This window comes from Cupressus sempervirens, chromosome 5 (genome assembly GCF_028749045.1).
Source record: "Cupressus sempervirens isolate cs-2001-9-10 chromosome 5, ASM2874904v1, whole genome shotgun sequence".
Lineage (NCBI taxonomy): Eukaryota > Viridiplantae > Streptophyta > Pinopsida > Cupressales > Cupressaceae > Cupressus > Cupressus sempervirens.
The window spans coordinates 213,424,845-213,496,933 of NC_143122.1; positions in this window are offsets into that span (position 1 = coordinate 213,424,845).

Below are 72,089 nucleotides of genomic sequence, written 5' to 3' on the forward strand. Positions count from 1 at the left end.
AATGTTAAATGTGACCTAGTTAGAGGATTTCAATCACCCTATTAGGAGTGATCCTTGTTAAAGGACTTTAGATCATTCACTTGGAATGTCACTTGGTTAAAGGATTTATAAATGACTGTTAGGTCAACCTTAATCCAAAGGATTTACCCTAGACTGGTACAATGATTAGAAAGTAACAGTAAGGCTTGATTTGATAACAACTTACAACTCACTTGCAGGTTACAAATCTCTATTTTAGTCCTTCATTCTACTTGGATTTCACACACTTTAGCTCTGATTTCTTGTTCACCCTTCAAACATTCATACCCTTAAGCCTTCTTCCTTTGCTTTCCAATAGTATTCTCTTCTGTTCAGTCTCTGATGAAGCAATTCCTTAGACCTCTTGTCTAACTTAGGTTCTCCAACATTAATCACTCTTGCTTCTAACCAACCATCTATATAAATAGAAAATTAAGATCTTTTTTCATTCATCCTTTATTGTCCATTTTAGGGTTAGGTTGAATTAGGTAGGATTCAATGAATCTACCAATCTTTTCATTTTAGTCCCTTCTAGAAACTTCTCCTTCAACCCTCTTTGAATTCACCTCAAAATGGTTTACCATGAATTTTGTGCCACCAACTCATCATAGTTATCTTCCACATGCTTCACAAAATTCAAGAAAATAAAACAGTCAGCTCAGATTCATCAAATCCATGATTTAAAATGAATACTAGCACTCGACATCAATATGATGTCACTCAGATTCCATACTATTCTTTCACTTGGCTTCAACTAGATAACTCAACAAACACTAAAGTTTATTGGTGCTCAGCATCAACTAAACTTTACTTGGCTTACATTGTATCACTTGGCATACACTGAAATTTGACTTTGCTCAGCTCCAACTAATTTTTTGTTCACCTTTCACTAACTTCGCTCTGCACCTACTATTCACTTGGTCAAGCTTGGTAAACTAACATCATTGTCTTACCTAATCTTTGTACTCCATTTTCATACCATAACTCAACCTTTTCTCTAGGTGCTTTTGTTATCTTATTTGATTAAATCCTCTTCATCAATCAAATAAATGATAGTACTCAAATCAACTAAGCAGTTGTCTTAACATCAAGTAGCAGGTTTGACATCAATGACAAAATAATGATTGAAGCACATTCTCATACTTGTATCAATCTATTTTGAATAATCTCCCTCTTTGGCATTGATGGCAAACCAACATAACTAGTACAACCAACAATAATACCAATTTTTTTTTCTTTGTATTGAAATCTCTCCCTTTATCAGCAACTTTCATCTTTTGTATAGGTTACAAAATTTTGTTCTGATCAACATACAATCAACTAATCCTTATGATTTCCTCTTGATCACTTGCTCTCCTTATGACTCTTTCTATCTCCCTTGGTACTATCTCCCTCTTACTAGGTAGATGTATGTCTTTTATCTATATTTCTTTTCTATATTTCTCCCTTTTTGTATAATATCTCCCTCTTTGAAAACAATGCCAAAGACTTGTCATCTTAATTTGTAGATATGAGTATTATCAGTTTCTCCTTCGGTCACCTAGCTTGTGACTAATTTGTAGCTCCAACTCTTTGATTACTTTAGGAAGCTCCTAAATTGAGATCCACTACATCAATGTGTAATATATGTCAATCATCTTGGTTGATGTAGAGCATGTCTTATGCTTCTTAGATAGCCTTGGATAGGGGTATTACGCCTAGTTTACCTCTTAGATGCCCATAAGCATCCTTAGGTAATTCTTTTGTGAAGATATCAACTATTTGCTCTTTTATATTCACATATTCCATCTTCACCTCTTTGTCTTGAAATAACTCTCTCAAGTAATGATACTTGATTGCAATGTGCTTAGTCTTTGTATGCATCACATGATTCTTTGAAATATTTATAGCACTTGTGTTATCACAATAAAGTATTACAGGTTCAATGATTTCCTCCTTCATACCTTTGAGTAGCTGTTTGATCCATACAGTGTTTGCACAATTTATTGTAGCAACAACATATTCAACTTTGATAGTATATTGAGATATGTAGTTTTGTTTCTTGCTAGTCCATCTAACCAGCCTTTTTCCTAAGAAAAATTCTCCTCCACTAGTGCTCTTTTTTTCATGAATGTTTTCAGCCCAATCAACATCAGTGTAGGATCTTAACTCAAACTTCTTATTTTTCTTGTAGTATAGACCATAATCTTATGTTCCTTTTAGATATATCATTATTCTCTTAACAACCATCAAATGATTCTCCCTACAATTAGTAGAGAATCTTGCAACTATCCCAATAGATAATGCAATATCAAGTCTTCTATGTACTGCATATTACAATTTGCCAACCATAGACTTGTACAATGTTTGATTCACCTTAGCTGAATCATCATTCTTTGACAATTTCTGTCCTATCGCCATAGGTGTACTTACTAGCTTGGAATCTTCATCTCCAAAAGTTTTCAGTATCTCCTTTAAATATTTTGACTGAGTGATGTATATACCACATTTCATCTGATGTACTTGCAAACCCACAAAGAACTTGATCTCTCCAAACATAGACATCTCAAATTCTTTCTTCATTTCATTTGAAAAGGCTTTACATAAAGTATCCTAACCTCCAAATATGATATCATCAACAAAAATTTTAGATAGTAAATACCTTTGCCTTTCTCTGTCTTCAAGCATAAATTTTTATTATCACCAGTCCTCTCAAATCCAATCTTCACAAGATAATTGTGAAGGCTTTCATACCATGCTCTTGGTGCTTGCTTCAAACCATATAAAGCTTTGTGTAGTCTACATACCATGTTTTTGTTTTTAGTATCAAAAAATCCTTCTAGTTGTTCTATATAAACCTTTTCTTCCAATATTCCATTTAGAAATGTTGATTTAACATCCATTTGATAAACTTTGAAACCTTTATATGTAGAGTAAGCAAGTAGAGTTCTTACTCCTTCCAATCTTGCAAAAAGAGTGAATGTTTCTCCATAGTCTATCCCTTCTTCTTGTGCATACCCCTTGCACACTAATCTTTCCTTATTTCTTCTAACTTCACCATTTTCATCTAACTTGTTTCTTTATACCCACTTTATGCCAATCACATTTTTATCTTCTGGTCTAGGAACTAAAGTCCATGTCTTATTCTTTTCAATCTATTCAATTTCTTCTTTCATGGCATTAATCTAGTCCACGTCTTCTAAGGAATCTTTCACTATTTTAGGTTCATGCATGCTAAGAAAACATGGATCATTTCTTAACCTATTTCTTTTCATTGATCTTGCATTTTTATCTCCAATAATTTGTGCAACAGGGTGATGTCTTTTGACATACTTTGACAATCTTGGTTTTGCTCTGTTTTCCTCATTTGGTCTATCAAATTTTGAATCACTATGTACTTATCTATTAGGTAATTCAACATCTCTTTCATGTACACTAATCTCAGAATTAGAATGTGCCTCAACTTCATTTTGTAGCTCGACACTTGATTTTTTCTTGATTCCTGAATGCAACTCGACATTCATATTGTGTGACTCGATAGTCACTGAAACTTGATGTTGATTTGCAACTTGATTTACAACATCTTCATTAGTAGGCATACCTTCATAAAAATATACAAATTATTGTATTCCTCTAGTTCCTTCATAGGTTTAGCCTCATGTACTTCTATATATTCATCAAATTTCACATTTGCACTTTCCACAACTTTGTTAATGTTAGTAGTTAAACATGCATAAGATTGGAATAGCTAAGGAATATACCTTCTTCACTTTTTGCATCTAATTTACCATTTTTGAAATCTTTGAGAATATAACACTTGCTTCCAAATACCTTAAAATATTTTACATTGGGTGAGTATCCATACCATAGTTCAAAAGGTGTTGATTGAGTGCCTTTTTGACTTGCACACAATTCAAGGTATAGACAACTATACTTACAATCTCTCTTCATTATTTCAAAGCAACATTTTTCTCCATCATGAGTGTCCTAGCACTATCCATTATAGATATGTTCCTCTTTTCAGCAATTCCATTTTATGGAGGGGTTCTAGGAGCTAATGTCTATCTTTGGATTCCTCTATCATTACAAAACATCTTAAATTAATTTGATGTAAATTCTCCTACTCTGTTAGATCTCAAACATTTCAGACATTTACTTGTTTCCTTTTCAATTCTTGCTAAGTACCACTTAAACATTTGAAATACATTAGATTTCTATTTTAGAAACATAACTATCATCATCCTAGAATAATCATCAACAAATAGCATAATGTACTTATCACCTTTGTCGCTTTGCACATCAATTGGTCCACACAAGTCAGTATGAACAATCTCCATAATTCCTTTAGAGGTGTATGTCTTACTCTTAAAACTAGACTTTTTCATTTTACCTAGTTGACATTGTTTGCAAATTATATTGTCAGGTTTCTTCAACTTGGGAAAACCTCTAACTCTTCTCATGTTACTAATACTAAACAAGTTATCAAAATTAACATGATATAACCTCTTGTGCCATACTGACACATCATCAAATTCTACAACTAGACAAGTAGCATCATCCATATCAAGATAGAATAGATTACCTCTAGTCTGATCACCTTTCCTAATTAGTTTACCATCAGTATCATATATCTTAGCAATCTTGTTCTCAAACTCAACCTTACAGCCTAAACTATTCAGTTGTGACACACTTAACAAGATATAGTTGAGTCCTTCAACATAATAAGCATTGTCATATAAAATCTTTTATGTGAGTTTGATAGAACCTTTTCCTTTTATTAGACAAGGTGCATCATTACCAAACCTTACACTATTTCCATCATAATAATTTAAGGTAATGAACTTACTCTTATCTCTAGTCATGTGGTGTGAAGACCCACTATCAATGATCCACCTGTCATTCTTGTTCACACAAGAAACTAGTGTAGTTGCCTCATCCTCATCAAAATCATCCTTCATTGCAACATACACCACTTCATCATCATGATCATTAGATCCATCTTTGGTTTCCTCTTTTGCAATGTAGCAAGAATTCTTTCCTTTGTCATTGTAATCTTTGTTGTCTTCATGTCTTCTACTCTTGTATTTGTCTCCACCTTTGTAGTTCTTCTTCTCTGGACGTCTAGCAGCAACATGACCAACCTCATTGCAATTAAAACACATGATGGGTAACTTACCTTTGAATTTTCCTTTACCTCTATGAAATCTCCTTGCTAGAAGTACTTCAAGTTGTTCCACATCCTCATATGCATCACTATCACTAGAAACACCTTTTACCTTTTCCTTCTTCTTCACATTAGGTTCCTTCAATGACAACTTAGTTTTGAAAGCAGATTCAACATTGTTAGATTTGAAGTTGTCAAAATTAGATAACTCAAAAGAAGTTTGCCTACCTACCAGACCTTCAAGAGTTAGATTAAAACCTGGTATACATCTTAGTTCTTGTATTACATAAACTCTAATAGCATATATAGGTAGCAATGTTCTCAAAACTTTTCTTAATATAGTCTCATCATCTATCTTACCAATAGATCCTCTTATAGCATTAACAACATCTTTTTCCTAGTACAATATTGAGCAATATTCTCACCTTCTTGCATTCTCATATCATTGAACTTACCTCTAAGACTTTAGATTTGGCTCTCAATACATTTTCAAAACCTCCATAGATGGTGTGAAGAGCATCCCACATCTTCTTTTCACTATCACAACCCTTGATGTCATCAAACTCAACATAACTTAGGGAAGAGGCAATCTCCAATATTGCATGACTATGTTCTTTCTTCTTTTTTAGACTTTCAACAGTTAGGGCTAAGAAGGATCAACATGCTTAGTGATGATGGTAGATTGTGCATGGTCTCCAAGAATTCCTAGGTGTAGCTTCATCAAACTTTTTCATGTAGGAAAGTTATCTCTATTAAGCTTGGGTACCTCTCTTTTTGACATCTTGATCTTTTTCTTCTAGTACCTTCAAACTAGTCCTCTTAAGTAGATGACTCTGATACCAATTTTTGGAATTCTTTAGAATAACTAAGAGGTGGGGGGCAGAGGGTGAATCATTTATCCAAGGTCCAGATGTACAAATAAAAATTTTCACAGCTTAGTGAACCCATATCCATAAAACATATTCAACATGCATGCATCCACTAGATCATACATTCACTTAAACTTGTAGGTTAATGTCAAATCAACTTTGCAAAAATGTAAACATGAAACATAATAGATTCAATAACAAATTTGACACAATGATTTTATGTGGAAACATAATTTGGGAAAAACCACCAGTAACATGCTACTCATTCTCACTCTTCTGAAGTGATTTCCTATTAAAGGCCAACCCTATTAAAGGCTACAATACACACTGTTAGATGTGACTTAGTTAGAAGATTTCAATCACCCTGTTAGGAGTGAGCCTTGTTAGAAGACTTTAGATCATTCACTTGGAATGTCACCCAATTAAAGGATTTACAAATGACTATTAGGTCAACCATACTCCAAAGAATTTACCCTAGACTAGTACAATGATTAAAAAGTAATAGTAAGGCTTGATATGATAACAATTTACAACTCACTTGTAGATTATAGATCTCTATTTCTATCCTCCATTCTACTTGGCTTTCACACACTTTAGCTTTGATTTCTTGTTCACCCTTCAAGCATTAATACCGTTAAGCCTTCTTTCTTTTCTTTCCAATAGCATTCTATTCTGTTCGATCTCTGATGAAGCAATTCCTTAGACCTCTTGTCTAACTTAGGTTCTCCAACATTGATCTCTATTGCTTCTAACCAACCATCTCTATAAATAGAAAATTAAGTTCTTTTTCCATTCATCCTCCATTGTCCATTTTAGGGTTAGGTAGAATTAGATAGGACTCAATGAATCTATCCATCTTTTCATTTTAGTCCCTTCTAGAAAATTCTCCTTCAACCTTCTTTGAATTCACCTCAAAATGGCTTACCATGAATATTGTGCCACCAACTCATCATAGTGATCTTCCACATGCTTCACAAAATTCAAGAAAATAAAATAGTTGGCTCAAACTTGTCAAATCCACGATTTAACATGAATACTAGCACTCGACATCAATATGTTGTCACTCAGTTTCCATATTGTTCTTTCACTTGGCTTCAACTAGATAACTCAACAAACACTAAAGTTTACTGGTTCTCAATATCAACTAAACTTTACTCGACTTACACTGTATCACTTGGCATACACTAAAATTTGACTTTTCTTGGCTCCAACTAATTTTCTGCTTGGCTTGCACTAAATTTTCTCGGCATCTACTATCCACTTGATCAAGCTTGGTAGACTTAATTCTTCTTACTTGTTCTTCTAGACTTTGTTAGTGTATCCAACCTTTGCAACCTTAAGTAGATAATCAATGCACTATAACATCACTATCTTAACTAATCTTTGTAATCTTTTTTCATACCATAATTCAACCTTTTCTCTAGGTTCTTTTGTTATCTCATTTGATCAAATATTCTTCACCAATCAAACAAATGATAGTACTCAAATCATCTAAGTAGTTGTCTTACCAGCAAGTAGCAAGTTTGACGTCAGTGCCAAAAAAATGATTGAAACACATTCTCATACTTGTATCAATCTATTTTCAATAGTAAATATTCTCCTTCATCTTTATTGTATGGTTCATCAAATGAGAACTTGAGGGTTGTAGACTGTCGGTATGCTATGCTAGCTCATTATGGAAGGTGGAAATCCTTCTCAATACCTCTATAGTAAAAGTTCATATATTATGGTAGCTTTCAAAGGTTTTCATACATTATGGTAGCTTCATGCAAAAAATCCTTTATTTTCCTAACTACTTCAAATAGATCAAGTCTCCACTGGGCAATTTTAGTTAGTGGTTTTTCAACCATTTCTTTTTCAATTGTTTTCTCTACTTTTTGTTATACCTTGCATACCCATCCCTACTTTTTGTTAGAAAAAGTTGGGTTCCCTCTTTTCATTATTTTCTTGCCTTACTAGAGGCAAGCCCCTTTATGTTTGTTTTGATTTTCAGTGTTTGGGTCCTTGCATCTCTGTTTGGGATACCAATCCCTTTCATGTAGAGGAAGAAGGTGAAGCTCCTTGACCTTGTGCTAAGGTGATCCATGGTATATGAGAAAGCAATTTTTGAATTTAACAAGGACTTGTTCCTACACGCCTTAATAGGTGGGAAAAGGTTTTTGTAGTCTTGGTTTGGACATGTTGCAAAGTTTATTAATAAAGGAAAAGTATAATTAATGCACCCTTTAATTACCATGATCAATGGGTTATTTATGATGTTTGAAGGGATTAATTATCATTTTTTTCGATAATCACATTTGTGCTCTGCAAGAAAATATCTTTGTTTGGGTTGTCACCCTATCTTCAAGTGATTGTTCCTCAAATCTACGAGTTTCTATTTGGGTTAGGCTAGTTCTGGTTCATGCTCGAATGAGGGTAGGTACTAGCCCTATGACATCTCTATATTTTAGTGTTCCAGGTTGGTGTTTCTCCCTTGGATTTTCTTTCTATTTACATGTCATGTTTTCTTTGGTTTTCTACATGGTTCATCTTTTCTTTTCTTCTTTGTCCTATTGGTGTTTTGGATTTTGTGGTTGTGCTTCTTTTTTTGCCAGTTTGAACATTATTTTGGTGGTCATCATTTAGCTTTCCTTTGGTCGTATTCATTGTTGTTGTTTCCTCTAGTTGTTTGTTATATGATAGACCTTGTTTGACTCCACCCTCTTCATGTATATAGTAGGTTAGAATTCCTTCAATGTAATGGGCTTGATAGTCTAGGTTTTTGACACTACAAGGTGGTTCAAGCTCATAGTGCAAACTAAATTCCACCATGGGAAGGTGTGTATGGTTCTATGGTTTTTATTTGGGTTGTTCAATTTGGTGGTGCGAGATCACTTCTTTTGGTTTTTATGGGTGTTTACCCTATCAAAGGAGTGGTTCACCATGTGGCTACTCTTTATCATCCTATTTTATCCTCTTTTTGCACGAGATAGGATGTCACAAGTCAAGATGGTTTGGTTGGCCTAGTCAAAGAGTTGCAAACATGTTTTAATGGGTTTTTGTTTGGTGGCTTTTGCTCTAAAAGTCAGATAGTGTACATGTGTGGTCTTAGTCTTGGCATGTTAGTGGTGGCTTGCTAGTATTTCACTGGGGGTTTCATCAATATTCTTTGACTATAAAAGGTGGTTGCCACATTTAATCATTTACTGAGATGCAATCTCCATCCTTAGGTTGAGTTCCTTGCATCATTAATAAAAAGTTGGCTAGTATTTCAAATTTAAATTTTTATCACATCCAAAAGTATTCAACATTTATTGATATCATGTGTCATACTAGCAAATGTAAAAAAGTTGTCTTGTCAATCGTGTAAAAACAACTCATCTTTATCAGCCACATCACTAGAGTTCTTGTCCAAGTGATGTAATATTGGTTGTTGATGAAGAATAGACAATTGACATTTTGTAAGTTGAAAGTTATTTATTTTGTGTTCACAAGTGATAATATTACTATTGGAAGTCTTACTTGAGAAACTGAGATACTAGGGGGGAGGGGGGGTGGGGGGAGGGGCGTGAGTCAATGTTTGTAACACTTTTATCTTTTTAACAATACTTTAGTGCATTCACTATATTTACCATCTCATATCTAATGCATGCATAACATAACTTGTAAAATCAAATTGTTTTAACATGCAGATCTAATCTATCAATCACATCCATTAAATGTTAGCAAATAACACAAAGATTGGTTACCCTGAAACCCTCCAAGGTGAAGGCAAAACTGGGGTGGGATGACACCCACAAATCTTCACTAATGTAATAATAAAGTTAACTTGTTAGGGTTACAATGTTTGATCATATATGATGATCTACCCTATGAGGGGTTCCCCTATTAAAGACTATTAAGACTATTAGGTCTTACTTTCTTAGAGGATTTTACACTTACAATAAAGTTAGGAATCAATTAAAAGATTTATAAATGTTTATTAAAACCATTCTATTAAGAGATTCTCCTTGACTCAATCTGTTAAAACTTATTTAGTACCTGATCCTTGGTTTTCTTTGAAAAGTTGGTTTTGGATCTCCTCTCTTCAATATGATCTAATCTTTGATCTAATATATCTTTACTATCCTTCACTACTTCAAAAGTCACTTCCTCTGTTCTTCATAACTGAACTCTTTGCCTTCTCTATAATGTTCACACTATCATAGTTGATCTACTCTATGATTGCACAAATAATTTACTCATTTGTTTCACAACATCATCATGTCTTCAATAGGGTTTTGATCTACTCTATTTAAAGATTTCTTAAAGAGTTTTCTAGATGCTTCCCCTTTTTCCTCTTCATTTGATTGGTTGAACACTGATAATAGCAATCTTTGATCCATATCATAAAATATGTAATAACCTCAGTAAAAACCTCTATGAATATTAAATTTCTTGTCCATGTCAGTCCAAAATGGTTTATCTCAAAGTTTGCATCATTCCAGACTTGAATGTCAATTTTGCATTGCTTGGCACTTACTATCTCTAATACTCAATACTCACTATTCTCGCTATTGTTGATTGGTCTCTACTATGCTCGAGACATTTTGTGTAACTCAACATCAATGTGCTCAGACTTATTGACAACCATTAGTTTTGGATTATACCAAAAATACTCGATGACCAAAGACTTGCTCAACTCCTATAGAGCTCGACATATACAAGTTTACTTACAAATCTATTGCATGACTTGACCTTTATAGAGTAGCTTAGTCATAGTGATGATTGTCTTACTCTACCTAGTATATGACTAAAGTGTTTGACACTTATAGACAACAATAGTTAGAAATACCAACAATCTCCCCCTTTGACATCAGTGGAAAAAATGCTTTGTCATGATTACATCGTTACAATGATAATATGAGTACTCCCCTTAAGCTAGTGACTTAGTTTTTATAGAACTACACAATATTTATCAAATGAATAAATAATGAACAATATAACAATACATATGTGTACATGACTCTAAGATGTCCTGACTATTTCTATGTCACACTCTGATCACTAAAGTTTGATTCTGACTCTTATGATCATTTCCATTCAAAACATGTAATCATCATTGCATTCCATCATTTCATTTCTTCCTTGTTTTTTGTCACTTATGGTTGTGCTAGGGTTGAATGTGTGGAATCAAACCATATTTCTCAATGATTGGTTTGTGAACCTATTGAATCATAGAAAGTGCATGATCCCAAGTGGTTTTGGTGGACTCCAAAATATGATTCTACAGCTCCAATCAAGTTGCCAAATCAATCAACCTATTAGCAACTAAAATATTATGATCTTCATGAATATGATATTGTGTTGACTTCAATTCACAATGCATAACCTCCAAATGAGGTATCAATATAGATTGGATAGAGATCAATTCTGACTTCACGTTGCTATCAACTATTTGAAGCTCGACCAATTTTACTTGAGAAAATAATAACTTATTGTAATGTCTTGAGCTGGATTTAGATGACTATGAAATAGTGCTACTTGTTTGTTGCATGTCAGCTTGAATCCTCTGGATCTCTACCTAAAGATCACTTGTGAATCTTCTCACATCACACAATTTTTTTTACAAATGTTGTACTTTTTGTATAATTTCCTCAATATTCTTTACATGTTCCTATAATTTAACTTTTTTCTCAACAATGGTTGTTGAGACTTTCTCCAAAACCTTATTCTCAAATCTCTTGGTTAACCAAGCCATCAACTTTTCATTTACTTCTATGTCTCCAACATTTATTTGTTCAACTATATGTACAAGCTAGGAAATAATTGGGGCTTGCCCATCAAAACTTTGTATATCAAATGCATCAACAAAAACATCATTTATATTCCTGCCTTTGTTAATGCTCTCTTCTCATCTCTTCCCGTTTCTTCTTTTTCACCAAATTTTCTTGCAACAAAATTGTTTTCTCAAGAGTGAGATTTTCCAAATCCCATTTTAGAATTTCAATAACTTCTTCTAGACTAACTTGAATATCTAGACAACTATTCTTTATTGCTTTTATTTTACTAGGCAAGGGAGTGTTGCTACTCGACACTACTTTTGGAGTTGGTGAGGGGGTGTCATCACTTGGTCTAGCTTGAATATCAATGCATGAGATAGTAATAGTAGCACTCAACACTACTTTATTTTCTTGCTTATTGTCCTTAGTGTGAGGTCTAGACACATTTAGTCCTTCTTTACCTTTGGTAGAAATGTCTACACTTGTGTCTTTATCTGATTCCTCTTCCTCTTGCTTCTCTTTTTCTGCATTAGAGGGCTTCTGTTGCTCGACAACTGGAATGTTAGTGGAATGTTAGGTCTGGAGACGTGAATAGGTGAAATGCTTCCTTGCATACACCTAAACTCAATTCATCACTTTGGTTATCTTGAATTGTCACTATCCCAATTTCTTTCTCCGATTCTACTTCTTTAGTGGATAGACCAAAAATGCTTTTCCATACTGTTGCCAAGTTTTAGTCTTACCTCTTTAAAGCTTGTGGTTATTGGTTCAAGTGAGTGTCTTTCCAAGTGAGAGGTTTCTAAGTCTATTTTAGGTTACTTACTTCTCATCTTTCTTGAAGGACTCTACTATCTTCATTTTCTAGGTCTCCCTTTGTAGTACATTTATCTAACCTTTCTATGTGGGTTTCCTATTTTTTCGGTGCGTATGGGGATTAGGTGATTTAGGTACGATTGGGGTGTGATCTTGCATCCTCCCAATGCGAAGTAAGTGTTCTACACCTTATTATGTGTAATCTTTCCCTAAACATTAAATATCTCATAGATTTTGAGCTCCTGAGCTCATTCTCCCATTAAGAAAACTACACTAAGCATGAATCCGAAGGTTGAAGCTAAGGAAAGTGACTAAAAGGTCTGAGAATATGATTTTTCCAATGCTTAAGGATTTACAAAGCTATGGATAGATGATAGGATAGGTCTCATTCAAATTTGTGGAGAGAAGATCAATTGCTACTATGAAATGCAAATTTATAGTTTTATTGGTGCATATTAATGGAGATGAAGCCATTTTGTTCTATTTTTGTGGTTGCATGATCCTGAGCCAAATCTCAGTTCAAATGATCAATTAATGTCATCATAATGTTGAAAGAACTATTTATAGGCTCATAATAAGCAAGGCATACTCAAGATCTAGCATTAGGCCCATCAGATTGAAGTTCAAGGATGAGTGTTGTTTGTTGTGCCTTAGTCTGGATAATGTCGCCGAGAAAGGAGTTTTCTGCCCAAGGGTAACAAAACAAGCTACTTTTCCAAGGGATTTGAGAATGGAAAGTTAAGTTACCCTAAAATTCGAATATCCTTCAAAGATGCCCAAATGATACTTTCAGAGAAGTTAGTGTTGGACATGTGAACCTGTTATGAAGGAAAAGTAGTGTTAAAAGCCTTAGGAAAAAAGTGGAAGAACAGAGTGTGCAAGCTAGCAAAAGGATTACTCCTCGTGCTGCAATTTCAAATAAAAGGAAAATAATGTTGTGGAAAAGCTAAGTGTTTCTTTCTCTCTCACATGTGTTAATATTGTTAAGAATATCTTCATTTTGAATTCTGAAGAAAAGTGAGGCACTTCCCACAAATTAAGTGTTTGTGTTGTTTTATCACCCTTAGTCATATCACTTTACTTTATGTAAAGTAAGAGTACTTCTGAGAACTTTGTATTTTATGTGCAAATAAATGGAAAGTTTTAAATAGCTATTTCTTAAGGAATTAAATGCAAATCTAATCGTTATAATCATTGGCCAAACTTAATTTCATTTGTATGGCGCCAACGTTCTAATTCCTAAAGCTATTTCATTGGAATTGTATGCAATTAGTTTCTACAAGTATATCTTAATGACTATTTATTGAGAACTACATCCTATGAAATCATAGTGAATAACAATCAGAGCTATTGGTTATGAAAGATTAATTGGCTTGCAGAGTGATTTAAAAGAGCTTATTGATACATCCTTCAAGTTATACAATTTGGGTGATCTTCATAGGAGGCTAAACTCCCAACCCATTCACCCAGTCACTCTAAAACTCAAGGATAGTGGATTGGTAGAAGTAGTTGGCTTTCTAATAGAAGTTCATGCACTAGAATTAGTGGAGTGCACAAAGAGATATAATCTAGAAAAAAAGCAAAACTTGTTCCCAGCCTAGTCCATCCTCTATCAATTAACAAGGTGTTGATGCAGTCAACATTTGGTATACCTGTGTAAGAGAAGTATTGAGATATTAATTTTGGGTCCTGCATGTCCATGTTTAATGAGAATATAACCCTCAGATGGAAAGACATGTAGAGGACCTAGTTCTAGACTACTTCTTGTAAGAAGAGAAAAATGCTAAACACTCTATTTGTCACAAACGTAAAGCGAGCGATTGTGGATATCCTTGCATTCCTCCTTAGATTGAAGGGAAAAAAGGATATTTTAGAATTCATTGAGCATCACTTCTTCCTAGTACAAGTAATCTATGTCAAGGATATGAAGATTGATTGGACACATATCATATGTTATGAGCTCACTTCATGGTTGAATTCTACCAGAGGATTCAAGCAATTTTACATGTCCTCTTATTTGGCTTATGCTTTGGCAACACACCATTTGTGGCCTAGTCTCCCTATCATTCCAAATTATGATGAGTGCACCAAAGTCTATGACTTTTACCCACATCTACAACTACATAGAAGCTACAAGGAGTACGTTGCTACCAATGATTCTTTTACAATGAGGTTATGCCAAGAATTGTAAGGATTCCTAAAAAGGAGGTTATCTCTAGAGGCAATTTTGGCCATAAGCTAGTTTGAATTCATCTTGTTTATGAGGTTCTCCTATTTGTGAATAGGAGCCTATGATGGATTTCCCAAGAGGTTGCCCAGATATCTAGAGGACAACGTAGTTCTAGTCAAGCTATGTCAAAAAATTCTGGAAGTGAACACCCTATGTTCAAATGTGAAGAAGATTGTTGGGATTCCATTCCCTATTGTAGTTAGCCCATATTCATGTGCCTTCAGATTAGATGCTCAAAACCTAGTGAAGAGCTTTGAAATCAAGATCAAGTTGTTAGACTATGAGGTACTTAGGCCTCAATATGAGCTAGTGAATTTTGTGAAGGATCATCTCAGATTGGGATATGCCTACAAGTATGTCCTAGATATTGAAGACTTTTGCTCCAAGTATCTTGATGAGTTCCAAACTTGGGAGAGATTTTGGTCATGACTAACTATTGAGGAGATTAAATTATATAATGATTCTATGGATGTTTCTGAACTTGTAGATGATGGAGCCTACATGCACCCCACATCTTATGAGAAGATCAAAGGTACGCCTATCCTATCTACCCCACCTTCAGAGCCAGTCATTAAAAAAATGGAGGTTCTCTTGTGAGGAATAATCAAGAATAGATAAGTGGGTAGAGTGTACCTGGGTGAGGAAGAAGAGGAATGGAACCAATAGTTCAATAGATGGAGTGTCAACTGGAGCTGCCTAGTTAGCTGTAGCAACAACTAAAATGGCCACAACATTAGCATCTGTACGGCCAACACAATCTATTGGAAAAGGAGGAGACTAGCAGCTAGAAAAGAATGTGTCACCTAATCCAACCTATAGAGCTAGCCCTCTTCCAAACATTGGAAAAATTAGAGAAAAGAAAGATGACAAGGATAAGGGGAAGTGAACAAGAAAATTATGTGACCAAGCCATCCTCCCTTTTTCAAGTCATTAATCTAGATAGAGACACCAACCCCATGGATGGTTAGGATTAGGATGCATCTCAGCTAGGGGATGCCTTAGCCCTTTTGGTAACCAAGGTTTTTTCCTTTTGTGTTGCTTCCTAGAGCAACCCAACTCTGTTGATTCCAAGGAAGTTGTTTGACCCATCTGCACTACAATCTGCTATCAATGTGTTCTCTATAGAGTCTTGGCTCAAAGAGACCATTGATAGGAAGAAGAGGAGATACAAGGATGCATCCCCATCAAAGGACTTGATCAGACAAGTCACCTCCTCTTAGCAATCAAAGAAAACAAAGAACCAGAAGATAACTATTTTCCTACCTACAAATTCAACAACTAGCCCTATGCTAGTTGCAATTGTAGAGCCTCAAAAGGAAGGAATATTTCATGAGCTCTCAAAGGATGACTTCCAAATCAAAACATTGGATCTTGGCATTCCAGTTCATGACTCCATGGTGAATATGTGGAATATAACCAATGAGAAGATTAAGGACAAGTTGGAGGAGCTAAGAGTAGAGAAGGAGATATTGAAGGCCTCCAACAAAGAGTTGGTAGAGTACATAAAGTTTGCACTTTAGAGTACTTCTTCTAGTCAATTCAACCCAAATGCAAAAGAGTATAAGAACTTACTACTTAAGCTACAAAAAGCAAGATAATTTAGGCAAGTAGGTTGAGCTTGGGTAGATCAGATAAAGGGTCAAGCCCCTCCACTGGTTGAGAAACTGGGAAGCTTGGTACTAGATGCTCACAAGCTTAGAGAGGCACCCTCAGATCATCACACAAGCATACATAAGGAAACAAATAAGCTGACAGAGAAATTGGCCTTTCTACAAGAGGTGATAGATATGAAGGCTAATGTGGCCATTGCTCACGGGATTCTAAAAACTAGTGAAGAGTTACTATTCCACTGGAAGCAATCCTTGGAGTTTGGCATAGAAAACTCTGTGAGATCAACAAGTGAACTCAAGGATGTACACGACCTAGTGCAAAAGATCATTGACAAGTTGTTTCAATATTTAAAGATCTTGCACTCAAAATCCTTCATTTCTACTAATAGCAAGCTGGTAGATACTGAAAGAATGAAATCTAAGTTCTTAGCATTTGTTGATGAAGCCATTGACCCACTCAACTTCCAAGTGTCCAAGATCTAGGAACTATCAATAGCAGATGTAATCGTTAAGAGAGAAATGGAGAATTCCCAACTAAGGGTGGCCAAAATTGATGAACTTACAGAGATGCATGACTACTTGATGGTTTGACTGACAACATTCTCATTCCAAGTGTCCAAGAGCTAAATAAAGTAACCAAAGCCATGAAAGCTTATAGAGATATGTTAGTTACTTTTAAGAAGATATGATGCTCTAATGCTTTTCTAGACATCTATCATTCTTGGCATTTTTCTAATCTCTGTAATGGACAATAATTTGAGCTTGTCCTATTTTTAGAATATTCTATAAAAAGATGCTCTACAAAGGCAACCATCTAATGTAACTAGCCATTTTGAGAAGGCCCTTAAATGTAGTCTTTATTGAAGTTAATAAGATCGAAAAAATTTACTTTGGGCAAACCCCTATAGTTGGGACTACTATGCGAGACTCTAAGTTCATTTTAAGTTTTGTTGTTCATTTAGTTTAAATGAAGTTTATGGAATGAATGTGTTAATGCTAAAAGTTGAATGAATGTGAATGAACTTGGCTTTGTTTCCTTCATTCAACAGATTATATGCTCTACTCTCTTTAGCATAAGCATGTCTTATGTTACCTCCATTATTCACTATAGTAAGTGTGTTTAGTTTAGTTCTTTGCATAAGGAAGCTGGAAACTAATGTATGGAGCATCTGAGGGATAGACAATCTATGTATTGTCAAAATGTTGGCTAACTCTATAATTCAGGAATTACTTATTATTAGGATTAAACCACAGAGAGAAATAACAACTACATGCAAATATAACCAATAATGGAAAATAATAGATCACACAGAAAAGAACACAAGACACCAAGATTTAACATGGTTCAACTAGTTCTTGGGCTACGTCCACCAAATAGCAAGTCCAATATTATTATGATCTAGTGATTATAACCTGATTACAATCCATAATCCCTTACAACTTAATACCATCGCAAGAACCAATTTCACATCACAACTATGAAACAATCCCTAACCCTAAGCTCTTTTATACAAGTATTTTTTCTACTTCAGGGTTATAATTAATAATTACATGTTGGCCCAAAATCCTAATAAAATAGGGCCCAAATTTATTTTTTCAAAGAAATTATGAAGTATGTACAATACTTTCCTGATAAGTCACCACAATCTAACAATCTTCCACTTGGGGACTAATCGATCAGGCTCCACACTAAACAACAATCTCTCGCTTGGAGACTGATCTTATAGCTATGCCACTACTCCATGAGGCTCCCACTAGATAAAACCACCCTGGACTCTGCTGTTCTTTTATTCATGTTTAGTCTAGAAGACCAACCGAAGTTGAAGAGGAGTTCAACTTCTCCCTTGTTACTACCTTTGTCAACATATATGCTGGATTGTCATTGGTATGTATCTTCTCCAGCTTTAACTATCCATCCTCCAATCTGACTAAATGAAATGGTACTACAACTGTATGTGTTTGGTCTTTGAATGCAGAGCTAAATTATTTGCTAGATGAATGGCACTTTGACTATCTGTGAACAAATAATTATCTTTCTAGGGATGTCCCAATTCTTCGAAGAAGAACTAAAGCCATATGATCTCCTTGGCTGCCTCTGTAGCAACAACATACTCTGCCTTTGTAGTGGATAGAGCATTAATCTTCTGTAACCTAGAAACCCAACTCACCGCTGCCCCACCAATAGTAAAGACATAACCTGTAGTACTCTACCTGGTATCAATATCCCCTGCCAAATCTGAGTCAACATAGCCCTGCAAATTAGTAGTAGAGCCTCTAGAATGTAAACACTTATTAGATGTTCCTCTCAAATATTTGAGAATCCATTTGACTACATTCCAATGCTCAATTCTTGGATGACTCATATACCTACTAACAACTCCCACTGCATGTGCAATATCTGGCCTGGTACATACCATAGCATACATCAAGCTTCCTACAGCTAAAGCATAGGGTACCTTGGACATCTTATTCTCCTCTTCTTATGTCTTGGGACATATCTCCTTAGTCAACTTCAAATGACCAGGTAAAGGTGTGCAGATAGCTTTAGCATTCTCCATAGAGAAATGTTGCAACACCTTCTCCACATAATCAACCTGAGATAGGGTCAATGTTTTTTTCTTCCTATCTCTACAAATCTTCATACCAAGGATTTGTTTTGTTTCCCCCAAATCCTTCATAGCAAATGCATATGCTAACTGGCATTTTAGCCCCTTAATATGATCCATGTTAAACCCAGCTACAAGCATATCATCAACATATAAACATAAAATAATGTAGTTTTTATCATTCAACCTTTTAAAATAAACACAATGATCTAAATGACACCTACAATATTCATGCTCATGCATAAAACTGTCAAATTTTAGATACCATTGCCGAGGTGCTTGTTTCAAGCCATATAAACTTTTCTTCAATTTGCACACTAATTTCTTCTTACCTTTCACCTCAAATCCCCGTGGCTGAGCCATATATATCTCTTCATCCAAATCACCATGAAGAAAGGTTGTTTTAACATCAAGCTGCTCTAAATGTAAATCTTTAGTAGCCACAATACTTAATACAGTACGAATAGAAGTCATTTTAACAAGAGAAAACATCTCATGAAAATCAATACCCTTTTTTTGTGCAAATCCTTTTACAACTAACCTGGATTTAAATCTTTTCTTACCTCCATCCTCTTCTTTTAACCTATAAACCCACTTATTCTGTAGAGCTCTTTTACCTGCATGCAACTTGCATAAATCCCATGTCTTATTCTTCAGTAAAGAGTCCATTTCATCTTTCATTGCAGACTCCCACTAAATCTTAGTATCCACTTGCACAACTTCATCATAACATTCAGGTTCATCAACATCGGTAAGTAAAATTGAATACAAAGAGGGAGAGAATCTTTTTGGAGGTCTAATTTGCCTTGTTGACCATCTAACATTCACCAATGTGTGTGGTATTTGTTGTTGCAGTTGTTGCACATCATGAGGAATGGTTGGAACATCAATTTTTGGAGTATCATCCAACACTACATAATCATCTTCTTTCTTCTCATGTTGCTGCAACAGATCTTTGTACAACACTTTCTCATTAAATATGACATCCCTACGTCTTATAATTTTTTGATTTTCAAAATCCCAAAGCCTATAACCAAATTCATTAATGCCATATCCAAAAAAATACATTTCTTTGACTTAGCTTCCAACTTGGTTCTATTTTTAGAATCTATGTGAGAAAATGCTTCACAACCGAAGGTCTTTAGAAAAGAATAATTCAACTTCTTACTAGTCCATGATTCCTCTAGAATACCATAGCTCAAAGGAGTAGAGGGACCTCTATTAATCAAATATATAGTAGTATTGACAACCTTTGCCCACATGTGTAAGGGCAACCCAACATGCAACCTCATGCTCCTTGCACGTTCCATTATAGTCCTATTCATGTGTTCAGCGACTCCATTTTCTTGTGGAGTCCTTGGAATAGTTTTCTATCTATGAATACCATTAGTGGAGTACTAATCTTCAAATTCATGACTGCAATACTCACCACCATTATCAGATCTGAGACATTTTAATTTCTTACCAGTCTCATTTTCAACCAAGCATTTCCATTTCTTAAAAGTTTGAAATACATCAGATTTTTGTCTAAGGAAATAAACCCATACTTTTCTAGTTGCATCATCAATAAATGTAACATAATAATGAGAGACTCCAAGGGAAGATACTTGAGATGGTCCCCATACATCTATATGCACAAGCTCTAATTTCTCCTTTTTGTTTTCCTTTCTAGTCTTTACAAAACTCACTCTCTTTTATTTTCCGTACACAGAACTTTCATAGAAATCCATATTAACAAATTTTAGACCTAGTAAAACTTTCTTTGAATGAAGTACTTTCATACCTTTCTCACTCATGTGCCCAAGTTTGTTGTTCTATATCACTGTATCAGAATTTACAGCAACTATTTGTTCTCCCTACTCAACTACAACAACTATTCTTGAACATTAATTTTTCTCTAAAACAATTAAAGTAGAAGGAACAATATGACCTGTACAAAGATATAAGGTGCCTACTTTCACACCTTTTCTACTACAAGGGAACCTTTTGAAACCTTCCAATTTTTATCATTAAAAGTAACTACACAACACTTATCACCAAGTTGTTCTGCTGAAATTAAATTCCTACTCAACCTTGGAACATGTCTTACCTCATGTAGTAGCTAATGATTCCCATTTTGCAACTTAACCTTAACTTTTCCCTTTCCAACAATCTGACAGGGTTCATTATCCCCCAAATAAACAAGTCCAAAATCCCCTTGGACATAATCAATGAAATAACCTCTACGAGGTGTAGTATGAAATGAAGCACCAGAATCTAAAACCCATGAATCATCAACACTTTCTAAAGATAGAAGAACATGATCCTCTTTGGATTTGTTACTTACCACATTTACCTCCTTGTCTCCATCTGATATATCTCCTTCATTTTTCTTTTGATTCCAATAATATTTCTTTTTATGCCCTAGTTTCCCACAGTATTAGTAGTCATTCGGTCCTCTCAATTGAGATCTCCTCCCCTTTGACTTTCCTCTTGATTTTCCACAATTTCTAGAATTACTTCTTCTCTCAGTTGTTCTACCCCTACTTTGTACATTCAAAACACTTCTTGATGTAGATCCACCTGAGGTTTTCCTACGAGTCTCCTTACTCAAAAAAACACCGATCACATCATCATATTTTAGGGTACTAGATCCAGGGACAAAATTACTCACAACCATTACCAAGCCATTCCAACTTTCAGGCAAAGAACACAAAATCAAGCGAGCCCTAATTTCTTCTTCAAAATTGATACCAATAGAAGATAACTGACTAGTAATATATTAAACTCATTTAAATGATCTGCAATAGACCTACCTTCTGCCATTTTTATATTAAATAAACACTTCATGAGAAATACCTTATTTAAAGTGGAGGGCTTTTCATATAGTTTCACTAGGGTTTTCATCAATTCTTCTGTCATCTTCACTTTTGTAATAATAAATGCTACCGATGGTACCAGGCATAATCAAATGCTTCCAACTGCCTTTTTGTCTAAAAGATCACATTCATCATTTGACATAGATCCCTGATTCTTGGCTTTGCCTTCTAATGGCTTCCATAAATCCTTCTGATAAAGATAGTCTTCCATTTGCATCTTCCATAACTGAAAGTTCTACCCATTAAGCCTATCAACCCTCAGCTTACCCTCGTTTGCCATTGCTCCCACTTAACCATGAGACTTCCACTCAATCGTGAGACTTTCCTGTAGAGAAGAAGTAAAAAACAACCTCACTCTAATACTAGTTGTTAGGATTAAACCATAGATAGAAATAACAATTATATGCGAATATAACCAATAACAAAAAATAATAGATCCCATAGAAAAGAACACAAGACACCAAGATTTAACATGGTTCACCTAGTCCTTGGGCTACATCCACCAAACAACAAGTTCGATATTATTACGATCCAGTGATTATAACCTGATTACAATCTGTAATCCCTTACAGCTTAATACCATTGCAAGAACCAATTTCACATCACAACTATGAAACAATCCCTAACCCTAAGCTCTTTTATACAAGTGTTTTTACTACTTTAGGGTTATAATTAATAATTACATGTCAGCCCAAAATCCTGATAAAATAAGGCCCAAATTTTTTTTTTCAAAGAATTTATGAAGTATGTACAGTACTTTCTTGATCAGTCATCACAATTTAACACTTATTTCACTATCTTTCCTTTCTTCTTGCTGTAATAATTAGTCCTACATGTTTCTATTTCTCTGCATCGTTAGCATAAGTAGATTGCATCTTGTGAGATAATCCCCCTTCTTTGCCTAAGTTGTTTAAAGTGTTGAGCAACTTGGTTTTTGCCTCTTCTACTCTTTGGTTAAGAGCGTACCCCCAAAAATCAAAAGAAAAATTCATTGCTTATATTGCACTCATAAGGGAGTTGTACTTTTCAATTCAAAGGTCTTTGATAGATTACTACACTGACTGATTCTATTGTTAACTTTTGTGTTTTCTATAAGCCTTTGGGAAAGTAAAGAGTCAAGGTATAAACCAATATATCAAGGAAGAAAAATTGTTAACCAACACATACTAACTAATTTTGTTGGACTACAACTCCAATCTTATTTTGCAAAATCATTAAAATTGTAAACTTAGGAACAAATTAGTTCCTATACTTTTCCAAAAATGTTGCCTTCTCTTTTGACAAATCATGCATAACCTTGGGTAATGTGCCTTCTCTAATATCTTTCTCTATTGTTTCCATCTTTCATCTAGTCTATTGTACAAATCTATTGGAATTTTCTTCTCTACTTTGGTAGGAGCCAATATATTATTAACCATAATATCTATCATGGCCTCCTCAACTTTAATTCTATCAACTTTATCCAATCTATCATATTTTAAAAATCTTAAACTGGATAAGCCTGTAGAGGTTTGTATGTTGACACATACCTCATCAATGGTCTTTTCTCTTCTAGGTACTATGGCTAGTTTATCTAATTCTTTTCTCTTACATCATCTTCTTCATTTACTTTCTTCTTTACCAATCTTCTCCTCTTTGGCTGGCTCATAGGGGCTTGCAATGTCTTCTTCTTTGCACTTGAGCCACTTGATTTAGTAGTCTTTACTACTCCTTTGTTTGCAGATGGTTTGACACTCGCCACTGCTACCTTGGTCCTTGTTTTGGTGGGTGGTGGAGGAGAGAGGGGTTCCACCACTATTTTCTTTGCAACTTCCTTTGCTTTAGGCTTAACAAAATTATCCTTCTTTATTGATGGTGAAATAACAACTAGGGTTTTACCCTTGTCTCCTTCTTCTTCTTCCTCTTCATCCTCACCACTACCTTTTTCTTCATCTTCTCCAAGACCTTGTATGAGCTACAAAGGTTCTTTGACTTTTCCTTATGTGCCTAGATTTTTCTCTAGGTCTTCAATCATTTTCCTTCTTTTCTTCTCCTTAGAAGCTATTTTGATATCAGTAGTAATTATTGGCTTAGCTGCTTCATATTTTCCAAAAGGTTTTGCTTTAGTATCAATCTCCTCTTTTAGTAGTGCAATAATATTTGCACTCACAATGTCATTATCAAATTCATAATCAAATTCTTTTAGCCACGCTTTCCTCAGCTTCACTTTCTGCACAAATGTGTTATATATGTCCACTAAAAATGATGCAGGGAAAGGTAGGAGAATCCCCAAAGGATATGTCCTAGCCCTTGAAAAATAACCACATAGTAGAAGAAATAACACAAGATACACAATCTGATACTATACTCAACTCTTTATTCATGAATCAATTGATTTACAAAAATATGTTAGGCTATAAGGCCTTCCTAGTTATGACCAAATATAATATCAATTACAATAGTAATTTTGCAAGATCCCTCAAGATCCAATCCAAAAATCCTAGCTAGCTAGATTTGTAACACAACAACACTCTAGTAGAAACCTACAAGATTTTGAATTGTTCTTGAAAGCCCACCAAGAAATCTCTTTGTTTCCCAAGCCACAACTACTAGCTCTACTCAAAGTTCACTCCTCTTCCACATCCTCTTGTCCAAGCTAGATGATAATGACTTAAGACTCCATGAGACCCTATACCCAACTAAGCCTCAAGTCAACTAAGAAAGTTACAAATTAAATAAATCCTTACATAAAATTCATATTTGAGCCACAAGTCAAGTCATAACAAACATTAAATATGAAATGTTAATCCTTGTGTAAACCTACGATAACCACACAAAATACTTAGGACAAGCCCTCAAGTTTACAACACTGACTAAATGCACATACGAGAGATAACCAAGACCACACATAGGTCCACACAAACTCCCAAATCGATCCACATCATGATCAAATACTACATCCATTAAATGCACCAAGTTAGCTGATCCAATCTGCAAGAACTCTATCCTGCAAGCCACACTGTCAAACATCAGAAAAACTAAAAGCATCGCCAAGCTTGCACAAGAATTGCCAAGAAATATAGTACATGTCAAGCAATAATATATGTCGAAAAACATAGTATATGTTGAGCTCCTTTATCTACTAAGTACCATGATGATCGAGTACCTTAGTCAACACTATGCTGAGTAATGCCAGAGTATCCACCCTCCTTCGACCAAGTCCTCCAACTTCAAGACTAAAACCACTCCAACGTGCAGGATTGCCAACTACCCCAAGATGCTCCTATATCAAAAAAGCATAAATATTTATAGTATTTCATTACTAATTCTTCTGGTATTCTCATCCCCATCTTAATTTTTTGTTTGAATTCTTCAAAATATATGTCAATGACATTTTAATTTTTTTCTACTAATTGAGTTATTTATTTACTAATTTTCCTTGTCACTGGTCTACCTTGCTCCTAAACAATATTACCAATACCAGGAAAATATTTTTGTACATAAAAGAAAATGCACATGATAAGTAACCCAAACTTACACATTGAATTCTTTGCCTTCCTGATGGATATTTGGTTTTCTACTAATTGAGATGTCTACAACTCAACAAAGATCATATTCATGATCTTTCATAATAATTTTCCATGGTTGATTGACTGCCATGCACAGTACACTGTTTAGTCTACTTGATTGGTAAAATTTGTGTTAAATTAATCTCATTGCAAATCCAATCAATATATCAATGATAATAGAGATGAACAACCCTCGTCCATTCCACTCGGCCTTTGTGTTTGGCTCAATTTCTTCACGACTCAAACATCACATGGTCTTCTTCTTATCTAAGGTGGGATAGCATGTAACCTTGTGATTCATCTTCTTGGTAATCTTTGTAGGTCCATTATCTAGCCATAGTTTCATGTCATGAATCCTTCTTAACACCACCTTGATCCATTCTATCTTGAAGTTCCTCCAAAAACATAGGGCATGAGTTAACCCTTTTCTCTCAACAATTTTGAACTCGTCCTTCAAGAATCCTTTGTCACACAATTTTTCATATGCCTCTTGAATCTCATAGTCACCAAATTCTCCTATCTTACACATGCAATAACTTTGTACATCATGGATCATGATTATTTTAGGTGGTATCAAGGATAATTCACCCATTGAGTTTCCCTTCATTGCAATCTCAAGAATAGCATGAAATTTAGGTGGAGGACAAGTGTCATTCTTCACCAATTGAATTTTTCTTACCTCTATTCCTTGGCTCTTTCCTACCGATGATGAAGATGTCATCTTTCTTTGCTAAGGTTTGAAAACTTCTTTCTTCTGAATAACTCGACACAACTCAAATCTTTGCTCGATCAAACTTCTATCTCAAGTTCGCTCAAGATCTCTTTGAAATCTCTTTTGCTAATCACTCAAATCACTTTGTGCTCTCGAATTCTGTATGCAAGGTGTGGCAAATGTTTCCAATTGTCTACTAAATACTCTCTTTTTCTCAAATCAAGGTCTCCATTAATTCCATGTACTCTGGTAGGTGGAAGTCAACTGTCTCAATTGATATTGTTCCTTTTTAACTTAGTTTCCACTATATATCTTGGTCTATTTATAACTTAGTTTGTACACTAATTTGGCATTAGAAGTACTCAGTCTATATTGCAAGGCTTGGTCAATATAGACAATTTTACTGATGTTTGGCACTAACTGTGTAAATGATTCTTTTGCACTAGTCTTTTCATAGATCTATTCTTATGCAGATATGAACTAGAGAACATTTTTGCTAGGAATTAATGTGGGATATATCATTTAAATATATAGCTCCTCACATACCTTTGTTGATAAATTTGAGATGATATGATCACATTCTCCAATGGATTGGGTGATCTCAATTCCATTCATTCCATTGTTTCCATCTTCTACCTTCTTCTTCCAAGTTAGGTTCTTCTCCTTCCTTGTTTGCTCAATGTCTACTTTTACTTTACCCTTGTTGTGATCATGATTTGATGCTAGTACTTGGGTCATGTAGTTTTTAAATTTTTTTTTCCAAACTTTTGACATTTGGCACATACATTATTAGTTGCATAATTCTACATTTTATTGGTCCAATAGGGCATTATCTTTGAACTGCATTCATATGCTCTATGTCCATACTTTTGAAAATTATAGGAATAACCTTTAAATCTAGGTCTAGCAGGTATGTTGTTCATCCTTGATCTACATTCATGTATTTAATGTCCTTGCTTCTTGCAGTAAAAACAATAACCAATAAACTTAGGTTTAGAGTTTTTCATACCATTTTTGCTTCTATAGATGTTTGCAGTATGACCAAGTTTTCCACAATGATAACATGTTGGTTTGCCTCTTGGATTTGCATTTCTTAGTTCTCCATCCTTGGATGATTCTCCTTGCTCGATAGATGACTATTTCTTTGTATGACTTGATTCAGAAGTGTTGCCAGATGATCTCATTAGTTATTCAAAGGATTTCATTGCTTTATTAGGCCTGCTAAATTTTTCCACATGTTCTTTCTTAGTCTTTAATTCATTCCTCAATAAGTCATTGTGTGATATTAGATTTTCTATATTTTTATCCTTTTCGTTTAGCTCCTTATTTGCAAGCAATAGTTGATTCATCATGTCCTAATGAGTATTTGTGAGATTTTTCACATCAGATGTCTTTTCTTCAAGTCTAGTTGTCATTTTCCTTTTGTCTTTCTCAGTGACAACCCCTTCTTCTTTAGCTTTCATCTTTTGTTTAGTCACTTCACATAGCCTCATTGACTAGATCTCATGTTACTTTTTTAGTCCTATGACTTCTTCATTCACGATATCATTCTTTTACAGTAGATCTACAAATGCTACATCATTCTCACTTGAATTTCCAATTCAAAATAGTCCTTGAGTATCAACTTCTTCATAATTCAACTCATTTGTTGAATGGAAAACACCTTCCTCCTTTTCAAGGATTTCCTTAGGTCTTGTCTTGCTATATCAAGTTGATGCAGTATGACCTAGATGTCAATCACTTGATCGTCAATAAATTTTCCCAACCTATATGCCTCCATTTCAAAGATTTGAACTTCCAAGATGTTACACTTTTTCAAGGTAAACTATGCTCTGATACCAATTGTTGGAAGTCTTAATTGTGAAACTAAAATACTAAGAGGGGGGAGGGGTGAATCAATATCTATAACACTTTTATCTTTTAACAATACTTTAGTGCATTCACCATATTTACCATCTCATATCTATTGCATGCATAACATAACTTGAAAAATCAATTGGTTGTAACATGTAGATTGAATCTATCTATCACATCCATAAAATGTAAGCATATAACACGAAGATTGGTTACCCATAAACCCTCCAAGGTAAAGGTAAAACTAGGGTGGGAATGAAATCCAAAAATCTTCACTACTATAGTAATAAAGTTAACCTATTAGGGTTATGATGTTTGATCAGATATGATGATCTACTCTGCGAGGGGTCTGCCCTATTAAAGACTGTTAAGACTATTAGGTCTTGCCTAGTGAGAGGATTTTACACTTAAAATAAAGTAAGGACTTGGTTAAATTTACAAAAGTCTGTTAAAACCAATATATTAAGAGATTCTCTCTAACTCAATTTATTAAAATTGATTCAATACCTAATCCTCGATCTTCTTTGAAAATTTGGTTTTGTATTTCCTCTCTTCAATATGATTTGATTTGATATATCTTTACTATACTTCAGTGCTTCAAAAGTTGCTTCCTCCATTCTTCATAATTGAACTCTTTGCCTCCTCTATAATTTTTGTACTATCACACTTGATCTACTCTGTGATCGCATGAATAGCTTACTAATTTTTTTCACATCATCATCATGTCTTGAATAGGGTTTTGATCTACTCTATTTAAAGATTTTTGAAAGAGTTCTCTAGATGCTTCCTCTTTTTTTGCCTCTTCATCTGATTGGTTGAACACTAATAATAGGGATTTGTGATCCACATCATAAAATGTGTAATAACCTTATTAAAAATCTCTAAAAATATTAGATTTCTTCTCCATGTCAGCCTAAAATGGTTTATCTCAAATTTTGCATAATTCCTAACTTGAATATCAATTCTACATTGCTCGACACTTATTGTCCCTAATACTCAAAATTCACTATTCTTGCTGTTGTTGCTCGATCTATACTATGCTCGACACCTTCTATGTAACTCAAAATTAATGTGCTTAAGCTTCTCAATAATCATTAAGTTCAACTTATATGGAAAATACTCAATGACCAAAGACTTTCTTAGCTCCTATAGAGCTTGACATGTACAAGTTTATTGACATGTCTATTACATGACTCAACCTATATAGAGTAGCTTGATCGTAGTGATGATCGTCTGATTCTGCCTAGTATATGACTAAGTGTTTGATTCTAATAGACAACGATAGTTAGAGATACCAACATATTGAAGGTTCTCAGGATTTAGGAATTTCATCCCCTATAACTAGGTAGAGATAATTTTCATGCTTCCAAGGTATGGCTTCCATATACCATTTTTGTATTTTACCATAAGTTACTTTACTTGTTTTAGTTTTTGGTTTTGTTTTTCTTTATGTATGTCATGATCATCCCCCAAAGGGATAGTAGGGCATAGAGTCCTAGAAACAATTAATCTTAAGTATGGTAAAATAGAATACTTTGAAAAAAAATTCATCATATTAATGCATGTCTAGTGCTTATAGGTCTTAATGGGTACTAGCTTTGGAGGAGCAACAAAATGGTTTGGGTGCCATGGCAGGACAAGAACCAACATGAATTCTAGAAGATGGTTATTGCCTCATAAGATAGGCATATATGAGAAAAGACAAAGACAATTTACAATGGGCTCTAGGCTAATTAGATCTTGAGATCCTAACCATGGAAGAACCAATTTCCAACATAGGACTCAAGGGTTCCAAGAAAGGAAGGCTTTGGAATTAATGAGTTAGCAAAAGGAAAGGTGATTGCATGATCAACACTTTGCAACAAAACGTATGAAATATTTATTATTTTGGGTCAATGAGACCTCCCCTTCTATGTTTGATTCACCCTGTATCATGACATAGAAGGATACATGAGGAGGACCCCATCACATGCAATATTTTCAACATCGGGGGATTCTTTTGGTTTAATTCAATAAATGCTCAAAATAAGCTTCACTTTCTTTCATACAAACCCCCACTCTACAAAGTACATTTCCAAGTTAGGGATTCCTTCTTCTCCATGATCTAGCTAGTTGAGCTTGTATTATGTGATAGCCAACATTCAAGAATCTGAGGTTGGATTTCTTGGAACTTAAGTCCTTTTAAGATGCAACCAAATGTGCTAGAATTCATTCTGAACCTTGCTATCCACTGTTGTTGTTTGTTGACAGAATTATCAATGAAGCAGTAGGTAGTTAATAATGACATATAATTCTTCTTTTCATTCTCATTTTCTCATGAAATAAGTGCATTTATGATTATCAAAGAAGTGGAGTACTCTTATCAATCAATGAGTTCCTTGAGGAGATAATTAGTAGAGATTTAACATAAAAAGCACATAAAGATCCATGTTTAGATCATATTTTACTTGGTAAATCCCCTCTTTCTGTTTCCCTACTTCTTTCCACTCCCTTTTCATGGCTTTTCAAGTGTAACTTGTTCTGTAGATTTTTCTACTTGAAGATAGTAGCACATTATGTCAATGAATATGGTAGGTGAGTTAGTTAGGTCAAAAAGTTGGTGTCCCACCCAAAGTGTAAATACTCACCTATAAATGAGAGAAAGGTACACTATTCTAGGGTCACTTGATGATTTTACCATGCATACTATTGTAACACCATTTTCATGAATGCAAGCAATATTATATTTTTTGGAATATCTATTGTTTCACCTAGTGCATGTTGGTATTTGTAAGCTACATTTTGAGTAAAAGAATCTTGGAGTGCTTGTTATGTGACTCATTTTCCTTCAAAAATAGTGAGATATTTCTATTTTGTTTTTGTTATCTTCCTTGGCTTGGATAAAACTAAATGATTTTGTTTAATTTGGCATCAGTCTCATTTGCATCACTTGTATAGGTTAGATTGATTGGTCGAGTATGTATATAAGTTATCCCATCATTAAAGGATATATTCTTGATAATAATAGCATATAATTATGTTAGAGTAATTAGATATTTCCTAATTAACTCTAGTTTACTTAAGCTAAAGTTTAGGCATTTTATAATTAATTCTTTTATTAATTATTATGATGCAACCTAGGTTAGACCTTTTAAGGGTTTCAATCTCCTTTATAAGGATGATCTCCCATTGTAAACATTCAATCAATTTTGATTATAGAAATCTCTCTTTTTTCTCATAAAGAATGTCTCATCTATGGATCTAGCAATTCCAGCCTCCATAGCTTTTGCTTCTCTCTTTCTATGACAGGTGTTTGCATGCAGGTGATTCTTGGGAGATGTGGGGTTGATATTTCACCAACTTCAACATGGTATTAGAGCTCTAGATCTTCATGCCCCTATTATGTTCTTGAGAGATTTCGCATCAATTTTCAGATTAGTGGCTTTCAGAGGATTTTGAATTGGGGGGGGGGGGGAGGGCGGGGTACTTATTTTCTAGAGCACTTTGAGCCCAAATGGAAATCATTGTTGACTTAAGAGTACTCAAAAACCCCCATTTCCATATAAAATACATCCAATTTGGATGCTATTAAAATCTAAGGAAATTCTTTTTGTACTCAGGTTGTTTTCACGTAAGCTCAAAAATCAAGATGATGATTTTGTTGACATTACAGTCATGTTTGTTATTAGTGACATACACTTTTTTAGATTATAAGTATCTACCAAGCATATTGTATAGATAATAGAGTTAACCAAGCATTTTAGACTTTGTCAAGTTCTACAGTTGCTACTGAGTCCAAGGAATAGTATTTAGTTTGTACCAAGCAATTTCTACCATAATGGTGATCAACAATGCAAACCAAGCTTCATAAGGTTTACTAAGTTCCTCAATGCAAATTGAGTTGTATAGTACTTACCGAGTTTGCAGTTATAGTGATGTGATTCCAATATTGATCAAGCCACTCAGTATTAACCAAGTGATTTAGTTTATATTGAGCTCATAGTGATAGCATTTATTGAGCTATGCAATGTGAATTAAGTGATTCAATTTATATGTTGAGTTATATAGTATTCACCAAGTCATCAGTGTAAACTGAGTTTAGACTACTTAGAAAGTGATTAGTATGGACCAAGCTTCTATGTCTATCAAATGCATGATGATGTCGAGCATTGACTGTGGATGCTAAGTATCAGAACCTCACCAAGCTAGTCTTTAGAACGTGAGTTCTGGCAGATAGGACAACTTTGTGTATTTTGTGTAAACTTGTATTGTAGCTGACTTTTTTGAATTATAATTTGGATTGGTATATATGTAATGTTCTATATCACATCCAAAGGAATGTATGAAAAATATGATAGAAGTATAATGTGAATTTGAAGAGCAGAAGTGTGAAGTAAAAGGCTACAACAATATAAGGAGCATCAAAGATTTAACTATCATAGCAAGGTGATCATTACACTCAAAGGAATCTCATCCAGCAAACCAAATTGCAGATCAAAGATCAACCATTGTTTTATCCTAACAGGTGGATTAGTTAAATCCTTTCACAAGATAGACTTAATAGTCTTTTGTAAATCTCTTTATCGAGTGTATACTTCATTGTATGTTTGTAAATCCTTTTGCAAGGTGGACCTAGCAGTCCTTATTGCTCCTAACTAGGAAAATCATCAAAAGTGATCATTGTAAGCCTTAATAGGCCAACTTTATACTATAGTACTAAAGCTTGTGTGTATCATCCCCTCCCTAGTTTTACTTTCTATTTGGAAGGTTTTTGGGTCACCATATTGTGTGTCAAAAGTGTTATGAATTTTTTAATGTTTTCAATTAGATCTTGCAATTTAGATGAATGACCAACTCTACATTGAAGAAAGAATTGAAGACATCCATTTAGCAAGCAATCCAAATGAAGCTAATAAAGAAATTAAAGAATTATTAGAAAAGAATAGTTCACTTCAAGAAGAAGTAAGAAAGCTAAGAAGAGAGCAAGAAATTCAGTCAGTAAGATTATGTGAAGTCATGGAAGAGACAAACAAGACAAAAGAAGAAATGGAAGGAAAGAACAATGAAATTCAACATCTATCCCTTTAACAAGTAGACTTCATTAACCAACTCACCAATGCAAATGAAGAAATCATGAATCTAAGATTAGAAAATGAAAGATTGTTGAATGATCTAAACACTGAAACAAAAACCAATGAAAGGATGATGAAATCTCAAGAAAAAATGAATCAATTGAATGAGCAAAGCCATTATGGACAAAAAGGAAAAGCATGAATTGGATATATAGAAGAAGGTGAATAATCCAAGCAAGGAGCTCAAAAGAATCAAAACCTACTTATAGTCACTGTAGTAAGATAGGTCATAAATCAAACAAATGTTGGAGCAATGGGAAAGCTAAATTCAATGGAAAATGTTACAATTACAATCAACATGGTCGTAGAGCTAATGAATGCAAAGAAAATCCTAGATTTGAAGGCAAATATCACAAATGTAAGAAGCATGGGCACAAATCCTCAAAATGCAAAACGAAGATATTGAACCCAGTAGAACAGATTATAAAAGCTATATTTGGTTGGGACTAGAACCCTTGGTGCATATGTCATTACTGTGGAGAATTTGGACACATTGGAAAGAATTGTGTAAAACATCATGAGGACAAGAGACACTACTAGAAGATGTTTCATTTGTATAGAACTTGGTCATCTTGCCAAGAACTGTATGAATACTAGAAAAATTGAAGATAAAAAGAAGGAAAAAGCTGATAATATCAAAAAGTAGATGAGACAACAATGAATTCCAAAATCTTCTAAAAATGAAGTTTGAGCAGTGATGAACATGTCACTCAAGAATTGGGTGACTCTAGCATTTCCACTTAATCTCTCAAGGAGAACTAGAACTAGGATTCTAAAGAAGATATCTCACATTAGTTCCAGTTAGTAGAGTAGGAGATCCATATCAGAATTCAAGATGTAAAGGGATCATCAAGTATTCAAAAGATGCCAGTCATCACAAAATAAGATCAGGTTGTAGAACTTATCGAGTGAGGTCAGGTTTCAAGACCCTGCTGAGAAAGGTTGGGAGCTATTAAAATTTGATTTGTGGATATTGAGTCATGGATGACTCTGCCAAGCACTTAATGCAAGCGAAGTGGATGACATTCTATCATTTGAGTGAACAATCATACCAAGACATTTATGGCAATTGAAAGGAGAAATTTTGATAAAAATGGTAAAATCAAAGTCATTGTCACTGTGAATTTTTTAGAGCTATTTGTGCAAAGTGATTTCTGAGCATCTACGCAATCTGAGTGAATCACTATTGGAGACTTTTGTATCTTTAAAAACCCTACTAAGAAAAATGGCATCCAATACTAGAAAATCAAAGAAAGGATATGCTATGTTAGTTTGAGGCATAGAATAGAAGGCACCAAACTTTAAACTGAGTCTGGCTATTGCAGAAACCCTAGATCTGAGTGGAGCTCAATCACAAATTTCATCAAAGGTACCATTGATTAATGGCATTCATTCACATTTTTATTGTGCTATTCAAGATATTGGAACATTGGAAATGGATGAAACCTTGGAAAAGCTGTGTGTGAATGGTGTGTTAAAACTGGAGCATCAACACTTTGAAGCGAAGGGTTTGACTCATATTTCACACACACTATAGGATTTTTAGATTAAATGGATAAGATTTATCCTTAGATGTGTGCATAATGGTCATTTATGGTTAGAAAAACCTATTGTGATAATAAAGAAGATGATCCATGGGATCACTGGTCTTCCTATGTTGGAAAAAGCAAAAATGACCAAAACACTAAGTCAAGTCGAGCTTGAAAAGAAAACCCTTGCCGAGTGGGATAGAAGGGGAATGAAGATCAGCTATATTACATGTATGGAATTAAATTTTGGGATATATGTTATCATACATACAATATATAGCCCGAGTTGACTCAACAGTGTATCATGTGAAGTAGTGGATCTCGCATACAAAGTTGTCAAAAGTAACATGCCACTTGATCTTTTCGAGTTGATGCTAAACCAGTTCAACAAGAATATGGAGAGAATAAGAACTTCAAAGAAAAATCCTTGTAAGTTCAATTCACTCTTAACTTTTCTATTTTTCTATGTGCAAAAGTTATTCCCATCTAAAGGTACAATTGTATGGACAAAGGATGTACCTATTCTTTATCAGATTAATGAATATATAGCTGAAATGGGAGAAAACTATGTGAGTATTATGGAAAATTACTTTGATGCATTCAAAGATAAAATGAATAATAGATTTAGGATACCCAAGAAACTTGTTGATGATTACAAAGATGATGTTTTTTTCATGGTTGATAGTGATAAAGTGTATATACAAGCAGTTAGATTGAGAATTGTGTGGGTCAAGCCTCTAGGTTATGAAGTTAACATTGATGAAACTAAGGACATTATTGAAGCACTATTAAATGAGCTAGTTGACCCAAAGGCTGCATACTTTGGCACCTATGATGAAGTAAAGGCTAGAATAGAACTTCAAATAAAACCTCCTCAAGCAGTCAGCAAAGGGAAGAAAAGAATTGCAAAACTGAAAACCAACTCCACTTTTCTATTGATTGAAGGTAGAGGAGATGAAGTGGAAGATAAAGAGAAGTTAGAGGAAGAAGAGCCATTGAAGAGGAAAGGTAAGGTTATTATAACCAATCTTGCCAAACCATCTACTACTGTATTCTTAAAGAGGTCATCTAGGAAGAAACTTGATAAAGAAGGAGGAGATGCAACTTTAAAAGGCCTCTACCCACCTTTCAAGAAAAATTAAAAGAAATAGATTTAGGAGCTGACATAACAAACTTTAGCTCACTAAAATATGAGACTAGGACTATAGAGGAGCAAAAACAAATAGAAGACATGATAATGTCTAAGATGGGTAAATGAAAGTATTCCCCAGACTAGCATACTCAACGAATTCCAAGTGATTTAATGGAGAAAACCAAGCCAAGATAGGAGAATGCTACGAAAATTTCTAAAGACATCTATAAAATCCTAAGGAAACTCATGCAAAGCTTGAATGACAAGGAGGTAAAAGAATCTCTAAAGAAGAATGAAGAAAAACTTACCTTGAGATTAAACACTTGTCTTATATTAATGAATGACATTGAGCATGTAGTGAAAAATGTAACCAACACATGGAAGAACATTTATGTTCTTCTCAAGCAAAGTGATTTTGTTTTCAATTTTAGTGACAAGGATGATGATAAACATGAAAATGATGAGGAAATTGATGATGAAGAAGTAACACATTGTGACAATATAGATGATGAGGAACATGAACAGGAATAGGAAGCTACTGAGGAAGGTTTACCAAAAGTTCAAAACACTAAGGAGACCAACCCAGAGAAAATTGCAACAGTGGTCATAGTCTCACTTTCTCATTCTCTGAGCAAAGCATTGAAAACATCAAGCCTAGAGAAAGCTACCATAGGATTGATTGTGTTAAACATTGTAAGTACAAGCATTCAATCAATTTTTGCACCTGTTTAGCTCAGTACTTCATTAACAAAAGTGACAAGCACTTCATCTACTAAGCAGTTAGCACTTTCGTCTAGATAAATTTTGATTACACCAGGTATTTCAACAATAAGTGTAGTATCTACTTTTTCAGCTAGTCCTACTATCTCTACCATTGTTTCTATTCCTAGCATGCAAATAATAAGTGCAAGGACAATTGAGACCAAGCCTCAACTGAGTACAAAATTTTTCAGTAAAGGTAAAGAGAAAGAAGAAGAAATTGATTTTGATGAGGAGATTGTTATTCCAAATTGGGACATCTCTAATCTTAACCTTGATCAAATGCAAATATTTGGAGAACTTCTTCAAAAGAAAGCTAAGCAATAGAGGCTTAGAGAAGAAAAGAATAAAGAATTTAAAATAATTGAAGATGCAAAGAATATTCTAGTAGAGGCACTTAACATAGAGGTTGACACTTCTCAACCAATATTGATTTAGTTAGTAGAGGAAGTCAAAAAATTCAATAAAGATTTGAATGGATAGGAGAAATTGTTGCAGAGAGTTGAGAAGAAGTTTGAGAATAAAGTTTTGGAACTAGTAGCTCAATAGATTGCTATTCATCAAGTAGATCTATCTACCATTCTAGGTTCATTGGAGACCTCTTGCAACAATGCGACTTCATTATTCAGTAAACTCTATGATACATCAATTTTCACCAAGAAAATAAGAGATAAATTGTCAAAGATTGATGAAGATCTGAAGGCAAGTGCACAACAATTGCAACTTGACCTGAGTTACAGCTCTGCCCACTAAACAAAGATCAGATTCTTAATTGATATGCAAGTAGAATTGCTAAAAGAAAAAGCTAGAATAAGAGCTACACTGATAAACATATAGGGCATGATTCTCCCAAACATGGATGCATTGTAGAAACATATTGTACATTCTAAAACACTCATCCATGATAACAACTTCTCAACTGTAGATCACATGATAGAACTCTTGAAAAAAGTTAAAGTTGCATTGCACACAAATTGGGACAAGACAATGGCACTGATTCTAAAGGTACATTCATATTTCTTGTCACATTTTGGCATTACTGTATAGTATATAGCATACATCTTTGGCATTAATGTCAAAAAGAGGGAGAAGTACATTTTAAAGGGGAAGTATACATAAAAAATGTGTATATCAGATGTAAAAAGATGTAAAGTATATTGTATATACATGTATGGGGGAGCATTATCATATTATATATGTACAAATACTTAGAGAAACATCTCTTACAAAAGTAATTTTGAAAAATCTCAAAAATAGAGTACTCTACCGAGTTGGAGACACAAGGTGATGAATAAAAGGTGTTCTTGAACTCTTTGAATTTAGTTTTGACTGATAAGTGTTTTTGTCACTAATGCCAAAGGGGGAGATTGTTGACATTATAGTTATGTTTGTTATTAGTGACACACACTTATTGTAACGCCCTACCAAGGGATCCAAAATAAATAATCTAAAGTTTTACTAAGTTTGCCAACATTTTTTTTTAAAACAAGAAAGATAAATCATTCACATCAACACATAGTAGCAGAAGCAATAACATACAATCAACTAAAACATGCATAATAGGTTACATTTGTAGTGCCTCTCCCATTTGAATTTTGTAAGTCGTCCTGATGGATGCACCCTTGCTGATATTTTGTTGTGATGGATCATGATTGTGACCCTGAGTGGTCTACACCGTTGAGGTGTTTGGATTTATGTTTCTTTATCAGTTGCGTTGATTATGCTTTTGACTGATCTTTGAGATTATGATGTGATTTTTGGTTCACTGAGGTTTGTGCCAGTGGTTACTAGGATCGATGTGGTATCATAAGGTTGTTCCGTGATTACCCTGAGATGTGTGTAGAGATTGCACTGTGTACTATTACCATGCTACACGGGACTAGGTTCCTGTAGCAGTGGTTAGTCATGTTTATGACTATGGTTGTTTATATGTTTTAAATGCCTTCTTAATGCAGAGTAATCAATCATTATTAAATGCTTAAGTAATTAGAATGGATTGTTCATGTTGGATTCTTTGGTTATGTGCTGCAGACATTTACCTTGTTATATTTCTGATTAGAGAGATATTTGTTACTCATGTTATGTTTTACATTTGAGATGACTTGAGGGTCAAATGTTACTCTTTGATTCCAGTATCATAGATATTAGACTACTATGTTGTTCAATTAATCATATTGCATGATGATGCCATTTTGAGATGACAGTGTGTTTTATGATGATATCTGGTTATCTAGTTATCTGGTATTTGGACATACCTCTGATTTCGCTATATGATGGATTTAATGCTATGGTTATTTACTTCATTCCTGCGTTGCTATGCCTTTTGTGAACATGAGTGATGTAAATAGATTATTTTAATATAATTAAATAAATGGTTAAATTAGGTGATTTAATGCATTTATTGCTTTGGCTATGTTATTATATGCAATTGCACTTGATCGTGTTGTTTAGTGTGTAGGATTTATATCCCTAGCAGTGGCACATGGAGTTAGTGATTCAGCCATTCATATTTTACCAATGTCGCCTTTGTATGGTCGACGTATCCTTAATTAAACATTTAATTTAAACCTTTTGATGATTATTAAATCCGAACTCATTTGCATTATGTGATTAGACCAGTAAGCGTGTCTGTGCATTTAGAGTTTCGCTTTGTCGCAAAAGTTGTTCAGGAGATTTATGTGTTTTTGGGTTTTCGGGCTTTTTAATTGATTTATTTTAATTTTTGGCAGCTTTGCCATAGATGAATTCCTATTTATAGGAATAGCCTATTTTTGTTTGGGTCGATTCGGGGTTTAACTAGATTGGTCGGTTAAATGCCCTAATCGATTATTCACCCGAAAAGTGAATAAGTATCCAAAAAGGAATTTAATTCCTCACTTCTCACTTTTGAATTGGAAAGTTGGAGAGTAAAACCCAAAATCCTCTTCATGAGGATTTACTATTTTGTCGGTTGTGGGAGCTACGAACGTGAGATTGTCGCGAGGTTGGGCTCGTTGGATCCAGCTCGGGGAAACCTTGGATTGCCGCGATTTTTAGCTACTTCTGCGGGATATTTATTTTATTGTTCAGATTCTCATTTTGCCCTTTTGGCTGTGAGGTAGGGCTTTCCTGTTTTATTGTTTCTGCTCTGTTTCTGCTTCTATTTTTGGTAGCTATTTGTTTGGAGGCTGAGAACTAGTGTTCCCCTCCGTTTCTGTATGATGTTGTCTTGTGCATTCATACTTGTAAAAAAAAAAAAATCTTGGCTTGATTTGAATCCTTGTTTCCAAGGATCTCCGGGCGGGGCATTACATCTGGTATCAGAGCCCATGTTCAAACATTGGGATATCTGTGTTTATGTTGCCCATGTAGTTGTTGTTGCTTTGGTTGAGTGCAAGTGTCTTGGTGAGAACTCGTGATCTTGTTGCTTTGGTATCTACTTGTGATGGACTTGCTTGTCCAGTAGAGGCAACTAGAGTAGTGTGTGGAGAGGGAAGTGAGTCTTCCTGGTTTTATTAGCGGAATCGATGTGCCTTGGTTGGTTCGTTGCTTGTGTGACCCTTTTTGGATGGAACCATTGATTGGTGTCCATGTGTTGGCTTTGAGAGCCTCTTTGTTTCTCCTTGTGGAGTTAGGTGCTTTGTTCCTTGCTTTCTCCTTGTTGTAAGTAAATGAATGAATCTTATTGTGATTCTTTATTTTGTTGTTATAATGATGAAATGGTTCCTTTCATTGAAAATGAGTGTTTATTATGAATCATTGCAAAGTAGTAGTTTTGCATTATATCCTTGGGTTAATGACTTAAGTCCCCAATCCGATTGTTCTTAAGCTTATGTAAAACTGTATTAATTTGATGGATATTTAAATGTTGCATTGCATGGAAATTATTGCTTTCTGCATATGCATGAGATTACTGATGGGATATTGCTCGATGTGTGTGAGTGTGTTCTCTAATGATGCTAGGATGATGTATTCCTTAGCATTGTGTGGTGATTTATCCCTCTTGTGTGACTATACTCAGTCATCACCTATAATGTGATTTGTTTGATGCCTTATTTTATTTGGCTGGAGGTACTTTCCTCATGTTGTTGGGCTAGCATTAGTTTTTAGTAATTCCCTCTCTTGGAGTAGTCATCAAATTTTATCTATCGCTCTCTTTGTGACAGTTGTCACATTTGACTTATTGTTGAAATGAGCTCTTTTTTTTTTGGTACTTACTGTTGGAATCGACAATTCTCCCATTTGGGCTTTTTATTTTGTTTCATGATGACTATTCTGGATGTGTTTTACTGCTGCCCAGTTGTGTGTTGTGACTCTATCATGTTCATCTCGAACCTCTGGTAGTACGTTCAAGGGATAATATCATGGAGAACATGCTAGTGTGTCTTTGTTAGATCTAAAGTTGTTATTGTAACTGAATGGTTTAAATGGTGATTAAACTTAATGTTATTTTTGAAAGAAATTGAAAGGTATGTACTTGTTCTATAGTGACTCTTGGACCCTTGCTTGAAAATCTTTCAGTTCATTATGTATTAGTGCTTATGTTATGCTTAATTAATGAAATTATGAAAGAAAAGTAATGATGGTTTCAATGTGTGATTTACCTTTCATTCCATGCCTTATGTTGTTTTGGGCATGTGTGCTCTTGTGTGGATTTGGACATTTCGTCTGTTGCTTGTCCTAGTGACCAAGGCTGTTGGTTTTGTCTTTGTTGTTTTGATTTGAGTGGTGGCTCAGATCGTAGGTTTTGGTCTCTCTTAGCTTCTTGTTGTTGTTGTGCTTGTTGATATCTTTTCAACACTTTTCAAATGGATTCAATCTGAGTCCAATTGTGAGGCTTTGGCTTTTGGAGTTGTTGATCGATGTTCTGAGTACCTTTTTGAGTAGAGGCCAATTCAATCATGACATATCGTATTTATGGCCATTGGAGAAGTTTAACTCCTCATGTTATTCATAACGGAAGAGTTATCTTGTCTTCATAATCTACTAGGTACTTGTTGGAGTTCGTGCTTGGGTTTTTGTGTTTCCTATTGCACTGACCCACCCTTGTGAGGTGTAGTGTGGTTTGTGAGCGTTCCTTGTTGTGGATGATGTTGCCTTATCATTTGGGAGTGCCTCAGTTCTTTGATGAGTCTACATTCTCCTTTCTGGATGTTGATCTTGGCACATCTTCGTATTCTTTCTCTCTTGAGAGAGTAGGCTAGTGTGGTTATGCCACTAGCTCAGTTAGTGTTCTCTTGTGAGTATGTTGATGGTTGGGGGAATTGTGAGTTCCCTAATGCATCTTGGGCTGATTTTGTGCAGAGGTTGAGAGCGACTCCCTCTCAGTCCTATACTCTGTAGTATCCTTCTCCCTAAGCTTATATCTTCATGTGGATTGTCTCAGTCAAGTCTTCTCTTTAACTATTGACTTGAGGCTAGAGATTGAGTTTAGCGGTAGTTTGGGTGTAGTTTTCTTAGCATGGTGCTCGAGGGACATGGTATCGTTGGACACATGTTACCATTTCGTGAGTTGGTATGTAGACATTTCGTGATTGTGTCCATTGACAAAAGTCTTTGAACCTTGTGAGAAGGTGATATCTTGTCTAGTTGGGTTGTGTTACCCTTGTTCCCAGCGTTAGTTGAGCTTTTGTACCTTGGAGAGGTGTTGTGCTCCTACACTTGGTGGTGAGTAGTCTTTTGGAGTGTGTCATTTTTTTTGGTAAACTTTCATCCTCTTTGTTCTAAGGGTGAGTTTACGTGGATTCCAGAATGATCATGTGTGACATGATAGTATTCTTGGAAAGTTTGGGATGGTTATTCCCCATGATTCCAACTTTTTTTGGAAGAGCTTAGTGTTTTGACCTAGTTTTGTGGTCATGTGGTTGGTGCATGTCGTGGTTGGGCACCTGCTGACAAAGTAGAGTGGCTTGTTCCTTACCTTGTATTGTTGACTCTATGGCTAGATGGGTTCTTCCTAGCGCATAGAAGGTTCCTTGTTGGAGGACCTTGTGTCTGTGTGACACCCATTCTCTCGTGGTTAACCTATTTGGGGGTTAATGTGATGGTTGGAGAATGTTGGAGTGATTTGGGTTTGACTTGTACAGAGTTGTTGAGTCATTCCTATTGCTCACTTTTGATTTTGTTCTTGGTGTGTTTGGTTTCTATTCTTGGATTGTAGGCTTCCAGGAGTAAGCCTAGTCTTTGCGGGGGATGATGTAGTGCCTCTCCCATTTGAATTTTGTAAGTCGTCCTGATGGATGCACCCTTGCTGATCTTTTGTTGTGATGGATCATGATTGTGACCCTGAGTGGTCTACACTGTTGAGGTGTTTGGATTTATGTTTCTTTATCAGTTGCGTTGATTATGCTTTTGACTGATCTTTGAGATTATGATGTGATTTTTGGTTCACTAAGGTTTGTGCCAGTGGTTACCAGGATCGATGTGGTATCATGAGGTTGTTTCATGATTACCTTGAGATGTGTGTAGAGATTGCACTGTGTACTATTACCATGCTACACGGGACTAGGTTCCTGTAGCAGTGGTTAGTCATGTTTATGACTATGGTTGTTTATATGTTTTAAATGCCTTTTTAATGCAGAGTAATCAATCATTATTAAATGCTTAAGTAATTAGAATGGATTGTTCATGTTGGATTCTTTGGTTATGTGCTATGGACATTTACCTTGTTATATTTCTGATTATAGAGATATTTGTTACTCATGTTATGTTTTACATTTGAGATGACCTGAGGGTCAAATGTTACTCTTTGATTCCAGTATCATAGATATTAGACTACTATGCTGTTCAGTTAATCATATTGCATGATGATGCCATTTTGAGATGACAGTGTGTTTTATGATGATATCTGGTTTTCTAGTTATCTGGTATTTGGACATACCTCTGATTTTGCTATATGATGGATTTAATGCTATGGTTATTTACTTCATTCCTGCGTTGCTATGCCTTTTGTGAACATGAGTGATGTAAATAGATTATTTTAATATAATTAAATAAATGGTTAAATTAGGTGATTTAATGCATTTATTGCTTTGGCTATGTTATTATATGCAATTGCACTTGATCGTGTTGTTTAGTGTACAGGATTTATACCCCTAGTAGTGGCACATGGAGTTAGTGATTCAGCCGTTCATATTTTACCAATGTCGCCTTTGTATGGTCGACGTATCCTTAATTAAATGTTTAATTTAAAACTTTCGGTGATTATTAAATCCGAACTCATTTGCATTATGTGATTAGACTAGTAAGCATGTCTGTGCATTTAGAGTTTCGCTTTGTCGCGAAAGTTGTTCAGGGGATTTATGTGTTTTTGGGTTTTTGGGCTTTTTGAACCCAAAGGCCAAATGGGTTTTAATTTTGAAGTTTTCCAAATTTTTGGGGTTTTTACCTTATTTTGCGTGCCACCCTATTTTCTCAAGTTTTCTTGGCACAATGTGGGTCGTGGACCTTGATGATCCGTTTGGATATCAGTCAGACCACTTTTGCACTTTTATGTTGCATTGGGATGCGTGTTGCATCCATACTCCCGACGTTGTGTTCGGTTGAGTGATTTTACACCTGTTATGGTTTCTTTTGGACCTTTGCTTTTGTTTCATGAACGCTAGAATTCGTGTAGAATCCATACTCTCGGATTGAGGCCGGTTGAGTGAGTTCATGATGTTTGGTCTTGTTGCATCATTGGGATTTGTGTAGAATCCATACTCTCGGATTGAGGCCAATTGAGTGATTTAATGATGTATAGTTTTATTGGCTTTGGAATTCATGTAGAATCTGTCCTTCCTGTGTTGCTTTCAATTGGGTGTTTTCTTTGCATTGTGTTCTCATTCCTGTCCTTGTGTTGTGATCTTTGTGATGGTGGTGCGCCACACACAAGTACGTGCGCGTACATTTGTTGGGTGACTTGTGAGGCTCGATCTTCCGTGGATTTGCCGAAAGTTATGATCATTGGGGTTGGGATGGGAGTATGCATGCCCACTGGCACTTGTCGTAGGATGAGCATGGGTAGGGTAGGGTAGCATATGGAGGGGGCTTCTACCTCGCAGCCTGGTGATCATTGTGCCCAGAGGGTTGGTGAAGGAAGCTTTAATTAAGTGAAAATTAAATAAAATGTGTGGCTGGTAATAAAACTTAAGATAATAAAAAGGTTTGGGGTGCAAGAGCCTTTCCGTTGAGGGATGTTGAATCTGCGCAAGTCCTAGCTTGGGCTTTTTGATGCCAAGCGACTCTCCATGATGTTAGTCCCTACATAGTAGCCTATTGAGTGTCTGATTAGGACCTGTACTCCTTGCATTGTCTTAGGTTCTTGGTTGCAGCCATCATACTGTTTGGCGTGAGTGTTAGCCATGGATGTTGTATTTTTGTGTGTTTGTGGTTGGATCATTATCTCCATTAGCACGGTGGGTGTGGACCTATGGGCGCCACGTGGTTGGGAGGCATAGCTACCTTCACCACTGCTAGGGACTGGTGTATGGAGACGATCTCTTATCCTAGTGCAACCATTGCTAGATGTTTTCACTTGGTACTTCGGGTTCCAGAGTATGCTTTCTTGTGATTTATGCTTTCATTGGAATGCTTGGATATCATGTTTAGATGATGTTAGTTTATTTGATGCATTCCCCTATCATGATGGTTAGCATATGATTAGATGATGTTATTTGATTTAGTAGTATATCTGTTGCTTACTACTCTCTAACATGTGATAGGTGATGTTATCTACTGTAGGATTATCTTATGCTTTTCTACTAGCATTTTAGATTTTCTTATGCTTTTATTGTTGCATATTTTTGTAGTGACATCCCTATTACGACAGTACTGATGATCTGGTCGGTGGCTTGGGATGTTACGCGCGGGGGATGGCTAGGACCCACGATGGTCTTATGATGCTATTGACAGTTGGGAGGAACCACGCATTTATTTGGTTGTTTAGTTCTGAAATGTATTTTGTTCATTGCGATGTTTATTTCAATATGTGCTTTGCTTTTATGTTTTAGATGGTTAGATGTTCCTCTTTCCTTGCTGTTAGTGCTCTTGAGTGTTCATTCCTCGATTTATGTGGATCTGGTACTCCCCGATGTGGAGGTTTCCTTGTTTGTTTAGCTTTTTGCTTGCATTTTGTGTCGCGCTAATTTGTTTCCCCGTGTGAAATTGTATTTTCCTCGCACGAGACTGTTTTTTCCTCGCATAAAAGAATACAGTTCCCGCGCGAGAATGTAAATCTTCACGCGGCACGTAGGGAATCCTCACGCGAGAATGTGAATCCTCGTGCGAAGCTCAGGAGTCCTCGCGCGAAGTGTGCACTTTCTCACACGAAGCGGTGAAAGATCTCGCACGAAACTCGAGACCAATTTTCTTTCTCGCGCGAGAAATAGGGGCTATCTAGGCTTGTTAGATGAAAGTTCAAAAGTTGGTTTTGGACACCCTTTTGGTTTACACACCTTCCTGGTTCAAAACAAATTTCCTAGGGGTTTAAAATATATCGTTTAAGTATAAGTTGATTATACTTAAGATATATTTTAATATATGCGACAAATTTTTTGAGATAGGTTTCAGACCTCTCGGAGATAAGTTATGGATTCTAGGAAATTTCAGGGCTTCAGAAATCCAGACTTAGCCAATTTTCAGGGCTTCAGGATTTTAGGCTTAGCCAAATTTTGGGATTCTGCATTTTACCCCAGATTGGTGTTTTGTTGATGAGTGGTCATTTCTTGTGCCCTCATCTTGTTGTGGTGGTTGTTGACTTTTGTTTGGGTGTGTCAGTTGGGTAGTGGCATTTAGAGATTCGTTGGTTGTCGGGATTGTGTTGAAGTCTTCCATTGTGATCTTTGTGATCCCTGTATGATGTTGTCTTGTGCATTCATACTTGTAAAAAAAATAATATCTTGGCTTGATTTGAATCCTTGTTTCCAATGATCTCCGGGGGGGGCATTACAACATTCCTTAAGGATTCCATGATGTTGAATTACATTTAAATTTAAATTAATACTAAGTCCATCAAATACACATCCATATGAAAGAATAATTAAAAAGTCCAAAGTCCATAATATACATTTTTTCCAAATGCCTCTTGGAAAATGAAATTCGGAATGCTCAATCATCCATTGTACATGTCACAGGGTATGAAAGGCTCAAAAGATTATACATATGTAGAAATAGAAATACATCATCCTCCTCGGATCCATGATATGCAATACAATAAAAATAAATGAAACCATCCACCATGCATGATACATCCATCCATCATAACAGATATAACATCCACCATGAAATATAACCATCCATCATAATGATACATAGAAAGAATGAGAGTAAATGCAGACAAGGAAGCTCCAGCCACGATGACTATGGATGGATCTCAATGGTAAGAGTGAAAAAGCATTACCACTTAACCGCATGGAACCTAAATGGCCCACTCCCACCGTGTTGAGGAGATAGTCTCAAGTCCCAAACATGATATCAAACCACATATCAAAAGTACTCTCTAAGTCCAAGAAATCCTAAAAGTATTCTAACTCAAAGATTCTAAAATAAGTAGACATTTAATTCCTAGAGGCACACAAAACATGTAAGAAACCTACTATGTAAGCGGGCAAGTGTCATCACATGAATCACGTTGGAGTTACCCTAGTAGTCACTCAGGACCCCAGGGTCCCTAGTGATCCCTATGCGGCTACTAGTATCCTCTCGTATTGATAAGGCATACTACAGAATGCAAGGTCGCAACCAAGCATTCTCTCTACTCCCATCCTAGTCTATACTAGCACTCAAGGCATGGGCGAGAACATACAAAAACTCTTATTAGGTTCATTTTACTCTCATTTAGTGTAATGATTTCACTTTTTAAACAACTTACGATGAGTTACCTTGGTAGCCACTTAGGGCCCCGACCCCCATTGCAAGCCACTTCCTGACACTACATGTAGATAACCTACCCTAGGCTCATAAAAACACAAATCAAAATCATATAAAATAACCTCAGTCTTGTACAAGTGATTGGAAAGCATTATAAATATAATCATAATAATCACATTAGTTCTTTGCGAGCAACTGGAAAGCATCAAAGATAAATCACAATATCCATTGGTTCTCAACAAGTAACCAGAAAGTATCCCAAAATACTGATCAATGACTCAAAATGGTTAAGCCAAACATGTCACAACATGACATCACCAAGATCATAACAAACACTTTGGTCCCATCAAGGCGACTGGAAAGTAACCCAAGTATAACTGATCAAGGACTCAAAAATGATAAAGTCAGGTATCTTATATACATACACCTCAGCTTCACACAAGAAAATTGGAAAGCAATAACAAACAATAAATACAAACTTATTATAGAGCATGCCATCACATTACCATGGTTGGGTTTTAAAAAGATCGAAATCAAACATCATAACTTCACAATCACATAACTCCCGAGCCTCTGGTAACATCCTAGGACTGGCCAAAGCTAGTCAACCCCAAAACCCCAAAGCATAAACAATATATAAACAACTTTGTTGGTCGTATTTTGGTTTAGTCTTGAATACACATAGTGTCAGTTCACAATAAAGTTCCACTTTTCATTTTAGTGTGAGTTTTTGAATTTAAAGGGGTGCATCTTAATCCATATAGTTAACCCATTTCCCATATTTGATTAAAGGTCAAATTACCCAACTAGATTTAAATCAATTTTCTAAAATGATCTAAAGGCAAGTTATTTATTTAACTTATTAAAGTAAATAAGTAATTCCAATCTAAACAATATTATTAAAAAAAAAAAAATATTAAAATAAATCTACAATTTTCATTTAACTATATTCATCATTAATTAAATTTAATTAAACTAATTTTTAATTAAATTAATTAATAATTATACAAGACTAACTATACTACTATTCATTAATAATTTATTAAAATTAATAATTACTAATAAATAAAATTTATTAATAAATTAATAATTAATAATTAATAATTTAAAATTACTAACATTTAATAATTATTAATTACAAATCTTATTAATTAATATTTAATAATCCTTAATTAATTTAATAAATAAATCATAACATATTAATAATTTTAATTTAAATATAAATTAAATTTAATAATATTAAATAACAACTTAAAAAAAAAAAAAATTGAATCGCATTTACGTGCATTTACTTTTACAAGGCCTGCAACGACAAGCTTGACTATTGCTACAGGTAGCAGTTAATACTGCTACTGTGGCTAGCGGTCCAGCTTGCGGCCGCTGGCAAGTATGATCGGTGGAGTTGGGGTGGGTAAAACCCCCCCAACAATTATTATTACTATTTTTTTTTTAAAATAAATTTTTTATAATAATGAGATTAAATAAAATTCGTCCAACAATAACCTTCTCTAATATATATATTTGAAAATAATTTTGTTTATTTAAATCAAACCAACCACCCCCCCCCAATATTATTAAGTTTTAATATTATATATATTTTAATATTATTTGCAAATATAGTCTAATAGAAGAATTACTATCAACCATACAAATTTTCAATTTAGAATTTCCAATTTCAAATTCAAATCTTTCCCAAATCATCTGATAAAAATGTTCGATTAACATTCGAATTTCTAAATTAAAATTTCTTTTAAATCTCAAACCCTCCCCACTTAAAACTAATTTCTTTCAATTGCAGGACGAGGTTTTCTAAATAGTTTCTCAATCTAGATATATAGATGGAATTGAATAGCAAAAGATTCAGAATAGAGGGTGGGAAGATCCATACAACAAATTTTGAGAAAATAATTTTTTTTACAATCACGAAGTAGATAGGAATTGTCAAATTACATAATTCATCCAATGATCAAAGCATAAGACCCTTTCAGATTATAAGTATCTACCAAGCATATTGTATAGATAACATAGATAACCAAACATTTTAGACTCTATCAAGTTCTACAATTGCTACAGAGTCCAAGGAACGATATTCAGTTTGCATCGAGCAATTTCTACCATAATGGTGATCAACAGTGTAAGCCAAGCTTCACAAGGTTTACAAAGTTCCTCAGTGCAAACTGAGTTGTGTAGTACTTATTGAGTTCACAATTGCAGTGATGTGAATCTGGTGTTGACCGATCCACTCAGTATTAACCAAGTGATTCAGTTTATATTGAGCTTGTTGTGATAGCATTTACCAAGCTATGCAGTGTGAATCAAGTGATTCAGTTTATATGTCAAGTTTCATAGTATTCACCAAGTTACCAATGTAGATTGAGTTCAAACTACTTGGAAAGTGATCAGTATGGACTGAGCTTCTATGTCTACCAAATGCATGATGATGTTTAGTATCAAAACCTCACTGAGCTAGTCTTTAGAACTCGAGTTCCTATAGATGGGCCAACTTTGTGTATTTTATGTAAACTTGCATTGTAGCCAACTTTGTTGAATTATAATTTGGATTGGTATATATGTAATTTTCTGTATCACATCCAAAGGAATTTATGAAAAAAATGATATAACTATAATGCAAATTTGAAGAGCATAAGTATGAAGTAAAAGGCTACAATAGTATAAGGAGCAGGAAAGATTTAAGTATCACATCAAGGTGATCATTACACTCAAAGGAATCTCATCCAACAAACCAAGTTGTAGATCAGAGATCAAACATTGTTTCATCCTAATAGGTGGATCAATTAAATCCTTTCACAAGCTATACTTACTAGTCTTTTGTAAATCTCTTTACCGAGTGAATACTTCATTATATGTTTGTAAATCCTTTTGCAAGGTGGACCTAGCATTCCTTATTGCTCCCAACAGGGCAGATCATCATTTAAAGTAATCATTGTAAGCCTTAATAGGCCAACTTTATACTACAATACTAAAGCTTGTGGGTATCATCCCCACCCTAATTTTACTTTCTATTTGGAAGGTTTCCAGGTGACCATATTGTTTGTCAAAATTTTTATGAATGTTTTAATATTTTCAGTTAGATCAAAATACACATGAAGGATTAATTGGTAAATAAAGATTAAAGTTTCATTAGTTATTTATTCACCCCTCCCCTCTTACTAACTTAGCCTATCATATATATTTCCAATAGATTTTTTTATTTTTTAATCAAAATTTTTTCTTTGATTAAAAATAATTTGTACGAATTTATTTGTGCATGGGTCTCTTTTGGTTTTAATCAAAAGGGGGGCCAATTTTTTTAAAAAGCAAAGATTCTTTGAATGAGGCCTCTACACATAGTACTCATGTGCAGACCCTATTGAAGTCTGGGCCCCACTCATTCTCTTTGCCCCCAATGGGTACACCTACAAAAGTGCGAACCATTCTTATGTGTCTTGGATTCTATGTGGCTCTAAAAGGTCTAATGCATATTTTCATTCTGTATTTTGGGCCCATGCAGTTTTGTACTATTGACCATGGACAATTTTTCAAATATGATCTATAAGCACCGCCTAAGATAAGGCCTCAGCCGCTTTGCCATGGTTTATGATTTGGATTCAGTGCATGCAATCAGGCACTGATGTTGGTGATGTGGGATTCACATTGGTTGTTTTGGTTTGCATGATGGAGTTCATCCCATGATTAGTGGAGTCTTCTAGAAAATGTTGCTCATCCTTACATTGCAGATGCTAATTTTGCTTCCTGATTTGCTCCAAAACTAGAAATAAGCCACATTTTTAGAGTTCCTGAAAAGTGGTCTCCACCTCAGCTCTCTTACGCATTCTTAGTTCTTAATTTGCTGCCTTTACTTGGATTTTTGATTGGGCAAGGATTTTGGGGATTGGAAAAGATATTTTTTTGCATGCCTCTCTTGGGAAACTTGCATGAATTGAAGGAAGGACTGCACATTTTTTTGGGGCCACAGTTCTTTGGTTGTTCCTTTACAAGCACTTGTAATTTTTTTTTTGGTAGTTCAGGGATATGCATGTTGATTGGAGATGTGACATTTTAGGGGGCTCTATCATGCACCTCACTCCTATCCTCTCTACTCTTTATGCATAGACCAATGGTCATATTTTTTGGTAGCTTGGGATCCAATCCTTTGACATGGAAAATTTGATTTTTCCAACTATTTTAGCATTTTATGTGGGTCATTTTGGGAGCCATCAATGATTCTTCCCTTGTTTGGTGGTCACTATGAGTGTTTCTTGGGCTTCCACAAATGGTGCACTTTGTTCATGCATGGGTCCTTTATAACGGGTGATGATTTTGTTTTTGACATGACCTTAGTATGGGCCTTTATGGCATCACTGTGAGTTTGGCCTTTATGAGAGACATTTTTTTAATGTTTTTCTCTCCATTTTAGGTGGACTTTTGGTGATTTTCCATTTAATATGACATTTTTTGTAATGTTTTTAACCCATGTTGAGCTCTTTAATGGCCCTGGCACATGATTATTAATAGGTGGAATTTGGCCATCAATTTTTTAATTTGACACCAATTGTTTTACCAATGACAATTTTTTTCATTTCTGTCTTGTTTCTAACAATTGATATATTTTTTCTGATAGGGGTAATTTTATGGTTTTTTTTGCTCCAATGACCATTTGACCATCAAATTTGGGCTCATTACTTGCTAGCATCAACATTTCATAAGCATTCCTATCATCTCTTCATGCTTTGTTTGGACATACCTTTACATTTTTTCTTATATCTCGAGCATACAGACTCCATTTTCCAAAAATGAGATATCATCGAAAAGTTGGTTCTGAGTTTGTCATAGTGGTAAAGGTGATTTTTAGTTTTGATGGCTTTTTATGTTGTTAAAGTTAGGAGTACAATTTTTCACTTTGCGATACATATCTAGAGCATCCAATCTCTGATTTGGGAATTCTTTATATTGTTGGAAAGGTCTTCTCGAGCTCTTTTCAGTGATGCTAGTTATTTTTCTAGATTCTTCTCTAGACACATTTTATTCAGTCCTCTGGTGGATATCTTGTTTGTTTTAGGTTAGATGATCAATTTTGTTGCTTTAGACGATTAGTCATAACATGTACTATCTATTGTATTAGTCTTATGTCTCTTCTCGTCTAGTTAGACATCATTTGTATGCATTCTTGCAAACACACTGAAATAAAGTGCCATATTCCATCTATATTTTTGTTTCAATTTTTTTTCCTTCTTATTCAAGTAGTTTCATCCAATGACACTCATAGATATTATTGTATTCTTTGGATTTACCATATCTTGTGTCTTATTGTACATACACTACTCATGATTAAAGTACCATGGGGGATTGATGTTTTTCCTTTGTTTGCCATCTTCCTTTGTCTAGTGAGTGTCGCTTCCATGACATTAGCCTCATGATGTTTCTAATATTGATCACCTCAATACACACATATGTACTATTTTGTGCATCTTGATTGTGGTTCCTTGACATGTAGTTCTTTTGGTTCACTTTTCTAGTTGACTGTCAACTCACCCTTGTCTGTATTAAAGGGGTTGTTTTGTTGTTTCTCATGCTTCCCTTGTTCAATTGATCATCTCTTCAAGCTTTGTTCTTTCATGCCATTTGTATTTTCAAGTATAGGTGTTTATCTTTGTGTACCTCTTGATTTGATGTAGATTATAGTCTTCTCTACTTGGTCAGCTTCTATTTCAGTGGAGGTTCTTCATATCAATAGTTACTTTTGACAGAGCTTTGTAGCTTCTACATGCTTCAGTGGTCTTCTTCATGATCATCTTTTGTTCCTATCTTCTGGTACACTCCCTATTTTGGAGGATTCTTCAGTCCTTCACTAGTTCTTTTCAACATTATTTCCATCTCTTTTTAGAGTATGATTTTTCCCATGTGGTTTTCTTTATTTCTCCTTTTTTTCAGAGATTTGTTTTTGCTTGGGTACTTCATGAGGCTTTGTTGTTAGGACCCAAATATACTTTTTGTAGTAGTTTCTATATTTTTAGCTACTCCCTAAGTTTATCTTAAGGGGGGGTGTTAGAGTAATTAGACATTTCCTAATTAACTCTAGTCTACTTAAGAAAAACTTTAGGCATCTTATAATTAATTCTTTTATTCATTATTATGATGCAACTTAAGTTAGACCTTTTTAGGGTTTTGATCTCCTTTATTAGGATGATCTCTCATTGTAAACATTCATTCACTTTTGATTATAGAAATCTCTCTTTTTGCTCATCAAGAATGTTTCATCTATAGATCTAGAAATTCCAACCTCCATAGCTTTTGCTTCTCTCTTTTTGTGATAGGTGTTTACATGCATGTGATTTTTGGGAGATGTGGGGTTGATCTTTCATCAACTTCAATAAAGTATACTATAGGTAGATTAGATTTCTAACTTTGTAGGCTCTTTTATTTCCATTAATTTCTTCACTTGCATCCCTCTAGTTCTATCCTAAGATATTTGCCTAATCTAGTTCAAGTGATGCATTGCATAACCATGATCTATAGGAAAAATCTTGAAGCTTCAACCTACCTTAATATAAATTAGTCACCCTACTCATCCAACTTTACATATTATTGTATGATTGAGACCTATTCTACAAGGAGTTTGGGAGTGGAATTTTTTTTTCTTTCTACTCTTTCAAGCGATATTGGCCGAACATTCCAATCCAATGATAATTGTTACTCTATTTAAAGGATGCAAAATAAAGTCCTATCAATAGATGAATGGTTCTAGGAAGGCCCATTCAAAACTTTAGGAAGTTTTCTTGCACCCTATGGTGAGCCTTGACATCATTCAATTCTATGTTGTCTAAAAATAGGCACAGGGAGTTTGAGTTTGCTAGCTCAATCCAATCTTGGTTTTGAACTAGAAGATCCTAAATTGTCTACACCTAAATAACCATTTTAGCGAATATAATAGCCCCCATACTCTATATTGTTTTGGTTGCTTTTCTGTGACTCACCTTTTGTAGTTGAAACTTCTACCATCCCTACAAATTTTGTAAAGTTTAGAATTCCGGTCTAAAAGAAGAAAGGTAAGGCATTTGTGCCCCGACCTTCTACTACTCAAAGTATATCTGTGTCCTAATTATCAACAAGGACAATGGTCATTTGAAAACAAATTGCTTTCCTCAGGGGATAGTTGTCCTTGGAAACTTTTTTCAATAATTCATAATATTCCATCTCACCTCGAGAAACTTTGTTAGAAATTTGAACATATTGGTCCTGGGATAGTGAAAGAACACATCTAGGTATTCAAGGATGCTTTAGTTATAAATAATGTAGAGCATGAAGACATTTTTTCCTGTCTATTCCTAATGACCTCGGGTCCTAATGAGATGAACATGTAACTTAACCTCCCCAATCATTCTATCAAGGAATGGGTCAATATGGAGAGAACCCTTCTCTCTGCATTTCAGCCCCAAATTGATCCCACCTTGTTCCATCAATGGTTCATCAAAATCCAAAAAAAGCCCAATGAATCTCTGTCTAATTTTCATAATTGGTTCCAATGTATCCTTAGGTGATGTTTCAATGCCTTTACACCTATAATAGAGCTTTCCCTAAGGACTTACTTGGATGCTATTAACTAAGTTGTGTCAATGTTTATCATACAGACTGTACCTCAAAGAGACCAAGATATCTTGGCCAAATTCTATGACTTGGCTTTGGAAGTCTCTATAAAAATTACCAATTTCTCATTCAACACACAAGAAATTATGCCATGTCATCCTCATCCTAGAGGATCTCTTCACCTGGGTAGTTATATCATGATCCCTCTAGAAAGACTTCAAGCTTATCTAACCTACCATTATACTTATGCACTATGGGATGCCCCTCTCATCTTTGGAGTATTCTCATTGGACTCAACAAATGGTACCTTAGGTACTCGAGACTGCATTTCCTACTACAACCCCAAAGGGTGTATCATCATACAAAGTCCCCATGTTTCTATCTACTAGCCCAAGTGGGCTAAAACCTACTATCCCCATCACTTTGATGAACATGTAGGTGCAGTCATCATAACCATATGATCAAGTTACATACCTCATAGATGACATGGAAGTCTTTCAAAGGATTTCCACTGATATGGCTAACAACATGGGCTATCTTAGGACTGACAAGAATGCAAAAACTGACAAACAATCTACCCCCTATAGTAGGGGAATATGTTCTTGAGATAGAGAGGCTCCTATAACTTTGTTCCTAGAGGTGCGAATAATGAAAATTACAACCAATGACTAGATAATTGATAATGGAATAACACACCAAACAATGAGAATACATCTCGATCATCAAGGGAATGCAAGACCTAGTCATTCTTGTTAGCAATATGGTCAGTTAGATGTCTAGAGTGTTGTCATTTATGGAAATGTGTATTCAACATTTCATTTGTGCATTTAGAATTAGAAAATTGTCTAAGTGTTAGATAGTTTGCATTGTACAAAGAAATATGTGATGTGTACGGATGACACACTTTGAGTTAGCTCATGCATAGTTGAGGATAGCCTTATGAAAATTTCATGATGACATAGGTAAGTGCGATGTGTACAAACAGTATGGTGCAATTTATTGTTAAAATATGAGTTTGGGAATTTAACATAGTAGAACAAAGCATATCATATTTTTGAGTTGTACGACTTAAGGAATTATTTTGGTGACAAAATAATTACTTAGTCATGATGGGCCAACATTGTGGATACTAATCCCTAATTTGTTTTACAATAAGTCAAGCATGTGAAGACATGAAGGCCAACTGAGAAGATATTTATTAATGTGTGAGGTCTAAGTAAATATCTTATCTTGCATAGATAATGGTGAAGATGTGTAATATTGGAACTACTGTGAAGATAACTTGAAAGATATGCAAGCCTTATGTGATACAAAATATGATGTATGATTAGATCAAGTGTGAGTTTCAACAGTGAGAAAGTATTGTATGTATACCTATACTTGTGAATAACTTAATTGTATAATTGCATGTTAGGGAAGTGGGATCTTCTTGCATACATTGTATTTGATCTACCAGCTACTAATAGGGTTGAAGAAACTCATAATAGGGTTGAGGCTTTTAACAGGGCCTAGTCCTCTAACAAGGACTCGAGACACTATATGTACTTCATAGACTCCTAACAGGGTCAATATCCTTAACAAGATTCTTTTGTTTAGTGGATCATCTTGTGGGTATCATCCCTACCAGGGTTTACTCTTGGCCAAGGTTTTCCTAGTTAATAAATAATGGTGTTATGAGTTCTCTTTGTGTATGGTTATATTTACTTTTCAAAATGAAAGTAAAGTTATTAACAATATTCAGTTATGGGCAAAATTTTGTACAATACCGATTCGCCCCCCCTCTTAGTATTAATTGGTATCAAAGTATAGTGACTTTGAAGAGGGTTAACAACTTGAGTAAGATCCCTATGATATGGAACAATTAAAGAGAAATCTTGAAGAAGCTCTTGAATAGATTCACCTTCTTACAGAAGAACCTAAAAGATAAGTATGAAGATGCAAAAGTTTACATTGGAAAACTTAAAGACAAGATCGATGATCTGAAATCTAGTAAGGAATCAAATGTGTAGACTAGTGAAAATGATGAAGTAGGAAATCTCAAGAAAGAAAATGGGATCTTGAAACATGAGTTGAAAATTGTTGAACTTAAGTTGAGTCTTACGAAAAATGATAGTAAGAATGAACTTGATTCGAAATATGAGAATGTAGACCTTAGACCCCAGTTGAATATAGTAACATCTGAATTATATTCTATTAAGATATAACATGCTAGGTTAGAAAAAAATAACACTATTGTGAAAGGAGAGTTGTCACAATCCAACCAAAAATTAGAGAAGGTTTACTCTAGTTCTAAGAAAATTGGTGAGTAGATATTTTTTAGAGACCCTCTTATGACAAAACAAGTCTTGGATACCTTATTGGAGAAAATTCAGCCAAGAAAGTTGAAGTTAGGAAAGAACTAGATCCAATTGTAGAAACCCCTAAAGAAACTGATAAGAATAAGATTGAATCATCTAAAGAAGTTGAGCTAATTTATTTGTCTGAGAAATTTGAAGAACCTAAGATAATAGAGCAAGTTGATCAACCTAAGCAAGATGAATCACCTAAGGAAGTTAGACATGAATTCAGAGATAAATGTTTCATATGCAATGAAGTTGGTCATATGAAGAGAGATTTCACAAGTAAGTCTTTTAAACCTATTACTAATTTCTCTTATTATAATTGTCATGGTTATGGACATAAAGAAAAAGAATGTAAGAAACCTATATTTGATGGTAATAATGGGAATAGTAGAATGTTTAGGAATACTAACCCTAAAGGTAATGAAAGAGGAAGATCCTAGAGTAGATCCAATGATGGTGAAAGACTTAATGGTGAAAAAAAATTGATTATATGTTACAAGTGTAACAATCCTGGACATATTGTAAGGAATTGTAGAGCACCTGATAGTAAAAAAGGAACCAATCAAAGGAAGAATGCACTTGTATATCAGTTATGAAATAACTTTGGAAACACAACAAGATTTTGTAGAATGGATAGAAGGAACTTCAATAGGAATCCTAATCATAGAAGAAACAATAGAAAAAATGACATAAGGAATGATAATGGGAGTGACAATAGTCAGAAGGAAGCAATCAAAGAACATGTTGATGAATTCAAAGAAGAATTTGTGAGATCTTTTAATCTAGAGAGTTCTAATACAATTTTGGACAAACAATATTTTGATGCACCTGAAGGAAAATTGAAGTCAAAGTTGTTTGTGACTCACCTTATCTAAATTAAGTGGATTCAAAAGAGGTAGAGCATCAGATAATCAGAATTGATGTTAGAGAGTGAATTAGAAGTTACATAGTTAACAATAGGTAGAAGACATAGAGAGGAAGCTATGGTTGAGTGTAAAATCTTAGATATAATCACAAGAAGTTGTAAGACAAAAAACAAGTTTATTGGTAATCAGTGATAGTTTTTGAATTTGTGGTAGATATGTATTTAATGTAAAGTCTGATTTGAAGTGATTTAAAGATTGTAAACAAGATTGTGAGTATCATTTGATCATGCGAAGTGTTTAGAGTGACTTGAGAATTATTTGACAATGAATTGAAGTGTGTAAAGAAGACTTTGAAGTGCAAAGTTGCAGAAGCCCTAAACATGACATTTTAAGGTATTTTACAAAAATTGAATTAAGTTTTCAGTGTGACTCAATGGCTAGTCAAATGATATATGATGTTAGTGAAAGACCAAGATATAAGTTCAAGAAACATCGATTTATTTCTCTTGTGGATGATCCATTAGGTGCATTTTTTGTAAATCCCATAAAATGTTCTTCACGTAGAGGATGTTAGAAGTTATATCCATTGTAAGATTGAAAGTATTAGAGATGAGGACACAGTGCTATGAAGTTGGTGACTTAGTGCTATGGTGAAAAGTTGGAGAATGTCAGGGACAATGACATTGCAAGGATGATGGAGACTTTTTAGTTTGAAATGAAGGAAAGATACATATTCTCTCCTTCAAGGGTGGAGAAGTACATAAATGATTTATGCTTCATGGTGGAAACATACTACACCTATATGGAAGTAGTAGAGCTAAGGGTAAAATTCATTAAACCCATGGGATATGAAATGATTGCAAAACTCATAGAAGTGTATGCATAGATCATACTCTAGTTAGAAAAGGACATTTAGTTCCCTAGATCGGGTACATATAAAGAAAAGGTAAGAGAAGTAAATTCATAACTTCACAGTAAGGAAATCAAGAAAAATGTAGAAAAGAAGATAGATTCCATCCTCATGGAATCATGCATGACTTGAGAGGAGTTTAATAAGGTCAAAGGAATTGGACTGAAAATGAAAGCCAGTGGACAGATGAAGGTGATAGAAGCAACACCAATTGCTATTGAAACACCAAACAAAGGTATAACAATTGCAAAAGCTAGTGTACATGCACCCTATGTAGTAGTTGTGCAAGTGCAATAAGAGATTATCACACCTATTGCACATAGGAAGTCTAAAATATTGGTAAAAGTAAAGCAAGAACCTACACCATCCACCAAGAAAAGGGTCAAGAAAACTACTATTGGACCCAAGAAAAGGAGAAAACATTACAAATCAATGATTCAGAGGAATTAGAGGATGAAACTAAAGACAAGCTAGTTGAACAAGTTGCACAAGAAGGAAAAACTCCATCAGGCATGGAAACCAAAGGTAGAAAACCTAAAACATGAAAATTATTAATGATGATAATTTTGTACAATTACATAAGTATTATAGCTTGTATAATAATATAGATAGGAGGAAACTAGAAAATTAGTAAAGAATATGATCTTGAGGAACAAAAGATTTGATAGTATACAAGGAAAGATTCTAGAAGACTTGTATAATAGGTTATTAAACAGGAAGAAAAGAGTGGTAGAAGAAGATACTAAGTTTAGAGAAAACACGATTCAAAAACCATGTGAAGTTAACTCTAAAGAAGATATCGATAGAATATTGAAAGGTATTGAACCTTTGTTGAGGAGCAAACGAAGATCAATTCTTTTGATGGGAGGAAATTATGAAGAGGTTAAGAAGGAAATGGAGGAAGCCATAGTGAAACATATGACTTCAGTACCTCCAGTCATGAAGGAGAGTACACACCCACAACTAGATAGTCCAGTCTATGTGGAAGCCAGTACTCCCACTGGTGACAAAGAAATTGAAGAGATACAACAAGAAGCATCACCATCTCACATAGTTATGGGTATTGAATCCATGTAAGTGGATAGTATACACATAATAGTAGATGCAAAGGAGAACCCTTTTGCAGGTTATGTAGCAAACATTGGTGGCAATATCACTACCTACACAAGCTCTAATTAGGTAGATGAAGAAGAGGAAAAGAAGAAACAAGCAGAAGAGAAGAGGAAAGAAGAAGTAAAGAGGAGAGAAGAAGAGAAGAGAAAAGAAGAGAAGAAGAAAGAAGAAGAAAGGAAGAAAGAAGAAGAGAGGAAAAGAGAAGAAGAAAGAAAAGACAAAGAAAAAAAACAAAGATGAGGAAAAGCGAAAAGAAGAGAAAAGGAAGAATAAGAAAGAGGAAGAGGAAAGGAAGAAAGTGGAAGAAAATTTTAAACTAAAGCAAAGATGAAAGATTTTGATGCAAGAGTCAACATTCTTACCCAATCTAAAATATGTGGAGTTAGAATTTGGGAAGGTACTATTTCAACATGAGGATGACATACCTAATGTAGCCCTGATAATTGTTCCTATTGCAACACTAACAACCACCCCATCATCCACAATCAAACTACTACCAATACTATCCGATGATGATGATGATCAAAAGGGACTGATAAGTTCTTTGAGAAAATTACTCCAAAAGAAAAATTTAGTTAAGTCTTTGGAAAGTACATTAACTAAAGTCTTAGAGAGAATTTAAAAGACAATTACTACAAATATAACAATTCCAGACTTGCAGTCAAAGGCTAAAGAATTGGTGAAGTCTTTTGATGAAGAATTCACAACCTTGTTTGAAGTTGCTTTGGCATAAGGACATGCCAAGCATGATGAATCACCTTTTGATATAGTGTGCATGAACGTGAGGAATGACTTAAAGGAACTTGATGTATGCATCAAGGAATTGAGAAAGAATATTGATGAAGGTAAGAAGTTGTATGGATAGTGTGCATTGTCATACATATACCTGATAGATTTTGAGAATCAGATAAATGGTTAGATGAGTGAACTTCATACACTCTCTACAAGATTGCAGTTACCTGAGGCCAGCATTGAAGATTTTGGAACAAAAGTGGAGAAGATCCATAATGTAATCAGAGACATAGAGGCTAATAAGGAAAATGAAATCAAAAGGTTCTCTACTCTCAGAGAAATTTTTTCACCTAAGATCAACATTTTACAGAGACAATTGGAGGAGTTTCTTGCAGATAAGGCCTCCTATGATAAATTTTCCTATACTGACTTGAGCACAGTTGAAGTGGCATCTTATGCACTTTGCACACTGATCAGTATCTTTGATACAGTAAAGGAGAACTGGAAGAAGGAAGTTGAAAGATTGAAACTTGTTTATGTAGCTTTTTTTCTAGGATAACAAGTTGATCAACAGAAGGCCATATAGTTTTTGTATACTATTTTTGAAACCTTTTCCATTGATGTCAAAGGGTTAAAAGTAAATGTACTAAAAATTATATATGTAGGAGAAGTATATATGTATATGTAAGTGGGAGTACACTTATGTATCAATGTAAGGAGTGATAAAGAATGTAATGATCCATCAAAACATGAATAAAGTGTTGGAATTAACAATACAAAAGTAAATGTTGAGAGCGGGAGGGGGGGGGGTGAATTAATACTTCAAAAATTTAACCATAAAACATTCACCACACATCCATCTCACAATTTAGCATGCAAATTGAAATAGGTAGCTACACATGTTCATCCATAGCATGAAACAAATAACACATAACAGAATAAGTTTGTTCTCCCTCCAATGAGAAGGTAAAACTAGAGTGGGGATGACACCCACAAGTCTTCACTACTATAGTTGTAAAGTGTATCCAATGAAGGTTAGAATTGTTTGATCATAAACTATGATCTACCCTATGAAAGGTATGCCCTATTAAAGGCTTACAAAGACTATTAAAACTTACCCTATTAAAGGATTTCAAGTGCACCTTGTTAGAAGACTTAAACTTGCAATAAAACAAGCACCCTATTAAAGGATTTACAAAAGCCTATTAAGACTACTTGGTTAAAAGATTTTCAATGATTCACCTGTTATAATGTTTTAGTAATGATCCTTTGTTTAGCACCTCTCTACTAGATATCAAATTTTCTCTTTTTTGATGTGTACTTGATCCTCTTGATCAGATGTATCTCTTTTTTTCTCTCTTTTCTCTATTTTGTTCTCCTTTAAGTGATTTTGCAATTTATTCCTCTCTCACAACCTCCTTAGTCACCATGAATGCTCTATGTCTACACTTAGCATTCACTCTTCTCTTTTCATCTGCACATACAAACTCTTTAGGGTTTTCCCTCCTTAAGAAGAATTAGGTGAGTTAGGGTAAGGTAGGAATCAATGATTTGAATTCATCCATTTTTCCACTTAATACATCCCTTTTTATGATTGGTTGCATGTGTTGCATAGAGATTCTCAATATACCTTTGTATATATTTTGTAGAATCATTAAAAATCCTTAAGTCAACCCAAAATGGTTTACATAGGAGTTTGTGCCATTACAAAAAACAATGCCAAAAATTGTTTACTCAACACTTGAAAGCTCTGATGCTTGACATTCACTCTTTCCTTAATTTTGTAACTCAACTCCTGAATGACTCGACATCCACTGCTTTACTCAACATATGAATCACTCAACATATATAACTAGCTCAACACTTGAGTGACTCAATACATACCATCCACTCAACATATATTGGTGCTTGATACTATGTATATTACTTGACATACACTACTTACTCAACATATATTGAGTTCTGTTAAGTAATGACTTAGGTGTTTTGCCACTGCCTTGTCAAAACCAAAATGATATAAAAAATCTTCCCCTTTGACACGAGTGAAAAAAACACTTTGTTATGTATATGCAACCTAAATTATGTGCATAACTTAGATAATCAATATACATTACTTGGCTCTCATATAAAATTAAAAAATTCGCAAAACTGATGACATAACTATCATACCTTATTGCATAAAAATTTCATAACTCCCCTTGAGTATATATTTCCCTTCTATAACTAAATTTTGTACTCTTGTTGAGTAAGTGTGTGATCATTTGTTGTTTTCTATTTCTGCATGAGTACTCCCCCTGACTCAAAAGTGTACTCCCATTTATTGAAAAAACCTTATAATCTCCCTTTTATTCACTATCCCCCTTTTTGACACTTACGTCATGGGTGGTACACTGATAGTGTGTTTGTCCAAAAATAATTTGTGGACCTCCATAATTATTTTCAATGCCACATCCTAGTTATTGCATGCTACCTCTAGAGAGTGGCATAGAACATCTAGCTAGGTAGCAAGGTCAACTAAGCCATCATGTGTAGAAAGTTGATTATCTTTCTTCATCAATGTTTCAGCAAAGGCTAGTTCCTTATGCAATACTTCCATGTTTGGGGTCAACATGGACTGGATACTAATCAAGGTAGCCCTTATGTTTGCATCTTGTTCTTGTAGCTAGGCTAGCTTACCTTGAGTAGATAGTAGTCTCTTAAAATGAGTTTGGCTTTGACCAGGAGATAGTTTCAATGTTGTACCTATGGACTATAGATCTCCTTGTAGCCAGTCAATAGCCCTCTATACTTCTTGTGTGAATAAATTCACATCACAAAGCTTTGTGTATAGAAAAAAGTTATTCTCCAATACTTTTTTCACATCCTCCATTTTGGTTGGTAAGTCAACTTGTCTTAGTGCAATATCACTAGAGGTCATTTCAAGAACTTTAGAGTGAAACTTCTTTTTAGACCATTCTAGAAGTTTAACATTGTAATCTAGGTCTTCATCCTTGATCGTATCAACTGTTGACTAGTTTCTTAATGATTGGCTTTTCTTCACTCGGCTCTGGTAGACTGAAAGCATCAAAAAATATCTCTTGCATGTCATGAAGTATTTTCTTCTACTTATTCTCTCATCTAAGAAACTCTTGTTATTTCTTCTTTTCAAGAACTTCTTGTAGAATGCTCATTTATTCTATGGTGATTGATGCAAGATCAAACTTTGGTAGTTCAATCACCTCATCTAAGTTTACATCTCCATAAGATGTACCTTCAACATACTTAGATGTGCTAGGACTAGGCCTTGATATTTGTAAGGGTGTGGCATCTGTACTCGGTCATTGAAGAGTTTGACTAGAAGGTGTTAGTGTAGTTTTTTATTTTTCCTATTTTGCTAAGTTTTTCCTACACTTTTAATAATCTCGCTTAGGTTAATAAAGCATGTCTTATTAGGTGAATGGTTGTGAGGTGTCACCTTCCTACATGTGAGCATCCATTAGCTATCTTGGGAAGATACTTTGCTATCTTTAGTCCAATAGATGGTTGCTCCTCATTGGTTGGTGTTGCCACCTCCTCCCTCTTCCTAGCCTATATAAGCATGCTACCTGGCTTGTATTTGTGTCTCTTATTTTTGCATCCTCTTAATGCTATTTTGCTTCCAGCATTTGCATTACTCTCTTGGAGACTAACTCTATGATGCTATTTTGATTTTGTATCATTTGCATTCATAGTTTAGATATTTACTCTTTGCACTAGTTTTCTGAGTTATTAATCTTTTCAGATTCTAACATGGTATCAGAGCTTTTCTATGTGTAAGAGTAGATTTTAGTTTCCTTATTTGAGAGATTCGGGGGGGTCCGCAAATAAACTTTATTGCAGTTTTTTAAAAAATGAAGTATGCTCTTCTCTTGCATCTTTGGATGATCCTGAGAATCAGAAAAGTTTTGTCAAAAATAGTTTTTCTCTAGAGTTTCGATCTCAAATTTGACAACCAACTTGCATATTTGGAGTTTTCAATCAGTTTTGCAAGTTCCAGCATGCCATTGATGGACTTAAGAAGCTGATCCAGCATTTGCATGTCATATTTTGGTTGCTGGGGTCGTTTTTTGATTTTTGGAGCTGTTTTTTACTGTTAAAGGCATCTGATTTACACTACAACAACATCTTCTATACATCAGCAAGAAAAATGCTTTCTGGGTTTTGTTTGCAGCCCCGAAAAACCATTTGGGTATTTTTTAGATTTTGCATGCAAGCTGTACATTTCGCAGAATCGAGCATGCAAAGCTATAGCCATACCCCTCTCCATTGGCAGTCGCAGATTTGAATGCAGTTTTCAAATGTCTCGTTCTTGCTCATACGGACTCCGATTTTGATGATTCTTGTTATGAATTTGGCTATTTTTTTGTGCTCTATCCACTAGTGGAGTTTTTTTTTGATTTTCATGCATGAATTCTTCAGAAATTGTAGATTCTCAGCCATGATTGTGCACAGTTCTCATTTTGGAAACTTCGGAGGATCATAACTTTCTCATACGACCTTGTATTGAGGCAATTCTTTTTTTGAAAGCGCATGATTTTTTGAGTAGATCGCAGTGGTGCTATTTGTTTCCTTGATTATTGTGCCCAAGTTTCACTTTTAGCATATGCTCTTCATGAGGGTTTGTAATGCATTGAAATCAAGACCACTAAGTATCTCTTTCTAGTGGTAGTTGTAAATGCACTAAAATAACGTGCCAAATCATATTTCTTTGGGGGGGGTTCTTTGATTGAGTAAAAAGGGGGGGGGGGGCATTGTTGTGGCTGGGTTCTCTTCTTTTTAGCATTTCTTTGCATTCCTTCATCATGGAACAAACAAATATGCCCATCCTAACTCCATACAATTACTTTGAGTGGAAATCACGCATGATAATTCACTTAAGGAAAGCTGGATTAAACAGGATAACTATGGGACTTGAAACTGAACCTGCTAAAGATGAAGATAAGCCTAAGTGGTTTAACAAATGTGATGAGGCATTTGGAACATTGTGTTTATCTGTTTCTCCTGACTTGCTATTTCACATTGAGTCTTTGGATATACCAAATGAAGTATGGACAAAGCTAGAAACACTATTTGGCACACAAGATTCAATGAGGGGTCATATGTTGGAAAATGAATTAATTAGTTTGAGTCCAGGCAATTTCAACAAAATCCAAGATTTCTTCACCAAATTGAAATCACTAAGGCTGCAGTTAAAACAATGTGGAATTGAAAAGAAAGATGAACAACTGATTCTTAGTATTCTCTCTAAGCTAAGTTCAGAATATTCTGTGTTTGTCTCTACCTTCTATGCTACTAAGGGTGCACTTGGTACTCAATTCACCATGCCATCTTAAGATGATTTTTCTGTCAATCTCACTCGAGAACAGGACAAGCTAATCCAGATGGGCACTCTTACATCGTCTAAGTCACATGCCTTGGCTGCCAACCAAGGCACAAAAGAACAACAAGGACAAAGTAGTAACAATAATAGTAAGGATAAGAAACAAAAGAATAGCGAGGAAAAGAAGGATCGGATATCGATTTCTTCAAAAGCAACTATTGATACACCATCTTCCAAGGGCGATAAGCCTAAGAAAGAAAAGGTCAAATGTGCCTATTGTAAAAGACTTGGTCATGATGAACATAAATGTTTGCAGAAACAACTTGATCACTTGAAATACATTCTTGAGAAGAATAATATCAGTGTTCCTGAGTCTATCAAACAAAGTTCTACTAAAGGGTCTAACAAAGAAAAAGAAAATAGCAAGGGGAAAGGAAAGGGCAAGGCTCTTTTTGCAGTTGCTTCCTCACCATCCACTTGGGTTCTTGATTCGGGTACTTCATACCACATGGCTTCATCTAAGGAAGAACTTCCATCCTTGGAGCCGTGTACTATGCCTTCTATTTTGATGGGTGATAACACTCTTGTTGAGGTGTGTGGGAGAGGGTCTATTGATGTGGGGGATGGTACATTCCATGATGTTCCTTATGTACCCTCATTGTCAACTAATCTCCAATTGGTACACCAGATCACTCACACAGGTTTAGGCAAGCGGGTTGAGTTCACTCCTAGTTCAGTGGAGATATGTGAGTTGCACAATGATTCTACAGTTGCAGTTGGGAGAGCAGATCATCAGTCACAAATCTATATGTTTTCTCACTTTGTTCCTGATCCTCCTTTGACTGTTTCACTCACTCACTTTAATGATGTGAGCAGATTATGGCATGAGCGGTTTGGCCATCTTAACTTCCACTACTTGCATTAGCTTAACCAGCAGAGCATGGTCACAAGGTTGCCTTCTACTTTGACATTGGAGTCACTTGGAATACATGATAGATCTTCTAATGGGTCAGATTCACTTGAGCAGTCTTCTACCTCCACTTCTGATGCAGAGAGTGATTCAGAGGACTCACCTCCTTCCTCTCCTAGTCATCATTTACAGGTTGATGATTCTCCTCTAGATTCTCCATCTTCTGGTCCACTTTGGGCTAGACAGGCCTTGCAGTTTGCAGGTGATTGGGTTGGAGATCCATCAGACACCAAGCAGACTCATTCACATTTCTAGGATGCTCTACATATCTTCATTGCTACTGCCTCAAATCCACAGTCTTTTCATGAGGCTTCTGGTATTTCTGAGTGGGATACAGCTATGCACGAAGAGTATAGTTCCTTGACGAGGAACCACACTTGGGATCTTGTCCCTTTTCCTAAGGGAAGAAAACTTGTTCGATGTAAGTGGATCAACCGGACAAAATTTGCAAGCTTTGCTGGAGGTGCGGGATGCTTCATCTTTTGGGGGGCCTCTTCCTCTCACTTGGAGTCCTAATTTTCTTTGGGGAGTCTCTTTTCTCTCTCTTTTGGGGGAATTTTATGTACATGGGTACCTCATCAGGCTTGACTTGCCGGGACCCATTTCTACATCCACCTAAGCTTCACTTATGGGGGGGTGTTAGTGTAGTTTTTTATTTTTCCTATTTTGCTAGGTTTTTCCTACACTTTTAATAATCTCGCTTAGGTTAATAAAGCATGTCTTATTAGGTGAATGGTTGTGAGGTGTCACCTTCCTACATGTGAGCATCCATTAGCTATCTTGGGAAGATACTTTGCTATCTTTAGTCCAATAGATGGTTGCTCCTCATTGGTTGGTGTTGCCACCTCCTCCCTCTTCCTAGCCTATATAAGCATGCTACCTGGCTTGTATTTGTATCTCTTATTTTTGCATCCTCTTAATGCTATTTTTCTTCTAGCATTTGCATTACTCTCTTGGAGACTAACTCTATGATGCTATTTTGATTTTGTATCATTTGCATTCATAGTTTAGATATTTACTCTTTGCACTAGTTTTCTGAGTTATTAATCTTTTCAGATTCTGACACAGGAGGTGATATAGAAGCTGGTAGGGTAACCAAGGTCTATATAGAAATTTGTTCCTCTATCTTAGTAGTCAAAACTGACTCTTCAATCCTATTTTATTCCTTCACTTTGTTGTCATGTTCACCTTGCAATTGTGTGATAGGTGCAAGGTTGGCTTCCTAATCTATGTGGACTTCTGTTCTATCCTTCTCAATAGTTGATATTGCTTGCATTAAAAGATTTTACACTAATGTGATGATATTTGGTATCACTGCATCCTTCACTCAATATACCACAATGGGAAATGCAATTTGTGTATCAGTTGTGACACTTTTTTGTTCTTGAATTTCTATAGATTTAGGGGGCACTTTGGATGTGTCTTGTGATTTCTCCCCTATAGATGCCAATTCTACCTTCTCAATCTCATCTACTTTCACCAATATAGGATGACTGCATAATTTTGCTGCAATGGTGGAGTCAATCAAAAATTTGTTCACGTCTTCCTCTATCAAGGGATTGATGTTCAGAGTAGAGTTGTCAAGAACATCCTTAATTTGTATTGAGTCCTGGTGACTCACTTGGTCTACATGTGGGGGACTAGCACTCGACACTTGTACCTATGGTATATTCTAATTATCTTGCTACTTGTCATCAATTGGGGCCTCTATTGATACTGCTACTATTTTAGTACCTCCTACATGACCATCCTTAACTTGGACTTCTTGTCCTTGTTCATCTTTCTTATCTTCAACTTCCTTAGGAACTTGGTCACTTGGCCTTTCTATGTCAACCTGTAAATAACTTTCCATATCTGGGTGCACTGTTTGACAACCTCCTCAATGTTATTTTGCAAAATGTTAAAGGTTCTATATTTGGGGGCAAATCTCCCCTTGAATTTATTTATAGCTCTTTTCATCAATTCCTTATCCAAAGTAGGCATTACTCTGGCAAGTGTAGTCTCTCTAATCTATCTTTTTGTAGTCAAACTATACTGCCACTTTTGCTCAACTCAGTCATAAAGACTCTTTGGTAGTGAGTTGGAAATCTCTACAGGTGTGCTCTTAAATGTATCCATCATATTATATATAGCTTCTTCCACCTTATTTTGATCAATATTTCCTAACTTATCAAATACAACATGTGCAAAGCCAAAAAAATCTGCATTATTCTTAACATTTTCACACATGTTGTCTATATCTAATGATAGAATGTGGCTTACCAGCTAAAATTAACTAATGTCATTTGACTCTGTCCTCTCCTCACCTAACCTAACTACAACAACATACTTTCTCACTGCATATGTCTTCTTTGTAGGTTTTCTTAGCTCTACTAAAGCATTAGATCTCTTTCCTTTTGGTTTATTTGCCTCCTTTACTTACTCGATGGCTGCCCTTGTGCTTGACCTGGTAGCAGGTATTGCTATCTTTTGTTGTGAAAGTTTCATAAGCTTCTTCTTGGGTTTCTCCACTTCACGCTCTGTAGCCTTCCTCTTTTTCTTTTTAGTTGGCTTAGGTACTTCCTCGACTTCTTCTCTCTCAACACCTTCAACATTTTCTTCTTGATCTTCTCCTTGGCCTAGAGTGAGTGCCAATGGGGCTTCATCTTGATGTTCTTCTTCTTCATCATCATCTCCTTCTTCTTCTTCATCTCTCCCTTCACCAAATATCTCCTTAAGCTTCTTTACAAGTTTGTTTTTCTTCCTTATCATAGTAGCTATCTTCAAATCAATAGTGATTCTTGATTTGACTTCCTCATACTTTCTAAATGAGTTGGCACTTTGTCTATGTCCTCTTCCAATAGTGTTGTAATAGCTACAGATGCCTCATCTACATTGATCTCATATGGCAAGGGCTTCATCCATCTGACCCTAGGTATGGCTTCTTGCACATATGTGTTTGCTTCAAAATTCTCTCCAAGTTGTTCTATCAACTCTGAAATATGCACTGTCAGTGACCTATTTGTCTTCCACACTATCTGACCAAATGTGGGAAATGTATGCATGTAGAAGAATATGTAGACAATTACTGAACCAAATTTGCATTGTGCACTCTTTGTCTTCCTTATGGCTTCTAAGTTTTTTGATAATTGCTAAAGTTGTAACTCGGCAATAGCATTAGTGTGGTCTTTCTTCACTGTCTTGTAACCTAAATCCATAGCCATGCAAGATACACTGTTCAGTTTGCTCGATTGAAAGAACTTGTGAGTAATTACTCTCACTAAAAAGTCAATTAGGGGGTCTAAAATTTTATTTATGGATAATCCTCTTTTATTCCATATTGCCCCAATATTTCTCTCAATTACCTCCTTTGCATCACTCCACATACTTTTAGGTTGTCTATGGTTGGATACCCTATTACTTGGTTGATGATCCTTTTGGTGATCTTAATGGGTCCATTCTCCAATCAAATTAAATTGTTATGAATATGGCTTAGAACAATGTGTATCCAATCATTCTAAAAGACTTGAGGAAAATCTAGGGTATGATTTAACCCTTTCTGTTCAACAATCTTGTACTCTTCCCTCAAAATCCATTATCACATAATTTATTGTATGCATCTCTTAATTCCATGTCTCCAACATCTCCTAGCTTTCTAGTGTAGCAGCATCTAACATCTTGTATCATTAAAGCCTTTGGTGGTATCATTGATAGCACACCAGACGGGTCTTGCTTTTATGCTATCTCAGGAATAACTTAGAAGGATGGTTGTCTAATTTCATTACTAATTAATTGCACATTAAAAACTTCTTTTCCTTCCTTCCTAATATTTGTAGAAGAGCTAGACACCATTTTATGTATCTAGGGCTCACAAAAATTCAAACAATGAAACTAGGCACTAGTGAAATACCTTATGAATCCAATGAATGATAACGAGTAGCAGCTAAATCCAATGGAAAAACATTTGAATCTTTGTCCTCAGTTTTCCTTATACTCTTCCTTCACTCTTCAATCTCTGATGAATGAAAATGAGTCAAAAATTGACTATATAACCCTTGATATTCAACAATAAATGCTTAATACTTATACAACAGTAAGCTCGACTATCATGGGATATCCCACTCACTCATCTTATAAATGATTTCCACTATGCTTGGCAACCATAGTGAGCTCAACCACTACTAACATAATTCCATCACTTGGCAACAACATGAAAACTAACAAACCTATAGATTTCTTCCAAGTTCTAACCAAAACATTGCATCTTAATTCATGCATATATAATCTTTTCAGAATTTAGATTCTTGGAAGTGATGTATGAAGTAACTTTGAAATATCAGTCCCACACATACCTTTTGATTTCTTAGTTGGGGGTGATGTGATCACTGGATCCATTGGATGAAATGACCTCATCTAAATTTGATGTGTTGTAATCTTCTTTCTTCTTCCATGATTTGTTCTTCTGCACTTTGACCTTCTCAAAATTGACCTTTTCTTTGTCTTTATTGTTTCCATTACTCAACACTGGTGATTTGGTTGGATAGTTTTTGCTAATATGACCAGTCTTCAAATAGTTATTTAGCATGTAGTCTCACTCAACCATCTATTGTAGTTTCCTCTGAAATGTGTTCTAATGCAATTCTCAGGAACATGTCCATACTCTTGAAAATAGTGACAACTGTACATTGTGTTGTAATCCCAATGGTAGGATTTTAAATTTTTTTTGTATCTTTGTCTACTTCTTTGATGTCCACTTGCCATTAGATTTACATTCATATGTTTTATGTCCATACTTTTGACAATTGTGGCAATATCCTTCAAATATTTTTGTGCTTAAGTTCTTGGTCCTACATTCATGTGCCTAATGTCCTTGTTTGTTGCACTTATGATAGTGA